The sequence below is a fragment of the Salvia hispanica genome, chromosome 3 (assembly GCF_023119035.1).
Source record: "Salvia hispanica cultivar TCC Black 2014 chromosome 3, UniMelb_Shisp_WGS_1.0, whole genome shotgun sequence".
Lineage (NCBI taxonomy): Eukaryota > Viridiplantae > Streptophyta > Magnoliopsida > Lamiales > Lamiaceae > Salvia > Salvia hispanica.
Genome location: NC_062967.1, coordinates 19,300,837 through 19,372,925, shown reverse-complemented (window position 1 = coordinate 19,372,925; position 72,089 = coordinate 19,300,837). Strand labels below are relative to the sequence as shown.

Below are 72,089 nucleotides of genomic sequence, written 5' to 3'. Positions count from 1 at the left end.
CAAAATCGAAGACCTGCAAATCTCGCTGAAAATCTGCTGATCTTCAAATTTCAATTCGTAGACCTTCAAAATCGAAGAGCAAAATCGAACAGTTTTGTGCAATGACGATAGAAAAGCAAAATCGAAGACAATCGGCTGAAGCGACGATTGTAGCTGAATCGGCTGAAGCAACGATCGAAGAGAATCGACATTCCAAATCGGCGGTGGTTGAAGCGACTTCTTCAGGTTGATGAATTTTCAAAATCGTCGTTCATCCGAAAATTGAAGAATTTTTGAACAACAGACGACTAATTCGATGGAGTTTGGTTGAATCTGAAGTTTTTAGGTTGATTTTATCGACTTCGATTCTGTTTTTATGCTTTATTTGTTGATGCCCAGTCAAATTTGTTCCTAATCAGTTTTTTTTTTTTTTTTGCTTTTTCATTTTTAGGTTCGAGTACACTTCATAATCAAAGTCTAAGGTGTTATCTGATGGATTCTTCATCTTATTCAGAGTCGACGTCGATGAATGTTGAAGGTATTTTGGTTTGATTTTCATTAACATGACTTTTTTGTACTTTGTTGGTGAATTATACTCTGTTGACATAAATGCAGATTTGCTGACATTCTATGTAGAATTTATTGATATCATGTATACTCTTTGTTGCTATCATGATAATTTCTTGTTCACATAAATGCAAATCTGTTGATATTTGAATTGATGTGCATTCCTACTGACTTCTAATTTGTTTGTCATTCCAGTGGTAGACATGCTCCATTATATTACAGAGATTCTGTGTTGAACTAGGCTAAAGTTTTATTGAAAGCACGAAATGTGAATATTCTGTATTGAAATATTTATTGCAGAACTTCACAAGAAGGAGACATGTGAAGCTGTCACCATGATTAAAACACCACCTATGGTAATTGTTGGTGTCGTTGGGTATGTGAAGACTCCTCGTAGTCTTCGCTGCCTAAATACAGTTTGGGCTTAGCACTTGAGTGAGGAGGTAAAGAGAAGTTTCTACTAGAAGTGGTGCAAGTCAATGAAGAAGGCATTTTCCAAATACTCGAAGAAGCTGGAGACTGACGAGGGGAAGAAACACACCCAGGCACAGCTGGAGAAATTGAAGAAATATTCTTGCGTCATTCGTGTCCTGGCTCACACTAAGGTATAAACTAATTTCCTTTTTTTGAAATTTTATCACTAATTATTTTTTTCATCAAATTTGACTATAAGTTTAAAGTTTTCTATTGCTATTGTACAGATAAGAAAAATGAAGGGATTGAAGCAAAAGAAGGCACACATGATGGAGATACAAGTGAATGGTGGGACTATAGCACAAAAGGTTGATTTTGCATATGGTTTCTTTGAGAAATAGGTCCCCATTGATGCTGTTTTCCAGATGGATGAGATGATTGACATTATTGGTGTCACAAAGGGCAAAGGGTACGAAGGTGTGGTTACACGTTGGGGAGTCACCCGGCTTCCCGGCAAAACCCACAGGGGACTTCGTAAGGTCGTCTGTATTGGTGCAAGACATCCTGCTAGAGTTTCCTTCACTGTTGCTAGGGCTGGACAGAATGGATACCAACATCGAACTGAACTGAATAAGAAGATCTATAAGCTTGGCAAGGTTGGGAAAGAAGAACACACATCCTCTACTGAGTTTGACAGGTTCCAACACTAGCATCTTTGCAATTTGCATTATATATACTTCCATCTGTCAATTCTTTCCATTGAAATTGATCATATCAGTTTAAACAAATAACGATTTGTTAGTTTGTGAATGAACAGATCCAAGTACAATCTAATGTATGGAAATACTATGTTTTTCTTGTTTATCTAATGACTTGTATGTTGATTGATTGCAGGACTGAGAAAGATATTACACCAATAGGTGGATTCCCTCACTATGGTGTAGTAAAGGATGATTACTTGATGATCAAATGCGGGTGTGTGGGTCCTAAGAAAAGTGTTGTGACTCTTCGTCAATCTCTCCTCAAACAGACATCTCGTGTTGCCCTCGAGGAGATTAAGCTGAAGTTTGTGGATACCTCATCCAAGTTTGGACATGGATGTTTCCAGACCACTGAGGAGAAGCTGAAGTATTATGGTCGGGTCAAGGCATAAATTATTTACTGGAAAGTAATTACATTATTTGACATCTAATGGTTGGCTCATTTTTGCACTAGTCTTGGACAGCTTAGTTTTTTCTCAACTTGTTTTTCGTGATAATTTGTGAGAGTTGCATTGTTGTATTGAGTTGTAATCTTCTGATTGATTTTTCATTCTTTCCAATTGTTTTTTTAACCCAATTGTCTCGTAGATTTTTCAACTTTGCATGTTGTGGCACATGACATAAAGAAATAAGGTAGCAGGAATGAGTCAAGTTGGGCTGGAAACAAATGTCATTGAATCATATCAACTTTACATAAGAATACAAAATTTTCAAATATCAAATTATTACAAAATAGTCAAAAGCCCCTGTTGTTGTGTTTGTGGGTGGAGGAAGGGGTTATGAATAGGGTTGAGAGTCCATGGTAGGGTTGCAGATTCACTGGAGAAGCTAATGGCTTGTATGTGCAGTTGACATGGCTTGTATGTGCAGTTGACATGACTTGTATGTGCAGTTGATACGATATGGCTTGTACGTGTAGTTGACATGGCTTGTACGTGTAGTTGACATGGTTTGAAAGTGTAGTTGACATGGCTTATAATTATTGTTGACATGACTTGTACGTGTAGTTGACATGGCTTGAAAGTGCAGTCGACATGACTTATAATTGTTGACATGGCTTGTACGTGTAGTTGACATGGCTTGTACGTGTAGCTGACATATTATATACCATAGTTGACATGACTTGTATGTGGAGTTGAGACGATATGTACTGTAGTTGACATGACTTATATGTGCAGTTGACATGATATGGCTTGTACGTGTAGTTGACATGGCTTGTATATGTTGACATGACTTATAATTGTTGTTGACATGGCTTGTACGTGTAGTTCACATGAGTTGTACGTATAGTTGACATGATTTGAAAGTGTAGTTGACATGACTTGTATTAAAATAACACTTATAATTCACATTTTAATACGGAGAATATCAAATGTCAACAACTCGTATTAAAATGTCAACAACTAAAAAATAAAACTTATAATTTACATATCAATACCGAGAATATTAAATGTCAACAATTCGTATTAAAATATCAACAACTAAAAAATAACACTTATAATCCACAATTTAATACCGAGAATATCAAATGTCAACGGCTCATATTAAAATGTCAACAACTAAAAAATAACACTTATAAATAGCCAGAATATCAAATATCAACGCTTGTATTAAAATGTCAACAACTAAAAAATAACAGTTATAAATAGCCAGAATATCAAATGTCAACAGCTCGTATTAAAATGTCAACAACTAAAAACTAACACTTATAATTTCATATCAATAGCCAGAATATCAAATGTCAACAACTCTATTAAAATGTCAACAACTAACAAATAACACTTATAACATATCAATAGCCAGAATATCAAATGTCAACAGTTCGTATTAAAATATCAACAACTAAAAAATAACACTTATAATTACATATCAATAGCTAGAATATCAAATGTCAACAACTCTATTAAAATGTCAACAACTAACAAATAACACTTATAATTCACATATCAATAGCCAGAATATTAAATGTTAACAACTAAAAAATAACACTTATAATTCACATATCAATAGCCAGAATATCAAATATCAACATCTCGTATTAAAATGTCAACAACTAAAAAATAACACTTATAATTCACATATCAATAGGCAGAATATCAAATGTCAACAACTCTTATTAAAATGTCAACAACTAAAATAACACTTATAATTCATATATCACTAGCCAGAATATCAAATGTCAATAATTTATAGCAAAATGTCAACAGCTTTCACCGACGACGACTTCTATTGGCGTGCAATCAAGAAACTGCAATTAGAGTTGAAAGACTAAACAAAACTGAACAATGTTTGTATAAAATAAACCTTGTTTGGCTACCAACAATGGTCAGTAAAGCACCACTAATTCACAAACAGAATCATCATCTACTCTACTCATACCCTCAGAATCTGTAGCTTGTTCGAAAACGCAATCGCCACCCAATCCGGCTGCGAAGACGACCACTGCAGCTGCTCAATCTCTGCCCCGGCAGTGTACGCCACAATCGGGTCCAATCCGCCCTCCACCGGCTGCCCCATCGACAAGAGGTCCCAAATCAAAGCCTGCGAATCATCTCCCACCGTGCAAATGTGGCAGGAGCTATGCGGCGCCCACGCAATCGCACTCACACCGACCTGATGCCGCTGCAGCTCCACCACCAACAGCGTTGGGAAGATTCGAATTGAACCGAATATGAAGTGTACTCCTATTTCTCCTACGAATTGAACCTTCACTCATAGGCAAACGCAACAAGATTTCTTGAAATCTGAACAACTGCATAAAAAATTCAATTCAGCCAAACAAAAATTAATAAACAAAGAAGAAATTTGCAGAAAGATCAAAGCAACAACAACTGGTATATCCAAACGAATAAAGAAGCCTCAGATCTAGGAAATTTATGCAGAAACAAAACCTCTCTTTACTGTAGAAGTATTCAATTGAAAACATAGGATACCTTCAACAATCAAAATCAGTGAGACAGGTCTGAAATTGAGAACAGTTGTTGCTGATGAAATTGGCATATAGTTAGATGGATTTAGTTCCTTCTAATCATGAAGATCATCAACACCACATTATCATCATGGTAATTGATTGAAGTAAACAATTAATTAAACTCCTAATTCATCGATTTGAGATTCAATGTACCACAAGAGTTATTCCTCGCTAGATTGGAGATGACAACAGCACGATCGAGTGGGCGATGGTGGAGCTCCTCCGCCACCCGGTGGCGAAGGACGAGCTCCGCCGCATCGTCGGAGAAGGCAACGGATTCGAGGAAGCGCGGATCGACGATTTGTCGTACCTGCAGGCGGTGGTGATGGAGACATTGCGGCGGAGAAGGAGCCAGCCTCGGTTTCATCGTCGGAAGAATCGGTCAGGCCAGAGCAGGTGAAGAAGCGGCCGATTGCGTACAGATAGACGGAGAAGAAGCGAAGATTAGATTTTCATGAATTGACGAAAAGGAGAAACTGAGAGATGAAGACGACGCTGGTGAACGAGAGCAGTGTTTGACGGCGATCAGCAACAGCGATATGGCGGCGGCAATCGCCATTGTCGTCGGCGAAATTGGAGGGATGAAGATGAAGATGGAGGGCGATTGGTGGTAGCGATTTGGAAAAAAAAGGAATTTTGAGAAGAGGAGAGATGGACGTGAATTACCATTATGCCTTTTCATCATATTAAATTAATCTAAAAATATTTATTATGTGGCAAAATCTGGACCACTCATTTAATAAAAATGAGTGACTGATATTGCATCTCATTTCTCAAGCCTAAATAATCTCAATTGATCACAATCCTATCATGTCAACTATTGTTATTGACATAATTTATACGTAAAATGTTGTTGTTGACATTAATTATATAAATCGTTGACATGAAAATGTTTATTCTTGACATGAATTATATAGCTCGTTGAAATAATAACGTTTGTTGTTGACATGAGTTATATAGGTCGTTGACATAAATTTTATGAAAAATGTTGTTGACATAAATTATAAGTAAAACATTGTTGTTGACATGAATTATATGTAAAAAATATCTGTAAAAATGTTGTTGTTGACATTATAGTTGACATAAATAACGTTTGTTGTTGACATCGTAGTTGACATAAATAACGTTTGTTGTTGACATCGTAGTTGACATAATGTCTCTGTAGTTGACATCGTGCGATAATGATAATTATACCCCCTAGTTGACATAAATAACGTTTGCTATTGTTAGTTGTTGACATTTTAATACGAGTTTTTGACATTCGACATTCTCGGTATTGATATGTAAATTATAAGTGTTATTTGTTAGTTGTTGACATTTTAATACGAGTTGTTGACATTCGATATTCTCGATATTGATATGTGAATAGTAAGTGTTATTTGTTAGTTGTTGACATTTTAATACGAGTTGTTGACATTCGATATTCTCGATATTGATATGCGAATTGTAAGTGTTATTTGTTAGTTGTTTACATTTTAATACGAGTTGTTGACATTCGATATTCTCGGTATTGATATGTGAATTGTAAGTGTTATTTTTTAGTTGTTGACATTTTAATACGAGTTGTTGACATTAGATATTCTCGATATTGATATGTGAATTATAAGTGTTATTTTTTAGTTGTTGACATTTTAATAAGTGTTATTTTATTGAATGTTGAAGATTTGAAGATTTGAATGTTGAGGATTGAAGATTTGAATGTTGAAGATTTGAAGATTTGAAGATTTGAATGTTGAAGATTTGAAGATTTGAATATTTGAATGTTGAAGATTTGAAGATTTGAATATTTGAATGTTGAAGATTTGAAGACTTTGCAGCTAGAGTTTTAGAGAGGATTTTAGATAATGATTTCAAATACAATTTAATGAAAAGACAATTATACCCCGTGTTGACATAATGTGATAGCTGTTGACATTAAGTTAATCTTGTGAATTAGTGGCTGAGATTGCATCTCATTTCTCAATTATGCCCAAAAATCTCATCCTAACAAGACCATATATATATATATATATAGGGATGTATTCAAATCCTTTTCACATCTTTTGTCCTTTTTCCTTCTTAATCCTAGCCCCACGATTTTGTCATCTGACGGTTAGATTAATGCCACGTGTCATTTAATAATGCACATTTTCATTCTAATAATGCACAGCGGCTAATAATGCAACATTATAGACTAATAATGCACATTTTCATTCTAATAATGCACAACGGCTAATAATGCAACATTATAGACTAATAATGCATTGATCACAACCATCCAATTCAAGGATCCAAGGGCTGAGATTAAGAAGGAAATAGGACACTTAGGGTGCAAAGGAGCCTAACGCACCCTATATATATATATTTGTTCACCAAAATTATATGTACTTCAGCTAGATCAAGTGGCTGACATTTCAGTCTTTCGTTGGAGAGATCCGAGTTCGAATCTATGAAGGGCGTTAATTCTTGCACAATTTAGTTCTCATGCATATACTAACACTTCCTTTTTTTCAAATAGATACACTTTGCAATAATAAATTTTGTTAACACTTACTAATTCCAAATTGCACACTTTTGCAATAGTTATTCTCTTAATAGCTATTGTATTTATTATTAATGTTATTTAATATAAATCATTTTAAAAATTTTGGTTATTATAAAAAACAATACATACATAGTACTTAGTTGACATTATAAATATTCATAACAATCTCGTTATAAATATTCATAACAATCTCGATGTTACTCTTAACGACAATGATCATATGTATTTTTAAATATTGTCATCACCCTTTTATTATTTGTCATTCACTATAATCAACTCCTACTATATATCTCACAGCTTTCTTACCACTGATACTACAACTACTTGCATTGAGGTAAATATTAAAAAATAATAGTAATTTGAAATCATCAGATTCGAAATTTTGCGCCCACCACCAGGATAGTTTTGTTTTCAAAGTATGCTATTCTAATAAAATTTATATACAAAGTATATTTTTATGATGAACATGATGAGTCAAAGAACACAACAAAAGAAGTATACCAGAAGCGCGATCGTTCGCCGAGATCGATGGCACTACGTATGTACGTTCGGGCATAGTAATTTCCGGGGCTGTGCGCAAACGGGCGAGATAAAAAATAATTAAAAGATAAAAAGAATATCCATATAATGAAATGATGTTAGATAAGGAAGCACAAATAAGCGATAATAATGAAATGGAAGCAAAAGGTGGTTGTGGGGCTCAAAGAGTAGACGTGGCGGCGTGATAGAAGGGGAGGGTCACATGGGTTCTAGGGATTCATGTGACCGCATGTGCTCTTCGCCTCTTTATGAACTCCCGTGGACCCAACCGCCTCCCTATCCGGTTCCCCTTTCATTTCCCGTTTCGTAATTACTCCCTCATAGACCATAGTTTATTTCATTTCCATTTCAGTCTGCCTGTTATGTCATTTCATTTTTTTATATTTTTAATAGTAAATCTTATATTTAACTAATTCATTCCTACTCATATTTTATTATAAAATTAATATATAAAAATAAGATTCACATTGCACTAATTTTTTCAACTCAGTTTTCATTATATTTCTTAGAATCATGTCCAGTCAAAATGTGACAAACTATGTGAGACGGAGGAAGTACTTTAGATAAAGTTGTTGAGTATGAAAAAGCAGAATGAAAGGTGATTGAATATTTTAATGACGCGAGAGGAGAAATTAATTTGTTAACATCTTGAGTAAGATAAATTTAAAAATAAATATGGACATTTTGAATAGGGCGAAAAAATAATACTCCCTCCGTTTGATAGAAATAAATTATTTGGGGTTGACACGAATTTTAATATATAATTGGTAAAATAGTAAAATAAGAGCAAAGGAGAAAAAATAGTTATAATTGTGTAGTAGATGGTTTGGACGAACTAAAAAAAGACAATGAGTCATGTTCGTTAAGATGAATGAAGTATCATTTTAGCATTATGAGATATCCACGAAAATAGTTCAATTTCTTAAACAATTTTTTTTTTTTATATACTTTTCTCATTTTTTCTCCTCTCTTTCTCTTACATATCTATTTATTCTCCATGTCTCTTAATTTATTCACATTTTTATGCTCTTCTCTCTTGATTGACCAATATTTTTTTGGTTAAAACTCGTGGATTAACGGGAGATGGGTAATTAATCTAAAACAAAATCCGTGATCAGGGTATTATAAGTAGGCCCCACACCCGTTGGCATTTGACATTTTCTCCCCAACTCCCATTTTAACACCACTTCTTCCTCTTTCCCATTCCCTCACCTCACCACCACACCATGAATACCTCCCAAGACCTCTCCTCCTCCACCGCCACCGCCACCTCCACCTCCATCGCCTGCCGATGTAGGAAGAGGAGGAGCAAGAGGAGAAGAGATGAAAATCCGGATGAGGTGGATAAGAAGATAGTGGCGCTGCAGAAAATAATTCCCGGCGGCGAGAGGCTGGCGGTGGATGAGCTCTTTCAAGAGACGGCGGAGTATATATTTGCGTTGGAGAGCCAAGTCGAGGCATTGAGGTTTCTTGCTGCCTTCCTTCAAACTTCCCACAGCACAAACAGGAAGCTCGGTGCTTGATTTTTTTTGCTCCTTTTTTTCTTAAATTCTTTTTTTCTCTTTTTTTTTCATATTGGTCTATCTGTCCATCCCTCCTTTTTATGTATGGAATTTCATTAGGCCAAAAATATAAATAAATAATGGTTTATCACACTGAATTATAATAGTCGGTTTAGATATAGTACGTCATGATAGGAGGAGGAAAACGAATTTTGGTGTATATGGTTTTCAAGAATAATAGTAATATACTCCTACACAATTTTGGAGTACTACTTAGTCTCTATGTCCCTGAAAAATACTCCTACACTATTTTATCATTTTGATTTTGAGTCATTTCCATAAGTTAAATTAAGTTCAAATATATAACTTTTTTAACTAGTATATACCACTAATAATATAAATTCCGTAATTCAAAATAATATTCCATTACCTATTTTCTCTCTCTTTTTATACCTTTTTTTAATCTCTCTTTTATTTACTAATTACGTATTAAAATTTATGCAATATGTTAATTTGTCTACTTTTTTTTGGAATAAGAGAGTAGCATACTTTTCATGAGTAGATGCATCTACTCATAAAAAGTAAATGCTACTACTTCCTCGTCTCTTTAATAGAAATTACTATTATTGTGGACATAGATTTTAAAAAATGTAAAGCACAATGAATTGAATAGTGGAATATAAGATCCGCTTTTTTATATTGGTTTTAAAATAAAATGTGAGTGTAGTGAATTACTGGAATGTGAGACCAACGTATTTATCATTTATGGTAAAAATATAGTATAACTCTTATTGTGGGATGGATCAAAATGACAAAGTGTAATTCTTATTGTGGGACTGAGTGAGTATATCATTAAAGGTGGGTTTTAGAACATTTGTGTAAATATTAAATCGCAGTTTTAATTAGACTTACGATTCTCTGCTATTTGCCTAACATTTTCTGATGTTCCAATTCCAACTTGTGTTGGTGTGTCCATTATATAAGCACATGTCTCAAATGGTATTTCAAATGAAAATATGTTGCGTTGAAATGCAACGATGACGAAGTGAACAAACATCAAACTAGGGACTATTTCTCCTGTCATTAATCCATTGTACTATTTAGATAGTTATATTGGATTTTTTTAATCCTCTGTCTTTAAAGAGTATGAATTATTTTCTTTAGTATGAATTATTTTCTTTTTCGTTTATCCTTAAAAAGCATGAATTTTCCAATTTTAAAAAATTCAAACATCATACTATCTCGATACATCATTTTATTTACAACTTATACCATCATCTTAAATTATATGTTGAACGATGACGAAGTGAACAAACATCAAACTAGGGATCATGTCATTAATCCATTGTTTTCATATAGATATATATCCATTTATGTTCTAACTCTCTCTTATCTCTCTTCTCGCCGTTCTCCACACAATCCACAAAAACAAGAAGTCCGATTCCGATCGAGAACGCCGCCGACGCCGATTATCTCTTGTTGGCCATGAGTTGGATGTCTTCGTACCCTCAGTTCCGCTCCACCGACGGACTTATCAATGTCAAAGCAACATATTTGAGGAAGATGAAGTCCATTCTCCTCATCTAAAGCAAATGGAACAAGGTCCGTCGGCTAACCCTAGTGTCGGCGTCGAAGTCGAGCCCCACAACGAAGTCCCTAAGGAAGAAGAAGACGACGAACCCTAGTTCTTCCGACCGTGGAGCTCTGCTGTTCAATATTCCAGAAATCGATGAGGATTTTGAGAGGAGGACTAAGCTCTGACACAATTTTCAGGACCTATTTGATCACAATTATGAATACCATGGACTAGTTTGATGTTTATTATGTTGATGGTGTGCACTGGTTTTTCCATGGTAGGTAGTACTTATTTTTTTATGGTGGATACTTGACTTTGATGGTGGTTTTTGATTGTGTCAGTGACACAGAAACTTGTTTTTTTAACATCATTTGGCACTGGACTTGAATTATATTGTAAAATGTTTGGAACCTATTTGATGTTGATTATGAATATTATGGACTACTTTGATGTTTATTACTCCCTCCGTCCCGCTTTAGCAGTCCCATTGACTTTTCTACCATCTTTTTGTAAAAATGATAAAAAATAGTTGAAGTGGAGAAATGGTAAAATAAGAGAGACAATAATGTAGATAAGACTCTTCTCTATATTATTCTCTCTCTTAATTTACCATTTCTCATCTTTAACTATTCTTTTATCATTTTTACAAAAAGATGGCAAAAAAGTCAATGGAACTGCTAAAGCGGGACGGAGGGAGTAACTTGTATGTTTTCTGATTCAGATTCACATTCAAAATTCCATCCAGATTTGCTAATCGAAATTAAAAAATTCATATCATAATGGTATATCGTAGCAGATAGATTGAAAATCAAATTCGGATACAAAATCCATCCACATGCTGGTGTTGTTGATAAAGATAAAACTTGGGTTCTTGGGGAAAAAAGAGAAGGAGAAATGAAAAATGTCAAGTGAAACGCGTAAATACATTTTAAAGTTTGCATTTTCAAATATCTTATAAACTTTGTTTTTAATTTTTTGCATTTTTAATTTTATATTTTTAATTTTACATTTTCAATTTTTTTAAAAAAATAAAAATAAAATCAGCTACGGTAATCAAAATTGCCTAATCAGGTCAAAATTTCGTTAATCGACGGTTGACCGTCAAAACTTGACGGAACCGTCAAAAATAGACCTTATCGACACAGATTTCATTTCTTATGGACTCATTTTCAAAAAGTGAATGTTTTGGACCAAATTCGTATTTCGATCATATGTTTAGGACCAAAATTGACCTTTACTTTATCTTAGAATTATATACTACCTCCGTCCTATAAAAATATGACAATGAATATAACATGAGAATTGATACAAAATTGGTAAAATAAGAGAAATGAGGAGAATGATAGTTAAGTAGTGTTAGTGGATAGTGAGACCTACATTATTAAATTGATATAACTTTCTAAAAATAGAATGCACATATTTTTGTGGGACGGACGAAAATAGAAAGTGCACCTATTTTTATGGGACCGAGGAAATAATAATTTTATTTTGATATGATCATAGGCACCTACAAAATTTCAACTGGTGTGCTGAGTATCTATACAAAGTAAAATGCAAGTTTTGAAAGAAGTAACAAGAATATCATTGTTATTAAATTAAATTAATGTACTCCCTCCATCCACGAAAAATAAGATACATTGTGAATTGCACGAGTTTTAATATGGAATTGGTAAAGTAAGATAGAAGGAAAAAAATAAGAGAGAATTAGTGTTAGTGGAATGTGGGGTCCATATTATTAATAAGAGATAAGGGAAAAAAGTAAGAGAGGAGTTGTTGAAAACATTCTTTTTTTGAATCTGCTCTATTTTTCGTGGACAACAAAAAATAGCAAATGTGCTGTATTTTTCGTGAACGGAGGGAGTATTAGTTCTGGTAAAATTTTAAATGTTGTACGGGGAAAGTTACGTAAATAAATTGATTATGTTGAATAATATGTGGACATTGTGTTGGACTTATATATTAATTGAATTGGGCTGGTGATGCACTATTTTTTAGCACTATAAATACCTGCAAATATACAAAGTAGGAATAGTATAGCTAAAGGTCATTACCTGTTATCGAACACGGGGAAAACAAACACAGACTGTCTATCTTCTACTAAGACTCAATTACTATCTCAAAAACCGAAAGTTTTGGGAATTTTTTGAAAAATGAAAACAATAGAAAGAAAATAACAACTAATTGCAGATAAATCACAGTGATAAAATATAGAGATAAGGGGAATTCCAGGGATGTGTGTTCACAGTTATGGTTATACAAATTCCAAACTACAATACCGTAGCACAGTTATTACTTTGATAGAACTAGTCATCTAGCTTATACTCATGCGATACAAACGTTGATTACAATATTAGGGTTGTCAATCCTAACACGTAACTCCAAAAAGCTCCTAAGACCCTTGAAAAGTCCTCACTCTCAATTAACAGTGCCGTTTTAAGGGAAGCTAATTGTAGCGTCTACAAAGTGGACCTAACTCGCTAGAACTCTCTCACAGTTATGAAGCAAGTTATATTAAATCATACATAATTGTGTCACTAAATCATGCAGCTTCGAGATTAACTTAGGGAAGATACAAAGCAAAAACAAAACGGATATTAAATAGAAAACTGAAATTGTATAACCAAAGTCGTTATTAACACATCCCTAGAATCCTGTGAGTTTAGTTTCACATGGAGGAATGAGCTAAACACATAGATTGAAGGGAAGACAATTTGAACATAAAACTAAAGCAAATAAAACCCGTAGCTTAAATCCTTGTCGTTCTTGATGTTCTTGAAATTCTTCTTCAACTCCTTGCACAATGACGTACTCTAGCTTTTAATCTCTGGGAATTATTTTGCAAAAAGAAGCTCTCTCTTTGATGAAGTTTGAGGTCATATTTATAGGGGAATGTCAATCCTCATTGTAGAAGGAAAAGATATTTAAAATATGGTAAATCTTGGAGTAGATCTAGGGCAATTAAGATTCGTCGCCTTTCTCCGGCAGGCCGCTGCACATTCCGCGGCGGTCGCTGCGTTGCAGTCCAGAGTGTCGGTACCTTCGGCGGCGGGCCGCCGCATGACTTCCGGCGGTCGCTGGGCGAGACTTGTTTCCAAGCATGGATTTCCGAGGTGGGCCGCTACAGATCACTGACCGCCGGGCGCCGGCGGTCGCCAGTCGCCGTCTGAACTCCAGATTTCCAGAATTTGCGTTTTGACTCCCTTTTTTGGCTCCAATATGCACATTTCTCACCAAACACGTAAAAATTCCACAATGTATAAAATATGCAATTATTGGAAATGTAGAGTGACTTTGACATAAAAATCGGACCAAATAATGGCCTTAAAACAGTGCAAAATCCGAGCGTATCAGCTGGGCTGATTTAATTAATTACTTAGGCCCAATATTTGGTGAGGGCAGCCCATTGCTTGACTGGTCCGTTACTTACCTGGTGTCGCTGATGGCCGCCACGTAGCACCTCCACGCAGATCATGGGTCTCAGTCATTGGATGAGAATTGTGTTTGGTTTGTGTGTTATGTACACCACGTCTTTCTCTGTTCCCTCATTCAACTGATATTCTCTCTCTCTCTCTTGCGATACTCCCTACCTTCTCTCTACTTTCTCCCTCTTGTTCTCCAACAGTTGTTCCTGGTCATCTTTTCCGATCTTCTGTTTCCACCGATGATTCTCGGTTTTAGAAAAATTCCTCGATTTAGATCTTGAGTATGACAGTTTCTTCAGTTTCCTTCTCAGATCTAGGGTTAGGTCTTACTATGGTGTTAGATCCGGTTGTGATTGGAGATGTTCTTGAGAGTTCTTGTGTTGTGAAGTAGAGATCCAAGTGATTCGTGTTGATCCATGTGTTGAGTAGGCTATTGTTGGCGGTAGTCGGTGAGACTGAGGTTTCTGACAACTAGTTCAACGGTGCTTCTCTTGTGACTGTTGGGTTGAAGCTAGTCCAACTTAAAACACGAAAACAGAGTATAAACCAAAAAATAAATAGCATAAAGAAATGGATACCTTTTCCTAATTTAGAGTGAGATTAGATTAATGTTAAGAACACAAACTTAGGTGGTGTGGATGTAGGGTACAACACAATTGATAATTCCATCAATAATAACAAGAAAAAGGTCCTAGCACAATGAACAACACATAAATATGGCAAGTGAACCAAACTCAAGCACCATCAAGATTCAATCAATTCATCAAATTCTCATAATAGTAGTGATAAAAAATTAATCCCAGTGCACCAAAGACAAAATTGAAGCAAATTAAGTGCATTATTTAGCAACAATTATCCAAAACAGAAACTCTAATCAGCAAAAATCAATGTTTTCTGTGAGCATTGAAGTAGCATGTGACAGCAGCAGCAGTGGCAATGGCTGTGACCATCCACCTCCTTCCACCGCCGATCTCCCAAATCACCCTCTCCTTCTCATCCAAGCACCTCTGCATTTCCTCCTCCGCCAAATCTTCCGATTCTAATTCTTCCATATTCCTTTCCAAAACCTAGATTCGCTCATCTCTAGCATTGATACGCTCGGATTTTGCACGGTTTTAAGGCCATTATTTGGCCCGTTTTGAGTGTTAAAGCTGCATTACATGTCCATTATTTGCATATTTTATCCATTTTGGTATTTTGACGTGTTTTGTGAGAAATGTGCAAAACAGAGCAGAAAAATGGCATGAAAAGGTGAATTAATCCGGAAGCAGGAGCTGAAGGACGCCCAGCGGGCCGCTGGAACAAGTGCAGCGGTCGCTGCAAAGACTCCAGAAGGCTCTAACACTCTCCAGCGGTCGCTACACCCTTGCCCGCGACCGCTGGGAAAACGCAGCGCACGATAGCTATATTCAAACTCAATATTCCGGCGATCCTGAAGTTCGATCAGGGCGTTCTACATACCATTCTGTTCGTCTTGAAAAGAGCTTAAATATGGTACCAAGATCATCTCAATCGGAGTTCTGTGGAGAGAGTTATGACCGTTCTACCAAAGTCGCGCAAAGCTACCAGCTGCAGTTTAGGCGGAAATTTAAAGAAGGAAAGAAATATTACCTTGTGAAGCCAAATCTTTTCCTTCTACTATGGAGAACGAAAATTTCATCTTTCCTAATGATTGGAGGAAACTTATTACCAAATTGAAATCTTTCTCAAGCCTATATATACCCATAACCTCATCCATAGCCCCAAAAGGGGAGCCTTCATGGCTCCTCCCTCCATTCTCCAACCCTAATTTCTTCATCCATTATTCCATCACCATTCTTGGGGATTGAAGCAAGGCAAGAGGAGCATGGAGACTTCAAGATTCATCTTTGGGTTTTGTTTGTTTATTTTATGTCTCGTACTTTAATTACTGTTTTAGTTCTTCTATGGATTGCTAATCAATAGAATTTTGAGGTTTTGATAGTATTTGACTTTTATGTAGTTCTTTTTATGTTTAATGTTCAGAACTCGTTTCCACCTGATTTTTCTTGAACTTTTGTTCGACTAATTGGTCGTTACCTTGATTATTGTTAAAGTTTGATCGGTGATAGCTTTGATTGGTTTATCTTATATGTTCATACAATAATTGTGACATGAGTATTGATGCATGATAGGGAGAAATCGTGGTAAAACTTGAGTCGGATGAACGTAGAACTAATTAGAATAACTAAAGAGTTAGTGAAATCATTATACTTGAAATTCCTCTATTTGCCTAATTCTATCTTCTTTGCTTTTATTGTTTTACTTTATTTATTTATGCTTAGTTAAACCAAATCTCTTATTTCTCTAGATAGTATTTGATGCTTAGTACATAATAGCCAGTTGCAATTATATTCCCCGTGTTCGATATCCCAGTACTGACGTTTAGCTATACTAGATCTACCATGTATACTTGCAGGTATTTTTAGTGCTAAAAAATAGTGCATCAAGCATCCAATTCCACCACCAGCGACGCCTTTTTCCTCTCCGCTGCCTCCAATTCAGCGTCCGATTCCTGCAGAATGTGACGCAGCCTCGAATCTCTCCTTTGAGATCCGCCACATCACTGTCCATATGAATCGTCGTATCGGCACTCAATTCGCCAACAGATGCCCTCAGCATCTTTATTTGTAGCATGTAATCCTTATGTTTCCTAATTATATTATTATGCTCCTCCATATCACTCATCTTTTGATCCAGATCACCAATCTCGTTGGAATCTGCATACTCAGCATCGCCCGCCATTAACGATTCCTATAAACACACACAAAAATCCAAAAATTAAAATAACACAATTCGATCGCAAATCCTGAAATCATCGAATTGCAAAATAAAACAGAGAGAAAACTATTAAAAATGGAGATTTACGATTCAGTTGTTCTCAGATTGATTTCGTGAAATGAAAAAATTCAACAACCAAAAAAGAGAAAGCTATAAGCGACCTGTGGTGTGCGGCAGATTTGTAGGGTTTATGGGATTTTCACTTGAAAATGGAAATGTTGTTTTCAATCTCCCGTGATTATATCGCGTACTCTATCCATTCTGGGGGTGTTCGGTTTGCAAGATTGTATCCGAAATTAACTTTGTACTATGTTTGGTTCATGAGATTCAACCCCCACAACTCAATACCAGATAGATAATCATGAGATAATTAGTCATAGCTATAGGCTATGACTAAAATAATCTCACAACTCAATCCTAGATTGTATCTTGGTATTATTTTATCTTGGAAACCAAGCACAACCTCTATATTAATAGAGTCATTTTTCTTTTTTAGGACGTTCCAATATACTCCCTCCGTCCCTAATAATTTGCCACCATTTGACCCGACACGGGTTTTAAGATATGCAATAGAAAGTGAGTTGAAACAGTTAGTGGCATGTGAATCCTATATTTTTATACTCCCTCTGTCCCATTCAAGATGACCACCTTTCTTTTTTTTTTTGTCCCAATCAAGATTACCACTTTCCAATTTTAAATATAACCTCCTCTCTCCTCTGTCCTTATTAAAATATTCAACTACATTTTTCCTCTCTACATTATTCCACCTAACAACACTTCCTAAAATCTCGTGCCATTGAAGAATGTGGCCATCTTGAGTGGGACGGAGGGAGTATTAGTTTTATAATAAAATGTGAGTATGAATAAGTTAGTGGAATGTGGGGTCTACTACCAAAAATGGTAAAAGTGAAAGGTGACAAATTTTTTGGGACGACGAAAAAGGAAATAAGTGACAAATTTTAAGTGACGGATGGAGTAATTGAGTAATTTTTATTTTAGGCAAAAAGTAATTCTCTCTAGGCCATCCACATCCCTGTTCAATACTGTCTCATCCCTTAACTATTCATGGGCCCCTCTGCACTTTTTACACCATCTCTTAACTAAGAGACAACACCTGCAACCTTTCATCTCTTAACCATCTCATCCCTTAACTATTCATTCAATTTCATTTTTTATTTTTATTTCCAACAAATTAAATTAATAAAAACACACTTCATTAAATAAAAGAAAATTACAATTTAAAATCCAAAAAAAAACACATAATTAAAATCTTAAAAAAATAAAAAAGATATAATTTAAAATACTAGAATTAAAAACTACACACTTAAATTATAAAAACAACTCCACTGACGAATCATCCCCCGAAGGCGGTGGCGGTGCACCCGTTTGAGGCGGAATACCAAGTTGTCTTGCCAGATACGCAATGCAGGCAAGATGGGCTTCATATTGGTCAGTTGTCATGTGGGAAGTTTCAGTCATCGTGGCGGTGAAGTGCATAGACATTAGGGAGGGCGGCGGCGTGCCTTGGGGAGCCCACTTGGCATGATTCGCCTCGACCCCTCCCTGCGCGAGCTCAAGCCGTCTTTGCCGCCTTGTTCTCTTGCGGCCGACGTCGTGTATCGGAGGAGCCCCCTGCATCGGATGTCAGGAACTCAACCTCTTGTGAGGTGTTGCCTTCCCCACCCTCATTCGACGAATATTGGCCACCTGCCTTGTGCTTCGTGCGTTTTGAGCTCGAGCCCGTGCTAGACTGGACACCGGCAGCCCACCTATCAAGCTCTTTGACCGACTGCCAAACATCGGGATATTTGAATTCTTTGCCGGTGTCAGCTTTAAAGACTCGCAAAGCCGCTCTCGGAATGTTGGCTCCACTGGCTCTGCTTTGGTAATTCTCCGCTTCATGCTTGTAGAACCCACAAAATATTTTGATATCTTCGTCGGCTCACTCAAAATGACTACGAAGCATCTTCATGTTGCGGCAGAAGGTCCCCCTCGGCTTTTTCTCATTGTATACGTCGATGACCTTATCCCAAAAACACTTGCGGGTTTGTTGATTCCTGACGATGGGATCGTACGACGTGCTGATCCAAGCGTCGAACAGTGCCATCATCTCCGCGGAGCTGTATGGATGACGACCTACGTCCTCCACCGCCTCGTTTTATCTCTTTTACTCTATACTCTCTTACTTTGTTCACCTTCCACTTAACACACTATTCTTAATCTCCGTGTCGAAAAGAAATGCCTCAATTAATAAGGAACGGAGGGAGTAATGATTTAATTTTAATTATTTACTATATAATTATTATTACTACTACTACCTCCGTCCCAAGGAGATGACCACTTCCTTAGGCGGTACGAGATTCTATACAAATTAATTTTTAGTATTGAATGAAGAAAATAAAGTAAAAGAGAGGGAATAAATTAGAAATAAAAGTATTTATATTTTTAATAATGAGTCATCTTAGTCGGTACAAACAAAAAAGAAAAGTGAGTCATCTTCGGTAGGGTTGAGGGAGTATTATTTTATCTAAATCTAATTATTTTGAATTTTGTAAGAGTCTTATAAAAATTAATATAATATAATACTTCCTCCGTCTCAAGGAAGATGAACCCTTTCTTGGCGGCATGAGATATTATGCAGCTTTGTTTTGTGTTTAAGTGGAAAGAATAAAGTAAGATAGAGAGAATAAACTAGAGATAAATGTGTTTCCAATTTTAGTAATGAGTTATCTTGGTTGGGACAAACAAAAAAGAAAAGTAATTCATCAAAACGAGTGCAGAAAATGAAATGTCTCTATTACTGTGGAACGGAGGGAGTAATAATTATTACTATTATTTTCTTATGATAGAATTTTACTTTATTTTTAATTAATTATATTATTATTAATAAAAATTTAATTAGTTTTACATCACTCCGTCCCACAAGAATATGCACTTTCTAATTTTGGAAACTATTTTCTATCTAATAAGGTGTGACTCAATCTTCATTAAAAATATTTTAATTTTTTTTCTCTCTTTTCTCTCTTACCTTACTAATTTTGCATTAAACACATGTGTTGAAGCCAAAGTGCAAATTTTTGGGACAGTGAGAGTATTTAATTAGATATATAGAGTTATACCCTACATATGATTTATAGAGATCAGTAGTTAATAAGGACATTTAGTAAAGTAAGAGGTATGAGAAGAAGAGTGAGAAGAAGAGTGATTAAAATAATGTCAGTGGATCGTCAGACTCACATTATTATTAATGTTTAATGGTTGATCCTAGTATTATAAGTTATAAATAAATTGATTTAAGCTATTTTTATAGCACGGACGGAAAGGAAAGTGTCCCTATTTTTATGGGACGGACGGTGAACAAAAGTAAGATTAACATATATGATATCCAAAGATCGGACGATGCCTTGCACTTCTCTATGTGGAGAAACTTTTTTACCCAATTCCTATCGATGAATTTAAAGCACGATTGACCACTCAAATGATCTCTATTGTCGTCCGGGCCACAAATACGATCTCTATGTCTTCGGAAGAGATCTTGCACTCCTAAATAGAAGTCTTCCAGAAAATGTAATATCAGCTTTATTAAACCTACTAGAAATTGTTTCTTATGAAAATCATAATGCACAATTTCGACCTGATGTCGATCTTTGAATCCTTCTCTAACTTGGGACTGAGGATCCATATTTTTACATCTTCAATACCAAACATCAATCTTCTGACTCATTCTCATAGATCTGGCCTATTGCCATATATCGTTTTTGGCTATTTCATTTAGTTAATAATTTGCGAAGAACTCGGACTAGAAAACAGGGAACAAAAGAACGAGCTCTTTAGAGCATCCACAGTAGGACACCCTAGCCAATAGCCTAGTACTAGAACTAACCATAAACACATCCTGCACATCACTAGGACTTCCCACAGCCTGCCACATCATCAGCCCTTCCCACAACCTAGTAATAGCCTAGCACTAGGACTAGCCGACGCCCTAGTCAATAAAACAAATTCACAAATACGGAATTAAAATTTCGATACAAATACGGAGAAAATACAACTATTTTATTTCATATAAAAAAACATACATATTTCAAATTTTTTTAAAAAATACCTAGTGCAAAAAAAAAAAGAAAAAAAATACCATTTTTAAGCTTCACACACGCGGCCCACGTCTCACTCTTCGGAGCCGCCTTGGCCATCCCCGGCGGCATCGAGCCGTATATATAGAGTTGGAAATAAATAAAAAATCCGCTCGCCGACGGTTAGCCGATCGCGTCAGCATAATAGCGGACGGGCGATCGACTAACGCCCTCCAACCGGGGACGACCGCTCGTCCACCCCGTTCGTCCGACCCGCGTTCGCCGACTCCAATAGCCGACAAACGCGAAACCCGAGTTGCTAGCCGGTCGCTAGGGCGTGCGTTTGTCCGCAATTGCGGATGCTCTTACGAGTGGAGAGAAATGAAATTGCCAAGTGTCAATGGAGAGCTAAGTGTATTTTCCTAATTTTCTTCTTCCTCATTATAAATAAGTAGATATATCGTTAGGTTAGGTTAGGGATAGAAGGAATTATGGACAAGATTAATCCATCTTGCTCCTAAATTAAAATAATTTATTTAATACCCAACGAAATACTCCCTCCGTCCCATAATAAGAGTCGCATTTTGCCATTTCAGTCCGTCTCACAATAAGAGTCACATTTTGTATTTCGGTCCGTCGCACAATAAAAGTTACATTTCACTTTTACCATAAATGGTAAGTAGATATCACATTCCACTAACTCACTTTATTCACATTCTATTATAAAATTAATATAAAAAAAGTGGACCTCATGTTCCATAATAACTTTTCCAATCCACTATTTTTTACATTTCTTAAAACTCGTGCCTACACCAAATATGACTCCTATTGTGGGACAAAAGTAGTACTCCACGAAGAGGAGTCTCGTTTTTCCATTTTAGTCCGTCTGCGAATCGGAGTCCCTGGAGTCCCGGTTCACTTTTACTATAAATGGTAATAGGTTACCAACCTTCCACTAACTCATTTCGCTCACATTTCATTTAAAACTAATAAATACAAGTGTTTTTTCCACCCACTTTTCTTAACATTTCTTAAAACTCGTGTCGCCCATAAATGAGACTTCTAATGGTGGACGAATGTAGTATTAATTAATTATCACTTCTCTGGAAATTAATATTGACCACATGTTTGTAACCAAATTACAAATCAATTTGAAGCTCCTTATAATTAAATGATTTCCTTGTACTCCCTCCGTCTACGAATAAGAGTCCCATTTCTTTTCGGCACGAGTGTTAAGAAATGTTAAGAAAAGTGGATGGAAGAAAGTTAGTAGAATTGGAGTCTCACTTGTACACATTAGTTTTAAATGATATGTGAGTGAAATGAGTTAGTGGAATGTGGGGACTTTTTACCATTTATGGTAATTATGATGAATCGGGACTCCTATTCGTGGACGGATTAAAATGGAAAAAAGGGACTCTTATTCGTGGATGGAGGGAGTATTTAAGATCTTCAACATCAATGTTAGTTTAATTTGATTAATATTTTACAAGTTTTTGGTTTAGTCCAAGAACTTTTTTTTGTTGTACCGGAATAAATTACTCCCTTCGTTTATGAATAAATGTCTCATATTTGATTGGCTCGGGTTTTAAGAAATTGTTTGACTTTGTAAATAAAAGTAGATAGAAAAAAATTGTGGAATTTGAGTCCTACTTTTATATGGAGTATTAGTTTTATAATAAAATGTGAGTGAAATGAGTTAGTGGAATGAGGGGTCCACCTACCAAATATAGTAAAAGTGAAATAAGACATTTATTGGCGGACGGGTGAAAAAGGAAAAATGAGACATTTAATGGCAGAAGGTGGGAGTAGAAAAAACTATGTTTGCGTACAACTAAACCTTGTCAGGGCCGAGATTCCGCTCCAAACTTTGTTTCTTCGTTGTTATCTCTTTTCAGTCTTTTTTTTTGTATCAAAACCTGATAAACACGTCAAAATACTAAATGAAGAAACACGTGTAATAAGGAACATAATTGACATGATATGTAATCAATACATGCAAAGTTTAGACCGTAAAAACATAGAAATTCCGTGTTTACAACTAATTAGGCAATTGGTAACGTCCGTATAAATGTGTATCTTCAAGCTACCTTAGTTATTTTGTGTGCGCAGTGTGTTGTATGTGTGCAATGTGTTTGTGCAGTGTATTTATTTTCAGTGAATGCGTACATTGTGTTTTTAGTGAATGTGTACAGTGTGTGGTGCAATGACGGACCCAGGTGGGGTCGAGTGGGTTCGACCGACCCCACCGTCGTCCGCCGAGAGCTGCCGGAAACTCCATTAAAGGACCTCCGAGATCCGGTGCAACTCCACCTTCGACCCCACGGAGCTCCGCCTTGACGCCAAGGGACAGATCTCCACCGCAATTCTTCATCCTTTGCGGGAAATAAAATAAATAGAGAATAACAATTGAAGGTAATAGATGAGAGAGACGGAGAGGAAGAGGAGAGGTCGCCGCTGTGGAAAGAACGATGGAGACGAAGACTGTTCTAATTCTTACTTTTCTATAAAATGGCTAAATAATTGGGCCTACTCTAAAAAATTGACAAGAGTTAAAATAAGTTATTGATTAATTAAGAGTAATTATAATTATAATGTTCATTATATTAATGATAATTTCATTATATTTTTTTTGAACTTTTTTTGTAAAATTATTGATAAACATATTAGTTTTAAAATATTTAAGTTAGAAAATAAACTATCTAAAGTAAAAAAATTTTAAAAATAATTATTTAAATATTATATTTATTATTATTTTTTATTATATTCGACCCCACGAGTTTCAATTCCTGCTTCCGTCATTGAATTGAATTATAAACGGGTCTAAAAATTAGAATAAGATATACAATACTATGAGAAACACACATTAAAAAATACAGCATCAGTAGTTGATTGGTTTGAATATATATGGTTCAATTACTGGTTAAAAAAGGGTACATAATAATTTATCATTCATATACAACAGTTGTGGAAAGCGTGGAGTTACAAAAGAGTAAAAGCTCAGACAATCACACATTATATTATTTGCTTAGACAGATTTGCACTATAAATGATCCACAAAAACTACTCAATAATTGTTTTGCAATAGTCTGTATAATAGCTGTATTTTGAAGCCACACAGTTATTTAAATAAATAGAGAAGTGGCATTGCCAGAGCTGCAAGCTGCATAATTCTTCTCATTTACTACAGCAGCGCCATGAGTTATCCACCACCTACTCACATAAAATTCAGTTATGAGAAGGGGAGAAAGTATGATCCATTTTGTCGGAGTTTAACAATGATAATTGATTTCTAAATCAAACACTTATACTCCTCATGTCCTCTGTTAACTGAAACGGGTTTTAAGAACTGTCGTGTAAAGTGAGTGGAAAAAAAATTAGTGGAATGTGAGTTATACTTTTATGCGTCAATTTTATAATAAAGTGTGAGTGGAATGTGTAGTCCATTACCAAAAGTAGTAAAAAGTAAGAGTGCCAATTAATTGGGGACATACGAAAAAGAAAAATTTGTGCCAATTAATAGGGCCGGAGGGAGTAATTGACACTAAATTGAGTTTAAGACCAAGTGAGTCCAGATTTAAGTTGGCTATACATTGTCCCCGGGCTTCAAGGAGGTAATTGAGTATAAGGTCTCATCAGATTTGAATTCCGGCAACGGCTATGTGGAAGTTTCATCCATTGTGGTGGGCCTAATTAATGGCTACTTATGGAAGCGCGATTGCTTCCTTGAAGAACAGACTGAGATTTACCGTGATTTACACCTCACAGCTCTGTCTGGTCGGGATGCGGGGGCGAGGGAATCGTCTTTTGAGTATAAGTATCGCTATAGAGTGTTGTAGAATCTTATGGCTCTCATTAAGAGGATAATAGGCTAATCAGAAAAATTAGATACATGGGCAATAAATTGAGACAGTTAGGTGTGTGTTAGTTAAATCTGCACAAAATAAATTAATGCAATACTAAAATAAAATAGATTCAATGTATAAACTGGTCCTTTATATAGATGGCGCTCACACCCTCCTTCCTTGCACCTTATCCTTCTCGTATTCTTCTTCAAAGCTAGTAGCAATGCAACGACGCCGTTTAGTGATTCTGTTTGCTTTGATTTGTGTGGTGAGTGGCTTTGAGTTTGAGGATCAGAAGAACTTCTTCTACTCTGATCCAAACCCAGGTGAGTATATACTTCAAATTCTGTTTTTTTTTTTCACAATTTTGTTTGCTCATGATGAATACTAACATGTGCTTCTAGTTTCATACACCCCTCCAGCTACTTCAACACCTTCTCCGGCTAACTGCGGTGTTCCCCCAGCTAACGGGGGCCACCACGCATCCAATCCGACATCACCCGGAAGCGGACACTACCACTCTCCCCCAAGATCCACCTCGGGCCCGCCATCTACACCTGGCGTTGCAGTACCGCCACCACCTTCTGATCCGACCTCGCCTCCCTATACCTGCACGTGAGTACACTAGATCACTTCCATTTTTACACTTAGAGGCTGTTCGGTTGCCATATTTACTTGTGACTTAAGGTTATGGCATTCTTATCTCTTTTTCGGTTACATTTTTTTTTAAAACTCAGTTAGTTACATTGTATCTTGGCATGCCTCCATAATGTTAAGATTAGATTGTATCTCATGATTTAATTCTAGATATATTCTACTGTGGCTCATCTCATACTGTATCTCACTATTATCACGTGCTTTCACTGGCAGACACACATGTAACAATCAAGGGGCTTAAGCCCCTAATGAATCAATATTTTTTTTCATTTTTCTTTATATATTTTAGCTTAATTTAATGAATCAATATTTTTTCATTTTTCTTTATATATTGTCGCTTAATTTATGCAAAATTTATGTAGACATATTTTCGAATAAATTTTAGTAGACATAGCCCCTACCGATCTACTGTTATACTGTTATGCATCCGCCCTTGTGTGAATTTTCCAAATATGTTTTTGGTAACTAAGATAATATTCTGGCTCCGCCCTTGGAAACAGGTACTGGAAGACGCACCCGAGTGCGATATGGGGGTTGTTGGGGTGGTGGGGATCGGTGGGGAACTCGTTTGGCGTGAGCAACATTCCCGGGATGGGAGCGAAGATGAACCTGCTGCAGGCGCTCTCCAACACGCGAACAGACGGTTACGGTGAAATCTGCAGACAAGGCACGGCTGCGCTGCTGAATTCAATGATCGATGCCAAATTCCCTTACACGTCTGCGCAGGTCAGGGATGCATTTACGGCGGCGCTCACCTCCAGCAACGCCGCAGCAGCTCAGGCGCGCCTCTTCAAGCTCGCTAATGAGGCCAAAACCTATCCCACACTCTGATTATTTTGGTTGAGATTTTATTCTATTTCTGTTGTATTGTTCAGTATTAAACTGCTATGTTTTGTAGCAGACTTTTTGCAATTATTTCTTAATTTTCATATCAAAGAGACATGTCTTGTTGTTTGGAATCAATGAAATATATTTTCTGGAATCTGAATGTAGAGCAATAAACCATGATGAAGCAAATTTATTTTAGGAGAATTGAAATCGGAAAAGCTAAAATTCGAAGTTACTACTAAAATTAAACAATTACTAGATCCTATTATCTGGTTTCATTTATCTTTAATAACAATAATGTAGCGACGCCTATACACATCGTGAACTATACTAAATTCGAAGCATACATGAATACTTTGATTGCGTTAATTAAATAAAATATGGAAATTATTTGATGGTGCACGCAAGCAATTAATATGATGTGCCTGTGTGATTTGAAAAATCAATTCATGAATTGAATTTCAGTTAATGGACGGTAGATATAATTTAATTGAATAAATTTAATATAGATGATAAATTTAATTGAATGTTATAAAAAATATAATTGAAATTTAATGAATAAATTAATAATTAAGATGATAAGTATTATACATAAAATATTACTACCTCCGTCCACGAAAATTCGTTGGGCACGGGTTTTAAGAAATGTAATGGAAAGTGATTTGAAAAGTTAGTGGGTTGTGGGTCCTACTTTTATATATTAGTTTTATAATAAAATGTGAGTAGGAATGAGTTAGTGGAATATGGGGTCCACTACCAAAAATGGTAAAAATAAAATGGGACAAATTTTGGGGGAGGGATGGAAATGGAAAAGTGGGACGAATTTTCGTGGACGGAGGTAGTAAAATTTATGGAATGAAAAAATATAATTATAAAATATTTAATTTTAAATATAATTAAAATTTTATGAATGATAAATAGAATTAACTACTCCCATATTATTATGGATAAAATATGTACTCTTAAAGTGAAATCTGATTAATTAATTATACTAAAAAATCAATCTCAAATATACAATCTTAAAGAAAAGTGCAAATGACATGAGACGGAGGGACTACCGAACTCCATTAGTTCCCTAAAAACAGGGACTTTAGAGACAATGAAAGATAATGTTTACTTTCTCCTTAATGATGAAAGATAGTAATATTTATTTAGTTATTCATGCTATCTGAAATTAAAGGTTAATAGATAAATTTCTTTTCAGAAGACATCTAATATTTGTATACTTTTTTAGTGCTAGTGTTGAACAAGAGCCACAAATAAAAAGTTATGTGGTAATCAATAACAACTAAGCATGATTAAAATTGACAAATATGAAGATGTTGATCATCAATTACAAAAGGATATTGATAGTTTTGATGTATTTATATTTGTGGAAACAAGCTATCACACACAACATAAGATAGAATTATTTAGATTCTAACATAGTTTTGTTAAAATTAATTACTTTAAATATACTTTATCGTCTTATCCAACCCCACGATGATCAATTCTTGGATACTCCATTTGTGTAGGCGAAGGTTGAGATAAAAAAACATTATATAAGATGGTAGTAAAATATGTAGCAAACACCATCATAAATGCTCGACATCTACAAAAAAAATGTTATGTACAATTCTTGGAACATCATAAATCAGTACTTATGTACAAAAAAGTTATATATGCAAGAAACAGAACTCGACAGTTCAGAATCTCTTTCGAACTGGCTCGATCGTTTTGTTCCATGATGGCAACGACGGAGCAGATCCAGAAGCAGTAACGGACTTCGGTTTGGACAAAACACTAATAAACACGCAGAACATGGTTACGAACAGGAGACACAGAGATCAATACAAAACGGAACCATGTTACGGAATTTGTTAGCATTACCTCTGATTCTTGTTCACAGCCTACTTCTTTTCATGGCAGTCAAATTCTTCACCTCGAGACTGCACAACGAAAGAAGCGTAAGAAGTATTCCTAGGATGAGAAGAACTCTACGATTTCTTGATAAATTACAGCTTTTTCACACAAATGTTGTACCAATTTATCCAATCCATCGTATTCAAAGGTTGATACATACTAATTCTACGAGGGAGTATAAAATTACATCACCTATAACATAAAAGTCGTCACCTGTTAATGAAATCGATCTTAGACTTCTTCATTATGCTGCTTTTCGTGTTGTAAATATTGCTTGTGGTATCACCTACGGATGTTCAAACAAAACACTTACTACACTTAATTTTCCCAAAAATCGAAAAACATGTTATAGTTGAGCCAAGGCGAAGGAAGTAAGTACTGCCCCAATAGCTTCGCTTCTTGCTAGAAGGTGGAACCTTCGAACACAACTGTATTTGTCTAGTTCTTTTTCCTACAAGGTTAACCAATGAGGAGTATAAGTTTATAACCAAGATCTCCTAGTATGTAACAGAGGAGATCGAAAAATGTACTGACTTGCATCTTCTTCTTGATATCGCTTCTTTAAGCGAACAATAGATTTTGGTCTAGCCTCTTCCCTCTCTTTCAGCTTTGCCTGTTTTAAAGTATAACTGATGTAAAGATAACACAACCGCGAAGGGCAAAGGCTGTATTGTACAATGGAGCAAGTCGAGTACCTTATACAACTTTATCCATTTGAAGGATACTTTTCTCTGCTCCATCTTCGCAACAAGAGTATTGAAGCTATCCTCACCAAAACTGTCCTTGAAAAATTTCTTCCAGAATTTATCGGTGACTGGGCTAAGATCTATCCTTTAATAAAATCGAGAATCAGTAACGATATATGTACAGAAATATGCTTTAAATGGTGAATTGATGTGCAAAATGTCGTACTGTCGAGCTATTTTCGATGTGCATCAACTGATCAAGTGTGCAGTGGCATAAAATGCGTTCTAAGAGATGGTGGTCGGTGTGTCCAACATCTCCTAAATACCGAACATTGTCTATCGCCAAATTAACACACAAATCGACTAACAGTGGTGGTTTTCTCGTCATTCTTCTTTCACCTCGGAACCTTTTAAGACTACAATGTCACAAGATAAGCAACAGGAAAACAATCAATCTCTGCAGTAGATTAAATCTCGTTCAAGTAATATAGTGAAAATAGAGGTCAAAAATCACATTGCTAGAACTTGAAGCATTACAAAAAATTCAATCCATTAGCTAAATTACACTTGTATAACCTACCAGAACAAAATAACCTAACCGATTTCATCACATTTAATAAACCATTCGAAATAAACACCAAAGACATCAACTTACATGGCAACACATATATTAATATATGCGACAGATAACATCAATTACCCAAAATTGCCAATAAACATAAATTGCAACAACAGAAAAACCACACATTACAACAAAAGAAAAACCACACATCAATTTTCAACAAAATAAAAAAGAAAAAAAGCAAGGAATAAAAACCCTAGACATCAAATTTGAAAAAATTGATGGAATTAGCAGCAATTATATCCAATACACGGAACCAATAAACGGCTCAGCCGGAGGTAGGGTCCAGCGGCTGGAAGAGCACCGCACGTCGCGTGGTGTCCGGTGCGCCCCCGGCGGCCCTTGAAAATCCGGAGGACCGAGTGCCGTCCGCGCCCGGTCGTACTCATAACCGCATCAGGTCTCCAAGGTGAACAGCCTCTGGTCGATGGAACAATGTAGGCAAGGGAAGTCGGCAAAATGGATCCGTAACTTCGGGAAAAGGATTGGCTCTGAGGACTGGGCACGGGGTTCCCAGTCCGTCCCCCGGCCGGCACGCGACGACCTGCTCTCGCTAAAGAAATTAAACTACACTAAATATCAAAAACATATTTATTGAAATCAATTTAAGTTGATTATGCTCAATTTTAATAAAAAAAATTAATTTCAATCAATTTTATTATCTTGATATTGTGTTTTTTCTACAACTCAAATATGATCGTTTGATACAAGCATATTATATACAGAAGCTATCCTGAGACAACATTAATAAGGGCGGTGTGATTCTGATTTATGAGATATTATTACCATAAATATCAAAGTTGTTATCTTGAATTAATATTTATTTAATTAAATTCAGTTCAGATAAATATCAAAGTTATTCGAATCTTATTAATTAAATTCATAAATATATTATTTGTCTTAAAAAGACAAGGAAAGTAAAAAATTCTAATTGATAAAATAATATTAATTATTTTAAAATTATATTAATATTTGCTTAGTAAGTATTTTATTAATTGAGAACAAAATATAATTACCTTTATATAATTAATTATTTTAATTACTATTATAATTGTGAAGCGTATATTTTAAACATGATACTCCATCCGTCCCGCTTTAGCAGTCCCATTGACTTTTCTGCCCTCTTTTTCTAAAAATGATAAAAAATAGTTAAAGTGGAGAAATGGTAAAGTAAGATAGACATAATGTAGATAAGACTATTCTCTATATTATTCTCTCTCTTAATTTACCATTTCTCCTCTTTAACTATTTTTTATCATTTTGTACAAAATGATGACAGAAAAGTTAATGGGACTGCTAAAAGGGGACGGATGGAGTAAAACGTACGGAAATACTATAAATAAAAACACAAAATCAATATTCTCCTTCCAATGTATAAATATCGACTAACAATTATTATGAAAACTAAAACTGATCAAACAAAAAAAGTTTTTGAAAACTACATCTTGAAGTTAGAATCTACAGCAGTGTAGACGAACACCTTGATTTTCCTGCTTGGGCATGTAAACTGGACTCCCCATCCATTCCTCAATTTTCAATCTGCATTATTCAATAAATACAAAATTCAAATACCAATTTCCATAATTTGTTAGTAAACTTATGGACTCACATTGGAAAAGAAAAAGAGGCCGAGCTTGTATCTGAAATATTAGAATCACAATCCTCCAATTCGTCTTTGCTCTCTTTCTCTTCATCCTGTGAAGACAAATTAAAGAAAGAAACATTTCTAAATTAGCCACATTTCTTCTATTGCAATAATAATATTTTAATTCCAATCTTTTCATATTGTAACCGTAAATATGAGACCGTTACAATATGAGCATATGTTACATTTTCATCATCTTCTTCTTCTTCGCCGTCGTTTATGAGATCAATAGCTCCATCTTCCCTGAAGAGGAAAACTAAGTAATCTTCTTCATTATCGATCGCGTTGGAACGCGATGGAGAGGTGTGGACCACATTTTCAGGGCTTATTTTCGCAGGGCGGCGGCCAGTGAAGTCGAAAACGATGCTGCCGCTCGAGTTTTCGGGCGATACACAATTGGATTTTTTCTCCTCTGTATAAAGCAAACACAAAGTCGAAACAGTGAGCGATTGAATTCGATCATCTCATTGTAAAATTAAAAATTAAAATTACCAAAACGTAGACAGCGAGCGAAGAGGCATGAGGTGATGTTTCTCATTCCACAGCTAACGAGTGTGGAGGCGGAGCTCATTCCTCCTCGGTCGCGGGGATTTGTATTTGATAGGGAGGAGCAGTTATGGTGGTGTTTTTTTTTTTATCAGAAATGGAAATGGGAGTGAAACGTGCCGTCATTTATGGGGGAAAACAACATTTCAAATTTTGATTACAACATTCTAAAATTTTAGACCAATTTAAGGAACTTGTTCAATATCATGTCAAAGAATTTGGATTAAATTAGATGGTGCTTGATAAAGTATTTCATTTTATCAAAATTTTATGTCAAAATGTCGAAATAAATACTCCCTTGATTTCAATTACAACGTAATTTTATTTTTAGTTTGTCTCAAATAATATGATATATTTTTATTTTTAAGACTTTCCCTTTCTAACTAACACACCTAATTACTTTTTTCTATCTTCAATTAAATATTCTAACTCTTTTCTCTCTCTGATTAATACTTGCATCCATTCACTCTCTCTCCAATTAAACACATTATCCAACAATAATATTATTAAATTTTGATGTCTCGTTGCTATATTTTTGACGATTGATCCGTGGCGGCGAATGCAAGACGACGCAAAGCGGTGGGGTAATAGGATGGTGGTAGGAATATCAGTGCAGCTCGCAATCCGTGGGCTCACCCGAATAGTCTGCTAAAAATTTAAAGGGTTAATTAAATGATTTACATCCTATAAAAATGACTATTTTCTTCATTATGTATTGGATTGACCACATGTTAATTTTATTCGTAGCAACCCGATTAGCCCGTTGGAGTAGCCCAAAATCCGAAAATTTAGGGTTAGGATTGAATATTTATAACCCTATAAAATTACAACCTAATTAATCCGCACAAGATTAGCTTGCAGCCCAAAACTCGTTGGACTGACCCAATTAACATCCTAGGTGGCGGTGTTTAAAGGCAACCAATTTTTTAAGTGAAGAGGTTTTCTCTTTTAGTTTAGGAGCATAGAGAGAAGAGAGGGTTAAGTGAAGATTTATTTGTATCTTAAATTTATTTTTAATTAATTTAACTATTTTTGTGTGAGTCTTTTTTTTAGACTCTAATCGGCGTTAAGGATATGTATGTTTTCTAGACGGCTAATTGATATTAAATATGAAATGTTTGTTTTTCGATACATGATTTTATTTAGTGTTATTTTGTGAGTTCTGAAGAAAATAAAATATGAGCATGGAAAAAGTAGATTACATTATTTCTACATTAAGAAATGTGCCATTTTCAATGAGATTAAAATACGGTTTCCTTTTAATAAGACAATTTATTTTATCTTGAATTGATAGTCTTAAATTAATTTATAAGTAATTTTTCTGAAACACTCCAAGATAATTGAAATGTTCATAAAACAAAACGAGTAATACACTCTAGAGTCTAGATGATTGTTTTTAAGTAACCACCTTGCGAATTTGAAATAATTTTCTGTTTTCATAATCGAATATGATTGGAAATTACTGCTACGGATTTTAGTGTAATCCAATTTAACAAAATCCATAGCACAATAACACAAATTTACGAAAGAGAACAAATAAATGCAAAACTTCAGTCAAAAAGCAGAAAACAAATTTAATTTAAAATTAAAATTAAAATATGGAACTCATCTAATAACAAATTACAGGTACAAGGGTGTAAAATTTTACAAAAGAGAACAAATAAAAGCATAACTTCAGTTAAGGCATAAAACAAATTTAATTTTATATTATAAAATGTAGAACTCATCTAATACTGAAAAATTACAGGTGCAGGATGTAAAATTTTATTCTTCCTCAAAACTTAGCTTTGAGGAAAGATCAAGCCATCAACTTGGTGAACTTGGCAACAAACAGTCCACTCGTTGATGAAGTCACCGGATCAAAACGTAAAGCATTTGCTACTCTAGATTGCTTACAAGGCCAATTCATTGCAGCATCTATCTCCAGCAACTCTGCAAAACACAGCACGGACGAGTGTGAGTGTGAGAGATCATAACGGCACAGAGTGTGAGTGTGAGTGTGAGTGTGAGTGTGAGAGATCATAACGTTAGACACGAAGAAATAGGCCCCAAAGTAGGGAAAGTCAAAAGTTCGAATATCACCATCATCTCAGGCAACAAGAGGAACTACTATTTACATCATTTGAATTGGTTGTTGAAAACTGCGGGTTAAGGGTTACTAACTTATGCTACTACAATTTCCAAACAATTATACCAGCAAGGAGACTGTTTAGGCAGAGTCATGAGTAGGTGAATCGGTCTCAAAGTAACTAGGGATAGAAAAATCTTACTAGCGGATGCACATTCTGAGAGGAAACGTTCTATCACATCTTCATTCTGAGCAACGGTCAAACTAATCACCACAGGAGAAAACATGAACATATGGTTAAGAGTAATTTCAGTGATAAAACGATGGAAGGTTTGGAAATTTCAAGCGAGAATATGTGAAAAAACCTGCATGTGCTGTAGATGAGTGATCCTCCAACTTTAAGCAATCTAAATCCATTGACTAGCAATTTGAACTGCAATAGAGAGAATCTTACCTTAATAAAATGTGGGGAAATTGTGTCTGAGAGAGAGGGAATACTGAACCAAGTAGGTTAAGTCACACCACAAGTCAATAAGCTTTTATCTGAATTATTCAAATTGGAACGAGACAGAATGATACATACAACATATAAATCAAAAAAATATCAATAGTATACGGTTTTTAGTTACCCATCCTAATGTAAGGGTAAACATGTGCATATGGAGAGACATATAAACAAATAAAATCAGTTTCTCAGACCTGATTTCCTTTCGGGCTTAGGTCTTAAGAGTGACATCGAGTAGAGTTAGGCGAGAACACCATGTGCAAATAAAAGTAGACACGTACCTGAAGAACAGTCAAGTCATCAGTCCTCTCAGCCTCCAGTACACGGCGTTGAAGTGTTGTCCAACCCCATTGTTCAAATTTCTGAATGTGTTTTATCGAGCCATCATGAGTGCATTCTGCATCCACAAGGACCTGAAGTGAATTCCAAGACAAAATAATGGTGCAAAATGTTACATTTGCAAGAATCTCAAAGAGCAAAAAAAAAATAAAAAAAATTGGCTGACAGATTATGATTTCACCTTGTCATAGCCGAATTGCGAAATTTCTTGGTCATTTACTTTTCTGTACACATTATGTTTGCTCAAACCAACCACCCCAGAATGTTGCCCATAAAATATAAGTTCTGGTTCTTGAATTTGTGAAAACGTTTTAGAAGCTTTAGCTATCCTCTTCCGTTCTTTCCATGGTCTTCGAGGAGTCCACATGTTGTATACCTCGGTCTTTTCTCCCACCTCAGTATCGGCTACAGAACAACGAAATACTCACATGTCAGCTCAGTATGATCATGACGTAGAAGCAAACTTTCAAAACTAAATTGAAGGATTGTATTCTTTTTCTGATTCACCACATGATTTAGAATTTGACTGAGTCCTGAGTGGAATAAGGGAAAATGTCGTTCCATCAGCAACAAAGAGACGGCATTGGTCACCAATAGCATATTTCTGCAGCATAGTTCTTGCAGCTGCTAGCCGATGCCTAGCAATATCAACACCAGTCACAGAACCTGAACAGCCAAGAAGGTCCAGTATCATACATAGCTTAGCACCTGCAAACACATGAAATCGATAAGTCATGTGAATTTGAAGAGATTACATAGATACTAACATATGCACATTACACACATAACAAGGCACAATCAGAAGCATATAAGCAGTATGAAAGAACACATACCAGGAGCTGCACAAAGATCAAGGACGTGATCACCCGGTGAAACATCCAAAGCTAAAACCGCAGCTCCTGAAGCTGCATCTATGCCATATATCTACAAGATAAATTTAAGTAACATAACTTCAATATTCTATCCAAATTCTATTTTGCAAAAATTCTTCACAACACAAAACAGCAACAAGGGAACACTAAACAAGATGCACCCTAACATCTCGGAAACAGATTATCGAAAAATATGAGGAGTCTCGTTTGCACCTTTCCTTCCTGATACGCCTTTGTGCTTGCGATTCGAACATCAGGCGGAAGAAAATAAAAATCAGGCAGCCAATAAACTTCTTCAAGTCTACACTTAATCTCATCTTCAATTTCTTCCTTCTCGAGTTTACACCCTGGTTTTAACCTTGAAGAAAGAACAAAACACCTAATCAACACCTTCTAATTACGAAAACCTCGCGTGTAAGTGAACATCAAAATATCCTTATCAGATTCCACTCGCTTTCTAGTCCAAAAATTGTAAGGAATATTCATTACTCCATTGAGAATAAACCAGTTTCCGGAGAGTAGTACCTAATGTAACGAGGAGTGGAGTGAGAGGCGGCATAAATCGAAGGATCCAAGCCGTTTTGATGGAGAAATTCGAGAAACGATTCGGGCAGCGGAACTTCAGAGGCGCCTGGCACCACCTCCATGGAGACTATAAATAAATTGATGAAGAGCAGTGCCAATCGTGGACGGCGACGGCGTAGAGGCTGCGGATTTTAAAATTTTACAAGGGGTTTGCTTTTGCCACTTCCTTCCCTTCCCGAGCCTTATGTTTGTTTTGACTGAAATCCCTGTTTTACCCCTGTATCTCGGTATCTCTTCACCTCTCCTCTCTCTCACGCCATTTTCTCTTCTCCCCTTCACTTCCGCCGCCTCATCCTTTGCCCGAGCCAACTGGCGACTTCTCCGTGACGCCGCCAGTCCGCGCCACTCGCCCTAACCTTCAAATTCCCTCAACATGCTTCCACTTTCAGATTTTGGGATTCAAGCTCAGATACCCATTTCGGATTTTGTCAAAAATTAAGGTTAGAATCTTGTTTTTACTCTCCTGGAGCTAGTTATTGTGAATAATTGATGAGAATTCATTCTAGGTTGTTGATAATTGAACCACAACTTTGTACTTAAGGCGTGAAAATGTTTCAGTGTGGATTGTGTTGGTAACTAGATTTAGGGTTCTTAGAATCTGAGGATCTTATATTTTTGGGTGAGTTCAGTTCGGAACTATGCAATTGAGGTTATAGATATGGCTGAAGATTGGAATTTGATATACTAAAATCTGATTATTGGGGATGATGTGTTAATTTAATGTTTTTTATGTAAATTTTGGAGATGTTTGATTAAATTGCTTTTGGAAAATTGTTTGATTCGTTGTTATACAATCTGAAAGCTATATTTTAACTATTGAAAACATGGTCAATTGGTCATGAATCATGATTTAAGCTCAAGTTAGTATGTTGTGGATTATGAGCTAAATTTGGTGTATTCAGACTGCGTTGTTAATGCAGTTTTGTGTTGCTTGTTATTGCGTATACAGACTGAGAATTGTTAAAAGGATAAGGTAAAATAGTTATACGTGTTGGATAATAACAAAATGAGGGGCAATTACAATTTAGATACAAAATATTTCACCAATGTTTCAATTGAGTACAAAATGTTTTAAGTCAACAAATATCATGCAAAAAGTTTGATTAGTGTTACGAATTAGTACATTCCATCTAAAATTCACTAACACTATTACTTTTTCTTATTTTTCTCTAAAATTGTACCCTAAAAACATGATATTATTTCTCTAAATAATAAATTATGCATTGCCATATGAGCATTTTATCAAGACAATGAATTCACATTTTATTTTCGGCTAATATTTGTAGCTAACTTTAGAGTCGAAATGATGAAAAATAAGAAAAAGTAACGATGTTAGTGATTTTTAGACGGAATGTACTAATTTGCAACACTAGTCAAACTTTTTGTATGATATTTGTTAACTCAAAATATTGTGTACTCAATTGAAACATTGGTGAAACATTTCGTCTGTAAAGTTTAATTACCCCACAAAATGATGTGTTAAAGATTAAGATTGAGAAATACTAGGTTTTATCTTTTCAATGTAGCTTGGAAATGAATTTCATTATATGAATGTGTATTAAGTTTAAAGAAAGAGTAAATCTTGGGGTTTGTATTTTTGTGACGGCCGAGATATAGCTATATTTTACAGGCTTTTTGCCCAATTATATTGAAGTTGCTTGGTAAATTGCAGGTTTTTGATGATTTTTAGTTGAGTGGACCAAAATGTGACACCACTTATTCAGTTTCAATTAATCGAGTAGTGATTGTATTAGATTGAATTTGGCTCATTTTTTGGCATTATTTGTTGAACTGCAGCTTCTCTTTGCCAATTTGGAATTTGGGGCTGTTGAAAATCTTCTTTAATGCATTTTGTTAGCTCTATGTCAATATTTTTGCAATCCTAAATTTATTTAAAGACAGTTTATTTAGCTGCTACAGTTACTCAAAAAGAAAAAAAAAATTGTTGTAACTTCTTAGCCTTTGGCTATTACTAATGCTAATAATTTCAATTTTCAGGAAATGCTGCAAGATGGTGATTTTTGAATACCACAGAAGATTAAAATGGTGGAGTTTTTGTTTATACGCACCACCTTATCATCCCAACTTACAAAGACAATTTTCCCTTTGGTCAATGAAGAAAGATCCCGATCTTGAATCAGCCCTATCACGAAACCATAGGTGGATGGTGAATAATCAGATCAAAAACATAATCCTCAGGTGCCCTGATCAAGTCACGTCTATCAATCACATTCAGAAGAAGTTCAAGAGCCTCGACCTTCAGGGGAAGGCACCTAACTGGCTTAAGAAGTATCCTTGCTGCTTTGAGGTATATCGTGAGAACAACGAGTACTTTTGTCGATTGACAAAGCGTATGAGGTTTCTGGTTGAGGAGGAAGAATCAATTAAGGATTCGCAGGAGCTTGTATTTGTTGAGCGGCTAGCAAAGTTGTTGATGATGAGCAGAAACCATAGGCTAAACATTTCAAAGGTCAATGAGTTGAAAAGGAATTTCGGGTTTCCTGATGATTATTTGCTAAGGATTGTCCCGAAGCACGCTGACATGTTTCGGGTTGTGAACCATACTGGGAAGCGGAGTTCAATGGATATCGAGCTTATATCCTGGAATCCAGATTTTGCAGTTTCTGCTGTTGAGAAATCAGCTAAGAAGAAGGGTTCTGAGCCGGCCTTTTCATGTTTGTTGCCAGCTACATGGGTGAAGTCGTGGGAGAGGTTTCTAGAGTTCAACTCGACTCCCTATATTTCACCTTATGCAGACTCGAGCATTTTGGCAGAGGGATCAGTTGAAATGGATAAACGAAACGTGGCTTTAGTGCACGAATTGCTATCGATGACTTTGTGGAAGAAACTCTCCATTTCCAAATTAAGCCATTTTAAGAGAGAGTTTGGCTTTCCTGAGAAATTGAATGTTTTGTTGCTGAAGCATCCCGGTATTTTCTATGTCTCGAACAAATACAAGATTTACACTGTTCTTCTTAGGGAAGCATACAATGGTTCAGAATTGATAGAGAAGGATCCGCTTGTTGTGGTGAAGAATAAGTTTGGGGAGCTTATGCAGGAAGGCCTGCACGAGTACAACCGAAGGCACTACTTAATGAACTTAGAGAAGAAACAGAAAAAAGGGGTTACAAAAGTTAGGCCTATTGGTAGGAGTAGAGACGATGATGAAAAAATCTCTGAACAAAACAATCAAGAAGGTAATTTAGGTGGCATCCTTGATGCGGAAGAAAGGAAACGATTTTACAAAGTTTTGTTTGGTGATGATGCTAAATGAAATGTTAATGGTCTTTGCTATATAATGCAATAATGGTTTGTCTTCAGTTTACCTGTTATGATTTACAGTTGATCTTGTACGGCGCAATTGTTCTTGAGTTTTGGGCATGAAGATCAATCTTGAAAGGTAAATATACTAGTACATTGTTTTTATAATCATGCTATGCATTGTGAAATACGTCCACACGTATATGTGCGAATAGACAATATATAGACCGTCGGTGTTATGGCCCACGGTATGTATCTAAGGATAAACCTCAAGTAGAGACCTAACACCAAATGCATGAGTAATTTTGTAGCTAGTGAAGCCAGCATCAGAGAAAAGCTTTGCCCATTCTTTCTCACTTCTTTCTATCCCGTTGAAGTAAGCCATCATCGTCATGTCGAAGTAGAGTTGATCATTAACAACTTTGTCATCCTCTCTGTTGATGTCCAGGACCGCGTCAATGATTATCACCTTTGCTCCCGTGCTGCCGTTGCTCTTCACAATGTCTTTGCATCTCTTTAGGATTTTGAGACAGTTGTCGCTGTCCCAGTCGTGCATTATCCACTGTTTTTATTGTCACTTGTTAGTATTGTTTGCGAATGACGGGCTTGTTTTGTTAATGAAAGGACGGTGAGATAAAACGTATTCATACCTTGAGAAGAACAGCATCGGCTGGAGGGATAGCTTCGAACATGTCTCCCCCCACATAGCTCAGTTTGCTCGTGCCTTCCAAGCCGGCCACAACATGTGGGAGGTCGAGAACAATGCATTTGATGCTGGGAACCGCCTCAACGATGGCCTTAGCCATAGTCCCAGTACCACCCCCGACGTCAACCAGTGACTTGATTCCCTCAAACACATGCTTGTAGTCCCGAACAAGTACACTGGCCACGAGCCTTGAGTCACTACGCATAGCTTCATCGAACAAAGTACCCATGCCCGGCCCATGTGCCACATGCTCCCAGAACATCGACCCATGCACTGCCTCAAACTGCGTGAGGTGGTTCTCGCTGGTGAGCCATTCACTCATATGGTGCCATGAATCTGTCAAGACGGGGTCCAACATGAGCAGCGCGAGAGGTGCCACCGTGAGAGGTGCCTCTTTCAAGAGAAGGCGCGAGGATGGCGTCAGCCAGTACCGCACCTCCTCTTGATTGGCCACTTCGGTGAAGAACTCGGATTGGACTAACACCCGCATCAAGCGGTGGATACATTGGGATTTGCTGACATCAGCATTAACAGATTCAACCAATCGAGAGAGCGTTATAGGTTCGCCGTGCTTGTGGATCGCGTCGGGTATGCCTAATTGAATCGCACATTTTAGGGACATCGAGCTTACGAAGGCGAGCATGTGGTTCCAAACATGAGCTTGAGCTTGAAGAAGGTCAGCTGTGGACACTTCTCCATTTTGGAATGCCATTTGCTCACTATAAGAGTTATTTTGTGTCTAGAACATGTTAGTCGATGCCTCTTTTATACACATACATGCACTGAATATTTTTGAATGACAATAATGATGCCTTCTTCTCACCTAATAAGTTAATAGTACACGCTAATTTCATGGTTTACTCGGATTTCATGTGGATTTGAACTGGGATGAAAAATGATATTTCAATATATACAAATATTTTATAGGTTCAAAATGGAGAAATATATTGCAACTTTTTGAAATAGGACCGATGAAAGAGTTTTTATGCTGCATGAGTCGCCATCCTTACTTTTCTAACCAATTAAAAACAAAGTACTACTATAAAATGTTGTCTTCCTTACCTAAGAAATGTTATAATTTCATGTAGATGTGGCATGAAATAATTCATGAGTTGCATGAGATAGTTCATATGAGTTGAATAGACATTTTACTGCTAGAAATTCATTTCATGATATAATTCAAAAATGGTTTAAAGAAAGAATGTGTTCCAATTTAATAAATAGAGAGCATGTCATTACTGAATAAAGTTATTGTCTTCATATAAATTTAGGTCGTCCATCTCCATGCGATAAATTCTTGTATTATTTGAAGAAATGATATCTTAAGACACATATCAAATTATCAAATTATCTTAAGCTTGATATCTTAAGTAAATCATTCAAAATGCTAACGAGAATAATTTAAAAACTTGATTTTGTAATTACTAATTACTAGTATCATTAAATACTTATTCTTTCAATTTTGGAAATAAATGTTTCGCTAAAAGATTTTCAGTTTTTCATAATCGGAATTCTATGTGATAGCCGAAAATATACGTCACTTATCTACATCAAATAGCTTAAGAAATACTTAACCAAATAAAAAAAAAATTATCCAAACAATACTCCATGTCTCCAATTCAATTTTCAATTCCACAACATTCATGCTTCCAAAACTTGTCTCAAAATGCGAAAGAAAGTAAGAAACCATATTTTCTCATATACTAGTATTGATTGTCACCGTCTGCATATGAACCCAAGTATTTGTGATACATGTTTAGTTAAAACGTCATGCTTCCACTATTAATGTTATTTGTTTTTTATATATTTAATTTAATTTTAATATTTAAAAAAACTGTTATTGACATCATTATTATTATTATTTTAAAAAATTTAAAATAGTTAATTTAATTAATTTATTTGGAGTTGTAGAAATGAGGATACTGAGCTATGATTATTTAAATTGAATTAATGACATCGATAATAATTTAAGTATTAGAATAAATGTTTAAAACAAAATAAATAAAGTCAATATAATGTTTAAGTATTAGGAACTAATATATCATTCATTATCACTATCTTGAGATCAGGTGTTGCACGTTGAAAATTTATACTCCCTCTGTCCTCAAAGATTATGAACAATTGGTTCGACACGAATTTTAATAAATAAGGGAAAAGGTAAAAGAGAGAGAGAAAGGGTAATGGAAATAATGTTAATGGAGAGTGAGGTCCACATTATTGTAATGATATAAGTTGTTAATGGTCATGGTATAAGTTGTAAATAAAATTATGTGTAGGGGTAATATTTTGTTTGAATTTTCCAAAACAAGAAAGTTCATACTTTTTAGGGACGTACGGAAAAAAAAATTGTTCATACATTTTGGGGACGGAGGGAGTACTAGTATTCTACATAGGAGTTGTAGAAGAACCAAGGATTTGGAGGGGAAGAAAGTGGTAAAAAGTACTACTACCTCCGTCCAAAGAAAATAGACAACTTTTACATAAATATTAACCGTACATATCATTCTCAATGTGGACCTCATAATCCAGTAACACTACTTCCATCATATTTTTCCTCTTTCTTACTTTATCAATTATGCATTAAAATTCGTGTCATTTACAATCTTGTCTATTTTTTTCGTGTATGGGTAGCATTCTGTTTTGATTATGGTCCATGTTTTAGGAATTCAATTTGGTGGTACCTATGCCTAATTTATGTCTTCTCAACCTGCTCGACAGAAATTGCAAGGCATATCAGACCAATCAATTTATTCATTTTACTTTGAACCTAATACGTGCATATCTATCCTCATATCTTTATTAATTAATTAGTTTTGATTTATCGTATCTTTAGGATATCTATTTCTTGTTCGTTAAGTTACTAGCATTATAATGAGGTGACATGGTTATTATTTCCTATAAATGAATGAATATATGAATTTATGTCTCTTTCTGTTTTATTTTAGTACTTTGTTTATAACTTGAGTTGTTTATAAACCGAAGTCAATCTTCGTTCATGGCCGGAGATATCGCTAGCATCTGAAGACTTGCAACTGAATTCAATAGCTGCAACGTTGGAATATAGTCCTGTTTCAGTTAGGAGATCAAGAACATATTTCCTCTGACTGATGAAGATCCCCTTCTAAGATCTTAGGACTTTTATACCTAGAAAGTATTTTAGTAGCCCCAAGTCCTTCATTTCAAATTCTACAAACAAGTTCTTCCTTAGCTGACCCATTTCAAATCATGTCATTTACATAGATGATTAGGCATGTAATCTTTCCCTCTCTTTTTCTTTAGGAACATGATATGATCAGAGTTACTTTGTTTGTACCTATATGATAAGTTGTATTCTAAGCCTTGGTTACTGGTCAGTATGATGAACTTAATCGCATATTTTGTGCAAGAAGACCGCTAAAGTGTGCAGGATATGGTACAAGTTAGGAAAAAGGTGCAAAAGTGTTTCAGGTGAAAAGAACACTAGGGTACAATACTGGTCAGGATGCATGCCGCAGGGCTCGAGTTGGAGGAGAAAGGATTGCTAGAAAAGACCAACTATTAAAAGGGGCAAAAGCGACAATTCACATCAAAAGGCAACCCTAAGAATCAGGGGACGTCACTCTATAAATAGGAGGACACATGAAGAAAGAAGAGAGCACTTAGAGAGATCCATTCCACACATGGAGGCTAGCTCCACCACTTCTCGTTTCTCGCCCTTAGTTAGAATCACCAGAAGACTTTGTCATTTGCCAGAAGAAGTTCGTCGTCGTCTCAAAGCAGTTGTCGTAGTTAGAAGAACTCTTCGTTACATCGCTGAGGGGCAAAACAATCCTTATTTCTTTATGTTTTATGTTTCGAAGTGAATCTTTAGTTATTTTGAAGTTTTTTGCTTTGTGAAGTTGGTTACATTGTTTTAAATTCGCTACTTTTGGGATCTAGTCGTACTGAAGTTGATTTCGTTTTCTTTTCATGTTTTGATCATCGTTGATTTCTTTTCTGCCTAGTTAACTAGATCTAGTAATTTTACGTCGATTACTGTTGTTAGATGCTTAAATCTGTTTAGCAAGATCTATTCTTTCCTCAAGTTTTTTTTACAAGTTTTAATCGGTTTAATGTCTCTTGAAAATGCATGGAAATAGTTTTAACATGAGTACCACTCGAATTAAAGGACTATCTACGGCTTTAGAGAAAATTTTGGAAAAAACAATTTTGAATAACCCGAGGATGGATACCCTAGTCTGCGGTGCCACAGCTAGTGATGTCAATCAGGTCGACCCGTCAGGTTTCGGGCCAATCCTACTCGGGTTGCGGGTCAATCAGGTGCGGGCTAGTGATACGCTCGCATTTTGTACTATTTTAAGGCCATTATTTGGTCCATTTTTAATGTCAAATTCACATTACATGTCCATTATTTGCATATTTTATCTATTTTGGTATTCTGACGTGTTTTGTGAGAAATGTGCATATTTAAGCCGGAAAAGGGAGTCAAAATGCAAAGTCTGGTAATCTGGAGTTCAGACGACGACCGACGACCGCTGCAACGTGTATGGCAACCACCGGTGCCCGGCAGCCAATAATGTGTAGCGGCCACCTCGGAAATTTATGATAGAAAAGAAGTCTCGTCCGACAATCGCCGGAGGACGCATGGCGGACCGCCGCCGAAGAGGCAGAGAGTCTGGACTACCGCGCGGCGACTGCCGGAGAAGGTGCGGCAGCCCACCGTGAAAAGGCGGCGAATCCGATTGCCCTAGATTTGGCTCCAAGATTTACCATATTTTGAAGTTATTTTCCTTCTATGATGAGGAGTGACTTTCTCCTATAAATAAGACCTCAAGCTTCATCAAGTTAGAGCCTCTTTTTGCAACATAGTTCCCATAGATTAAAAGCTAGAGTACTTCATTGTGCAAGGAGTTGAAGAAGGATTCAAGGACATCAAGAACCACAAGAATTCAACCTACGGGTTTTATTTGCTTTAGTTTTATATTTCAATTGTTTTCCCTTCAATCTATGTGTTTAGATTATTCATTTTTCTATTTAATATTCGTTTTGTTTTTACTTTGTTTCTTCCCTAAGTTATTCTTGACGCTTCACGTTTGAGTGACACATTCTGTGTTGATCCAATATAACTACCTTCATAACTGTGAGAGAGTTCTAGCGAGTTAGGTCCACTTGGTAGACACTACAATTCGCTTCCTTTAAAACGGTATTGTTAATTGAGAGTGAGGACTTTTCAAGGGTCTTAGGAGCTTTTCGGAGTTACGTATTAGGATTGACAACCCTAATGTTAGTAATCAACGTTTGCATTGCATGAGCATAAGCTAGGTGACTCGTCCTATCAAAGTAATAACTGTGCTAGGGTATTGTAGTTTGGAATTTGTATAACCATAATGTGAACGCACATCCCTGGAATTCCCTTATCTCTATATTTTATCTTCGTGTTTTATCTGCAACAAGTTGTTTATTGCTTGCTTTCAGTTTTCAAAAGTTTTCAAAATCTTTCGGTTCTCCAGATAGTAATTGAGTTTTAGTAGAAGATAGACATTTTGTGTTTGTTTTCCCCGTGTTCGATATCCGGTACTGACCTTTAATTATACTGTTGCTACTGTTGCTACTCTGTATACTTGCAGGCATTAATAGTGCTAAAAAATAGTGCATCAGCTAGTCGGGTTGTGATTTCACTCGGGTTATAAAAGTTCAACCCTAACCCTAAAAACTCAGGTTTCAGGCTAGCCTAGCGGGTTAATCAGGTTGCTACTGATAAGATTAACATGCGATCAATCCAATAAATAGTTATGAGAATTCATTTTATTCATAAAATGTAAAATATTTAATTATGATAAATTTGAGATATATGTTTAAACTCAATCATAAATATGATCAAATACTAATATTTGAGATATTTTGTAAAATTTTAATGCATGTTTTAGAAACTTAAATATTTTTAGTGAATTTGAAGTTTATAATTTATTTATCAATTATATTAATAAAAATTCAATATATAATTTGTATATTTAATATAAAACTGTGAGTTATTGTTTTAGTTATCTATATTATAAAATTATCAATGAAATCGAATTATGAGTAAAAAATATTGAATATAGAAATTTTACCAGGTTTTTGGTCGAGCCCGTCTGGTTTTCGGGTCTGGCCCTAATAGTTTGCGGGTTAATCGGGCTAGAAATTTCCAGCGCTGACCCTATAATTTGGTGGGCTATTCAGGTCAGCCCATGGTTTACGGGCTACACTAACATCCCTAGCCACAACCAAGCGTCTAGTTTGCAGATCCGTGAGCAAGCATCGCGTTGGCATCTTGTTGAGAAATTTCATCCACATAATAAAGACCTTAACGCTTAGTGCCACGCCCAATTATCCTTCTCGTCCTGATATCCTGTAAAAAACAGAAGTTAGGATGCATTAGTAATTTACAGTTTAATTCTTTCGCCACGTGGCTAATTGACATAAGTTTATGAGACAATTTGGGCACATAGAGACAAATGAGGCTAAAAAAGGATTTTTCAGACAATTGGGGGGTCCTATTTAATTTTTTATATTACGGGGTACAGATTGCACACAATTAGAAGTATAGGGACCGGAATTAAAACAACTCATGCCATGGAGTAATTTTTTTGCATCACACATGTTTGAGGGACTAGAGTGTAAATGAATTTGGGGATTAGGGTTTGTCAACCCTAATCCGATACCTCCAATTGAGGCGCCTCTCTTCCTCTTGGTGAAAGTCGCTTCCCTGATATTTGCTCCGTTGCCGGTCCTGCCACTCTCGCTCGGCTGCTGGACAGCTTCTCCAGTTATCCCACAGGAGACGGCGACCTCCCGGTTGCCCGCCCCTTGGGGGAACAATCCTCCACCATCCTCTACTCCAATAGCTAATTGGGCCTTGGCCTTTTGATTCTCGTCCCGCCACTCTGGAATCTAACGAGGAGAAAAAATGTTTCTCTGGTATGTTTATTATTTCCACAATGTGAACACCACATTTTTATTTGTCCGGTCTGAAACCTCCTTAGTGGTTGGGTAGTTAAGCGGCGGTTCGTGGTGGTGGTTGGTTTGGGCATTGTTAGTGTTGAGTTCTGGCCGTGAATCCAAGTCCCACTTGGCCCGATGATGAAACGTCGGTGGTTGCGCCGGTTTGGGGATAAGAGTTTGTTGGCGGCATATTCATAAGCCATGTAGCTTCTGTTTTTACCAAACTGTATGCGGTCTCGGCTGAGGGAAATGAGACTTCCTACATATGTCCGAAGATGGCTGAATCTCTTATCTCAGCAGTCGACCGGTTGGTATTGGCATCGATCAATCTCGATCCATATTCCGCGAATGTGTCGTCAGTATGTCTCGAGCCCATATTCTCCTTGTACAATTTGACCTGACTTCTCCTCCAGATCATACAGTAAATATGGATCTGCAGTGATTTCAAAGGTAGTTTGTAGGCTCTCCCACAAAGCCTGTGCGGTTTGAAGATGTGCAAAGTCGACGACGATTTCGGTCTTGATGTTTGATACGCTCAGATTTTGCATTATTTTAAGGACATCATTTGGTTCATTTTGAGTGCCAAATTTGCATTACATGTCCATTATTTGCATATCTTATACATTTTGGTATTTTGACCTGTTTTGTGATAAATGTGCATAATAGAACTAAAAAAGGGCATTAAAAGGTCAAAATTCGGAAGCTGGAGCAGAAGGCAACCCAGCGGGCCTCTGGCAAATGACGACGGTCGCTGAAAATCAGTCCAGAATGTTCTGACTCTCTCCATCGCCCGCTGGGCTTGTTCGCGCGCGGTAGTTCCAGTTCAAATACATTTTTCAACGATTTTGAAGTCCGATTAGGGAAGGCTATATACCATTCTCTTCGTCTTTCAAAGAGCTTCCCGTTGGTACCTTGATCATCTCACTCGAAATTCTGTGAAGTAAGTTATTGTTGTTCTACTGAAGTCGCACAAAGCTGTCAAGTGCAGAATTTTAGGCGAAAATTCAAGGAAGGAAAGAAGACATGATAAGGCTAATTTCATGCATTGGTTATAGGGTAAATTCTGTAATTTCTTGGGTCTAACAAGGTTTTATAAGCCAGGTGTGTAGAGAAAAAGCCAAAACCAAGAAGAAAAGAAAGTAGCATAATACCTGGAGAAAGGAGTCTGGCAGAGAAAGTGAGCAGAAAGAAGAAAATTTACCAGACGGAGGAGCATCCTAGAAAAAGGGCAGAATGGGGAATACAAGGAAGAATCTAGAATAAGAGCACGCGGCATACATGAGATCATCATCATCCATTTTAGCTCTTAGCTCACTTCTCACACTCTACACACACACTTGGGGGATCAGTTTGGGGGTTTTACGGTTCATGGTTTAAGAATCAGTTTGTGCAACACCGTCTCCACGCAAGGCGAAGATACAATTTGAAGTTTCTGTTTTAAGTTCCCGTTTCTGAATTTCCCGAGCCTTCGTTGTTCGAAGCTCGGCCTTATTTTGTTAAATTCTTGTTGAATCTGCACTTGTTTAGCTATGGAAGTTTTTGCTATGGTTCCGTTCCATGTTATTACTACTTTTCTGTTTACTTTCTGAGTTGTTGAGTTGAATTGTGTGGAGATCGTAGTTGATCGGTTGAATATGGTTGAATCGATGTGATCGGAGATGGCAATTGTTGTGGTTTATTGTGGATGGCTTGGATCCGGAGCGGATGAAGCGTCCAGTGTTTGGATCTGTTCATTTCTGCATGGTTTTGATGTTTAGTTTTTGTTCTCTCATTTACCTCATCGAGCGATAGTAGATCTGCTTAATTTTAGTAGTTAAATCGTAGTTAAATGGTTTAATTCACCTTGCTCTGTTTAGTTTAACAGTTTATTCTTTTTTCCTCTGCATTTTGTGATCAAGGATCGTTAGAGAAGGTGAAGCTAGTTATTAGTTGAACCTTTAGTTAGTTATTTTGCAGCTTTTCATTCGTACCTTGCTAATTTGGAAAATGGTCCTCATGATCTGTCTTTCCTCTGTCTAGGCATTTTTAGGAAAAGTTGTTCATTAGGTCTAGTAATATGTTATCGCTGGAGTGTTATCTTTTTTACATCTTGTTTTTCTTCATGCATGTTTCAGTTATGTCTGCCTAGGTCTAGCTGTTAGAATAGATTGTTTACGTTTCCCGAGTCTAGTAGTTAAGTCTCAACCACACAAAAATACGTGGCAGCAGCCAAAACCAGTGTCCAAAATCTCTTACATGTTTACTTACGCTTCCATCTCTGTGGGATTCGATCCCTACTTCCTTATACTAGTTTTAGTACTGTGGGTTGAGGGTTTTGAAAAGCAGGAACCGATTGTGTGCCCAACGACCGATGGTTTCAAGGGTTCTCTGAGTTCCTAGACCCCGTGATCTAGCAGATTCTCTGGATCTGAGAAGTCTGATTTATTATCTCATACACGCACAAGAGGATCTCCGACAGCTCTTCCAAGACATTACCTTGTGAAGCCAAATCTTTTCCTTAACCTATGGGGCGCGAAAATTCCATATTTTCTATTGCTTGGAGGAAAATTTTTACCAAGTTTAAATCCTTTTCAAGCCTATATATATCCCATAACCTAATTCATAATATTCACCAATTCATAGCCCCAAAAAGGGAGCCATCATGGCTCCTCCCTCCATTCTCCAACCCTAATTCCTCCATCCATCAATCCATCACCATTCTTGGAGATTGGAGCAAGACAAGAGAAGACTAATGATTTCATAACAATTCATCCTTGAGTTTTGTTTGCATTTTCTTTGCTTTTTCTTTATGTTTTGTATTTTACTTTGTAGTTTTTGCTATTTGTCTATGAGTAGCTAAACTATAAGACTTCTTTGGATGTGTTAGTAATTTTTATTGGTTTATATAATTCTGGTTTTTGGTGTTCATTACTTCGTTTCTATTCTATGTTCTGGATAATTGCTTTAGGTTTGAGTGACACATTCTGTGATGATCTATTGACTTGCTACATAATCGTGAGAGGAGGTTGGCGAGTTAGAACGGCTTAGTAGATACTGCAATTAGCTTCCCTTAAAACGACACTGTTAATTGAGAGTGAGGACATCTTGAGGGTCTTATGAGCTTTTGAGAGTTACAAATCTAGGATTGACTCCCCTAGTGTATGTAATATACGTTTGTGCCACATGGGCAAAACTTATGTGACTTGTTCTACTGAAGTATGAACTGTGGTATTATACATGTATTTTGTGTAACCATAATTGTGAAACCACTATTCTTGAAATTCCACTATTTGCCTAATTTACTTGCTTTATTTATTTTTGCTTAGTTAAACCAAAACTCTTGTTTCTCTAGCTAGTTGCAAATATATTCCTTGCGTTCGATATTCTGGTACTGAACTTTAGCTATACTATTTCTGCCTTGTATACTTGCAAGTAGTTGTAGTGCTAAAAAATGGTGCATCAACGTTGTCAATTATCCACGAGAATACGATCATATAGGCTTCCTCCCAATCCGTTTAGCCTCGCATTCCAGGTTCTGGCGGTGGCGGTGTACCAGTGATATACCGGTTTGCCCGTCTCCCACAATTGCTACTCTCATAAGCCGTTTCCACATTGGGTAATTCGTCCCGTTAAGTTTAACGGCTAGAGTAACATTCTTCCTGAAGGGGTTAGCAGCGGAAGCATACATAAATCGATTAATAATCCTGATCTATTTAGCAGATTATTTAGATAAATTCTATGCGCGCAATTATCACATGTATCATGCTCACAACTTGAATTCATACACGTTTTAGCATAATTGAAATCCTAAAACATGTTCCTACGGAGTTAGCCAATTTACCTTTCTGATTATCCAAATAATTGAAGATGGCTCATGCCTTCTCCACGTGAAGATCTTGATTACTAGACCACGGATCTTCTGACTGGTTCCCGGACAGTACGTTGATATCAGTGTGGGCTGATCTCACCAAAGTACAAGGACTCGAATAATGGAGGACAGAAAAACTGCTCACGGGGGGAGCTGAAGTACGAAAATTTCGTCCTCTTTTATATACTGAAGGGGACAATTTTTAGTCTCAATAATTGTGTGTATTTTGTCTCATTTATTCTCCTATTTATATTAAGTCACATATTGGGCCCCGTCGGGGATCTATGGAAGGCTTTGGATATGGGCTCCCCCAATTAGTTTTTCTTTAATTAAATTGAACCAACAATTTAATACAAGCTTATATTGGAATATTACGAACAACCACTACAGAAGTAATATTGCACTCCCCATCCAAATCCGAGATTACAAGTAATTCGGGTTTCCAATATTTATATTTATTTATTTCCCGCACTTAAGATAGAAACGTTCATTAATTAATTAGTGTCTGATATGAACTTAATTAATTAACATATTTACTCCAAGAATGGACTTAGCAAGAATACTTATTTATTATTCATAGAGTAATCAAACTCCAACTAGCTAGGTTCCGAATAATAAAGTCCTCGTTTCGAGCTCCTCTTGTGAACGTTATCAAACAAGACTCAGCTCACGCACAATTCAATATAATAGCAATCCTAACACCTCTAGATATTAATCTACACTACCCAATATGCCAGGATTCTTGGGTTACGAAAAATCCGCACCTATTGGTAAGTCAAAGTAGTGCTCAATCAATACCGTATGCTCAATGCTAACGTACATTGATTAAGAAACAAATTATCAATACCTCGTCTTTCAGTAGATAGCAAAAAGACTCGTCTTGCTGTTAGATCCAATTCAATTCTATACCACACCAACGGTATCTTATTTCATTAAGGCTTAGAAATAATCGGTCTGACATTGCAACCTTTCACGATAGTTAGTCTAGGGCCATCTAGGTTGTGAAATTCTTATTTTCTTTGTTCAGAACTGACTGTGTTACCTTACAATGGACGACGCCCACAACCGGTCTCCTAAAACAAAGACTTAGACTTTGTTACGTTGATTATACATTTAAATATGCAATAAACATCCATTGAATGTAAAACATAACAACAGTACGACAAAAATAATCTGTTGCATTAATTGGAAAATAAACTATAGAGTTTTGCAGTATCCAATCACTCGAAATGTGATTTCTAGTATACAAACTGTAACACTTACTAATCTTTAATTGTGCATCCTCCATATTGAGTTTCTCTTCTTCTGCGTCTGACATGTTTTTTGTGTAGGTTGGAAAAAAAATTCCTTCTTAGCCGGGAAAGGTATTTAGGCTATGATGATATTATTCTGAGCATTTGCTCTTGTACCATGTTGAAAGATTGATTGTGATATTCATTAAACTTGGTTTGGAAACTCAATTTACACACCCTTTAAATAGGCTAAAAAATCCATATGCATGGCAAGATTTGCCCTAGACATAAAAAGGAAAATATATATCAATTGGTTTCTTCTTCCTTAATTGATTTCTTTCCAACAGATATGTTTGTGAACAATGCTAAAAGCTCATAACTTGAAATTGGAATGGGAAGTATATACGATTCTCGAACAAAAACGGTGGATGAAAGGAATGGAACGGAAACCTTCTTTAGTTTCCTGTTGAATGAAACAGAGGAACTCCTCGGACTTGATTAATTTGGTTTCTGTCAACAACTTTCATACGTTTGATTTTGAAAAGAAAACGCGAGGAATTGAGATATGAATAGGTGAAAAGGATTACCACGTTTGGGATAGAATAGGAACTAACTAGGTAGTTCTTCACTCCCGGTCTTCTACGTGACTAGTGATAGTTGTGAATTTGGAAACCAAAAGCAATTCTACTTCCTTCCTCTCTCGGATCTTTCTCTCTCAAATGTTTTGCTAGAAAGTCAGATTGTGAGTGTTATGAGAATAGGGAATTACCGTTAATTTGAGGGAGTAGAATCAGGAAATTGATTGGTATTTAATCCCAATTAACTGGGTGTTTTAATGAGAATTAGTGGTTGATTAAATTTCTTAGGATTAATTTGGCTGAACAGATTTTTGGAGCAGATTTGAAGAATAAACATCACACTGGGAGCAGATCTTGGTGTTATTTAACGATAAATAAATAGATTGAGGAAGATTGGGCTCAAGAGACTTTTTGCATTATCATTTGTTGGTTTGACTCATTTAGTTCTCGAAGACCAAGTTGTATAATTATTTAATTAAATTCTTGGACTTTCATTTTCTATGGCCCAGAGCCAATTTATAATTAAACATTGGACTATATATTATTCCCTCCGTCCCACAATACTTGAGTCACTTCTTTTTCACACTCGTTTAAAAATAATAATAAATAGTTAAAGTGGAGATACAGTAAAGTAAGAAAGAGAATAATATAGTTAAGACGAGTGCGAAAAAGAAGTGATTCAAGTAACGTGGAACGGAGGGGGTATTTATTTGAGAAGTCCAAATGTATTATTTTATTTTTTGCGTTCCTTTTTACTCCCTCCGTCCCACTTTAGGAGTTCCGGTTAACTGTATTTGGGTGTCTTACTTTAGGAGTCCCAGTTGAAATATTTCATAAATGGTAATCGGCCCCATATTCCACTAACCTTTTTTCACATGCATTTTATTATAAAACTAATGTATAAAACTAGGACTCACATTTCACTATCTTCGTTCATCTACTTTCCTTTACATTTCTTAAAACCCATATCGAGCTCAAATGGGGCTCCTAAAGTGGGACGGAAGGAGTAATAATTAAAGTTCACTGAAAACTTTAATTAATCTCGTCGCCACATTTCTAACAAAAATTAATTTGTACCACACAACTCAATTAATATTTAGTATTGTTCTAAATATTAAATCCACAATCGATCCTCGATTCAACCACGCCATGTACTACGCGTAGTATATAAATAATTTTACACAAGATACAAAATATTCCTCTATACAATTTAATTCACAATACGAAAGTATGAATATTTATTCAATTTAATTCACAATTTAATTCCTCTATACAATTTTCCACACCCATGTGATGTTGTCTTATTTTAATGATCGTAAATATAAATGTTGCAATTTTGAAACACAAGGTTCCGCGACTCACAATATGAGCCAGGGAGGAAGGTGGCAGTGGTGGGCGGCACATTAATTTTCGTGACTTATGTACTTATTTCAAAAATAATTATATATAAATTGTTTTCAAGTTACGACATTCCACTTATTATTCAAATATTTTGACAGCTTATATTCACTTGAAACACTGCACCTTTTAATTTTGTCACTAATAATAGAAGTATTTTATAGATCATTGTGATCTTTGAAAACTTTTGGAGCTTGGTTGCACTTGAAACTTTTAATATGCAATGAGCTATTATATATGAAAAGGCAATATCAAAGTAATTGTTACGGATCATGCACGGCGATCTGTATAGCTTAACTAACTACCACATCTCAATCGAATCAAAATCAGATCTTTGTTTTCCCATTTGAAATATATTGGATATTAATGAAGTTGGATGCATGTAGATAACAACTCAATCGAATCAAAATCAGATCATTCAATTTATTTTCCTCTTATTGTTTTCTATTCCTTATTCCACCAATATTTATTTTAATCATTTTTCTCAATCAAACACCCATCTTTTATTTTTTTTTAAATATTTATTGTTCACTAATACATATTGATATAGTACGTTTAATATGTCAATTTCTCAAATTTAAAATAAAATTTGGAATATTTTCAGCAATTGGCAACTAATTAATGTGTAACTAATTACTTCCTCCGTCCCCGAATAAGAGTTACTAATTTCCATTTTGGTCCGTCGGTCCGTCCCCAATTAAGAGTAGCACTTCATTTTTACCATAAATGGTAAGTAGGTCTCACATTCCACTAATTCATTTCACTCACATTTTATTATAAAACCAATATAAAAAAGTGGGTCCCACATTCCACTAACTTTTTCAACCAATTTTTCTTTACATTTCGTAAAACCCGTTGATACTCGGATATTTTTAAACTGGGTCCAGAAAATCCACTAGATCACGGGGTCTAGGAACTCACAGAACGCTGAAAGATCTCGGTCGTCGGACACACAGAATATCTCTTCAAAACCCTCAACCACATATACTAAAATTAGTATAGGGAAGTAGGGATCGATCCCACGAGGATAGATGCGAAAGTACGCATTTAAAGGGATTTTGGGTGGTATGGCTGCTGCCACGCAACTTGGGGTTGAGGAATTTAAACTAGACTTGGTAATTGAAATTTGCAATGCTAATAACTAGACCTAGGCAGAAACAGGAAACATGCATATAAACTGGAACAAGCGAGACAATTACTAGATCTAAGAAAACTACTCCCTAAACTACCAAGACCTAGGAAAACAACTGAAGGTGGGGACCATTTTCTGAAAAAGGTAGAGTACGGTTAAAAAGCTGCAAAATAACTAACTAAGGGACTAACTAACATCGACATCATCTTCTCCAACATTTTGGCATGAAACAACTAGTAAAAACAGAGTGAGAACGTAAATTGAAATGAAGCAGACTGAATTAAAAGCAATAAAAACGAAGAACAGTTAAAACTAAGGCAGATCTACGCTACTAGACGAAGCAACATGAAAACTAAAACAGAAAATCAAAATCCATGCACAACTCAGTTTCCCCTGTTCAGATCCACACTTCGGATGCTAAATCCACTCCGGATCCAAGCATCCGAACCAAAGTCCGATATAAACCATCTCTATAACTACAGATTTGCCGAATCACCACAGACAACAACAACAACCACAGATCAACAACAAATTTCCCATATCAAGCTCAGAAACATCCAAAACAGAGAATAACATCAACCTTCGAAATAAAACTCCTCAGAACATAAAATCAACGTAAATCAACACCAATCAACACCATCATGACATAAAATAAACTTCATAGAATAACGATAAGTAGCAACGAGCAGTCGAATTCCAAAACGGTAAAGTTCGACGGAAATCAAAATGCAACAAAAACTGAAAGGTAATAATTGTATCTTCGCCCTCCTTGAGGACGGTGTTGCAACAGAATTTTCCAAAGATGAACCACTGAACTACCCCAGAATCCCCATTCTCCCAAGTGTGTGAGTGTGTGTGTGAGCTGAGAGCTAAATCATGTATATTTCGTGTGTTGCATGCTCCTCTTTATATAGGCGTGGAAGTGGGTCCAGCAGGAGGCTCTTTCGTGTGAATAGTCTTCTTTGCCCTCCGCTTTGGACTTCCTTCGTCTCGCCATTTTCTTCCTTGATTCTGCTCACTTTTCCTCTCTCTCCTTCGCTGGTCCGCTGCCTTCAGTACTTCCTGGACCTAGCGAATTCCTTCACACACCTGGCTTAAAATTTGTGTTAGACCCAGTAAATGGTGACATTTCATCACATAACTGATGCATGAAATTAGCCTTATCACCCGTGCCCGGTCAAAGTGCTACTCCTAATGGGGGACGTAGGGAGTAGTTTATAGTTCATCCATTCGCAATTAATTGACCAGAGTTGACTCGGCTCGGCTCGAGTTTTAAAACATACTAGTGTCACAACCGTGCGTTGCATGAGTTAGTTTATTTCTATCATTGTAATACTATGTTGTGAATTAATCTATTGAATAAAATGACAAAAAAAAACACAAACACATATTTATTAGAAATTAAAAGGAAATAATTTTTGAGTTAAATCAAATTTGATTAAACACCTTTACATTTCTATTATAAATAACCGCACACACAATAACACATTATTAAAACTATACGCTCCCTCCGTCTCATAGAAATAAGTCATTTAGGATCGACCCAGGTTTTAATATATAATTGGTAAAGTAATAGGAAAGAGAAAAAATAGTAGAAATTGTTTAGTAGAAATAAGCCATATTCCCTATGTGAACAATCTTCAGTAAAAATGTGAAAACCATTGCATATTTATTCTTGTACTATAAAAAATAAGATAGTGAAAATCATTATCAGATCAAAACAAAAAATACTACTGTATCAATAATCTTTAATCTTGAATATTTGGTAGTACATAGAAAATAGCAACATTCGGCTAAAAAGAAAATATCACATATATTTCATTTTTATTTCCAAAAGAAAAAAATCCCTATAATCTATAATCTTGAATATTTGGTAGTCCATATAAAATAGCAACATTAGGCTGAAAATATCACATATATTTAATTTTTATTTCCAAAAAAAAAATCCATGTAATCTAGCCTTAAAAACAGCTTCCTAGATTATGCATATATAAAGTTTTATTTCCAAAGAGAAAAATATCCTATAAACAGCCGTGAATTACACATCTAATACACATTTATAACAGTAACTCCTTTTTGCATATTTGGACATTTGAGAAATTTATATGCCAATATACACACAATTAAATACTACTACTACATGTTAGCCTAGCTAAAAAATCACTCGGTCTCATCTTCTTCTCCAAATATTTATGTATCTTCTTTTTTCAAGATGACAAATTTATTCCTACCCCAACTCTGCTCGTCGACCAGTTCAATCAGGTACATCTCTCTCTTCCTCTATTGGATAATAGACAAAGATAAATGAATGTCAATGAAATTTTCAAAAAATTGAAAGAAAAAAAAAAACATATTTGGGATCACAATAGTTCAACCCTATAAATTATAGATATTGTGCAAAATTGCAAAAAGGAAGAAGAATGAGATGTCTTTTACAGAATGGTTGGAGCTATTTCAATTCAATAATGAGTTGCAGTATTGTTGAAGTTGCCCGATCAAAAACAAATTTCTATTAATTCTTTGAGCTTTCTCATTGAACTAAATTCTCTTATGAACCATAGTCAAATCTGATTTCGTGTTTCCATGAATGTAAATCATGGCTGTACAAGCAAATTTATAGGAAAATGGTAGCTTTTCGCATTCTTAACAACTTTTTGAATCCAATGCCATTTATTATAAAATTAAATTAATAATAAATGACTTTCAATTTTTTGACATTTCAATATAAATCAATTTTATTACTAATAGATTTTGTCTTGCTACCCAATTAACATTTGAATAAGAACGTTTAGTCATGTGCGCATTTAATGCATTAAACTGATCAAATTTTTTTTTTTATTGAATGTTCTAAGAGCATCTCTATCTTTGCTCTTAATTAAGAGCACGGAAGTGGACCCGGACCAACTTTTACTCCTTGTCCTTAGCTAAGAGCACGACACTCACATCCGTGCTTTTAGCTAAGGACAAGCTCAAGGGTCCTACCATTTTATTACTCAATTTAAATAAAAACATTTCCACAATATTAAAATGCATTAAAAATACCTGGAATACTATTACAAATTACAAAATAATTAAAAATTACATAATTCAAATCCTAAAAATTAAAAATTATATAATTAAAATCCTAAAAATTAAAAATTACACAATTAAAATTCTAAAAATTAAAAATTACACAATTAAAATCCTAAAAATTAAAAAGACCCACTACTCGTTGCCGAATTTCGCCCAAATGTGATTGATTAGATCTTTTTGTAGCTCAGTGTGGGCTCTTGTATCGCGCATTGTGTGTCTTCTTTCGATCCTCTCGTTCACTGTCGTATGCACACCTCGGCGTAGGGAAGATCTCACGGTTGAGCTTCCGGCTTCATCCTCGTCGTAAAAGTTAGGCGCCCTCGATCCTTCGTCAGCGATAATCATGTTGTGCAAGATAATGCACGTGTGATGCACTTTTTATTAGCACTAAATAAACCTGCAAGTATACAGAGTATATATAGTATAACTAAAGGTTAGTACCGGATATCGAACACGGGGAAGACGAACACAAAGTGTTTATCCTCTACTAAGACTCAAATACTATCTGGAAAAACAATTGGGTTTTGAAAACTTTTGAAAAACTAAAAACAATAGAAAGCATAGACCAACTAAAAGCGAATAGAACACAGAGAAAGGCGATAGAGATAAGGGAATCCCAGGGATGTGTGTTCACAGTTATGGTTATACAAAATGTTCAACTACAATACCCTAGCACAGTTTATACTTTGAAAGGACGAGTCACCTAGCTTATGCTCATGCGATACAAATGTTGATTACAAGATTAGGGTTGTCAATCCTAACACGTAACTCCAAAAGCTCCTAAGACCCTTGAAAAGTCCTCACTCTCAATTAACAGTGTCGTTTTAAGGGAAGCTAACTGTAGTGTCTACTAAGTGAATCTAACTCGCTAGAACTCTGTCACAGTTATGAAGCAAGTTATATTAAATCATACACGATTGTGTCACTCAATCATGCAGCATCAAAACTACTTAGGGAAGAAATAAAGTAAAAACAAAACGGATATTAGATAGAAAAAGGAATTTGTATAACCAAAGTCGTTACTAACACATCCCTAGAATCCTATGAGTTTAGTTACACATAATTGAATAAGCTAAAAACATAGATTGAAGAGAAGACAATTTAAACATAAAACTAAAGCAAATAAAACTTGTGGGTTGAATCCTTGTCGTTCTTGATGTTCTTGAAATCCTTCTCCAACTCCTTGCACCAATGAATGAAGTACTCTAGGTCCTGATCTCTATGAAGTATTTTGCAAGTAGAAGTTCTCCCTTTTAATGAAGCTTGAGGTTTTATTTATAGGGGAAAGCCATGACTTGTAGTAGAAGGAAAAAATCTCCAAAATATGGTAAAACTGGGCGCAAATCTAGGGCTTCTCGGATTCGCTACATTTCTCCGGCGGGCCGCCGCACCTTGGCCGGCGGTCGCCGCGTTGGAGTCCAGAGAGTCTGTTCCCTCGGCGGCGGACGCCGCACATCTTCCGGCGGTCGCCGGACGAGACTTCTTTTCCAAGCACATTTTTCCGAGGCGGACCTGCTGCGTTGATCTGCTCGCCGGCGCCGGCGGTCGCCGCACACATCCGCGGCGGGCGCCGGTCGCCGTCTGACTCCAGATTTCCAAACTTGGCGTTTTGGCTCCCTTTTTCGGCTCAATTATGCACATTTCTCACAAAACACGTCAAAATACCAAAATAGACAAAATATGCAAATAATGGACGTGTAGAGTGACGTTGACATAAAAAACGGACCACATAATGGCCTTAAAACAGTGCAAAATCCGAGCGTATCAACGTGTACATGATGTCGGTGATATTCTTAACGTACCAAAGCCGAGAAGGGGACTTCACAATGTAGAATCGGCCTTGAAGGACGCCAAAAGCTCTTTCGACGTCTTTCCGAGTAGACTCTTAACGCTACGCAAAATGAATCCGTCTCGGCTCTTGTGGATTGCTGAACGACTTCACGAAAGTCGACCACCTTGGATAGATACCATCGGCGAGATAGTAACCCATGTGGTATGTATTTCCGTTGACGGTGAAGTCGATCGCCGGTGCTACACCATTCAAAACATCATCGAAGAGTGGTGAAGAATATAGCACGTTCAAGTTGTTGTTGGATCCGGCAACACCAAAATATGCATGCCAAAACCATAGGCAGTAGTCGGTGACCGCTTCAAGGATAAGCGTTGGGCCGCCGCCTTTGTGGCCGCTTAAGTATTGCCCCCTCCAAGCAGTCGGACAATTCTTCCACTTCCAATGCATGCAGTCAATGCTGCCTAGCATACCGGGAAAACCGTGGACTGTTTCGTGAAGACGAAGCAGCCGTTGACAATCATCGATGGTGGGTGCCCGAAGGAATTCCGCGTCGAAAGTAGAACGAACGTCGTCGCAAAAATTCTTGAGGCATAGGATTCCAGTTGACTCACCGACATGCAAATACTCGTCGAAGAGGTCAGCCGTTTGCCCAGTAGCAAGTTGTCGGATGGCACAAGTACACTTTTGCAACGCCGAGAGACTTTGCCGACCGGTTGCGTCTGCACCTAATTGAAAGTATTCGACACGGGTGGACAATGTGTCGACAATATGCATAAACAACCGTTTTGACATGCGAAAACGGCGCCGAAAGTAATCTTCTGGATACCGCGGCTGGTCGAAAAAATAGTCGGCAACGAGCCTTTCGTGGGCTCCCTCTCGATCACGAGGAATGTAGCGACGTTTTGCTCTAGTTGGTTGAGGAGGAGGAGCGGGGTATTGGCGGCGACATAGGCTTCATAGGCGGCATGATATTGATCATAATATTGTTGTTCTTCGCGCTCCGCTTCCGCAATGAGATCAGTGAAATCATTTTTTGAATTTTTTAGAGAGGGTTTGGATGCGAGAGGAAGATGTAGATGATTTAGTATGAAAAAGTATGAACGGGAGATAATTTGATGTGAAAAGTGGATGATGAATGTGTGTATTTATAGATGATTTTGGGATTAAAAAAAATCACAAAAATCCAAAAAAAATGTCCATAAATGGCTCAATTTTTTGGGAATCCAAAAATATATATATTTTTTAATTTTTGGTATTATTTTGAATTATTTATGAATTTTTTTTTTAAAAAAAAAGAAAAATCGAATTTGCCAACGGCTAAGCCGTTGGCCAATCAGGACGTGCCACGTATGGCTACTCAGCGGCACGGACGGACGGCTCCCAGCGGCGGACGAGCTCATCCTTGCCGCTGGAACGGACGGACGGACTGCGCTAAGAGCACCGCTACGGATGCTCTAAACGCATGGAAAATTAATACTAATACATAATAATCCTTAAATTTTCTAAACGCATGATTGGAAAATTAATTATTTTACATAGTGGATTGCATTTATACATATGAAACTGTTGTATATGATTTCAAAATTGTATCTATAATTATTACTCATACTACATAAATTTAAATTAATTATGGTGGCACTCAAAACTTATGAACTATTCAAAATTCAGTCAGAATTCGCCTTTTATATATGTATAGATATATATGTATTAGATAAATAGTGAAAAGTGGGTTAAAAACTTAGTGAAATATAGAATTTGTTTAATATATTAATTTTTTAATAAAATATGAGTAAAATGAATTAGTGGAATGAGAATTCTATTATCAATAATATTAAATTCCAGTGAGGCTGAACTCATTTTTAAATTGAATGAGACTGCTGCTCGGCAGCCTTCATATTAATATTCTGGAATGGCACCGGGCAGCAGCAGCCCGAGCTGGAAAAATGAAGCAACACGACCTGAACTTATTCCAGCTCGGGCAGCCTCGTTTTTCCAATTTAAATTCTTAATTCAATTCCGTGTTCTTTAAGGTTTGATTTAATTTGCAGATTACATGAATGCAAATACATGAAAGAAAATTCCAAGTGGGACATTTACGGTTAGATTAGTTAGATTAGCAAATGGTTTATGCAATTGTGAAGGAATTTGGCCTTGGTGGACGGAGGAATTGAAATGGGCGTTTTCCACCATGAGAGTCGAGAGAGATGGTGGTTGTGGAAAGGTGGTTGATGGAATAAAATAAATAAAAAATTATGTTAAAAAATATTAGGGATAATTTGGTCAGTTGTTAAATATAGTGAAAGAAATAATACTATAAAAAAAGAAGTAAATATACATAAAAATTTAAAAATCCCTTAGTTCGAAAAATTCGCATGCCACAGTCCCATATTTTGAAAGGTTAATCACAAATTTCGAAAGACTTGCGAATTGAGCCCCTTTTTCCGAGGCACAATATATAGGCATGCACAACCCGGAACCGGAACCGGCGTCGGCGGTTCGAACCGCCGGACGGTTCGGCGGTTCACACAGTCCGTTTCAAGTTCAACAAAATGTGAAATGGAAACCGCCGGTTCAACGATTAAACCGGCAGTTCAATTAAAAATTAAAAAAAATTATTTATAAAAAATAATTTTTATATTTAAAATACAATTTTTCCAAATAAATGAATAAATGAATTCAAGAAATTCATAATAACCCATATATATTTGATGGGCTTGTGAATTCTATGAAACCATTCTTGGTTAATGTTTTATGTTTCACTTTCGACGTGAGACAATATAGGTTCAAGTTTTTTCTTTTATAGCTACATGTTTAGATCATTCATTCATCTTTTTCCAATATGCGATACAAAACTTTCTTTTGTCTTCTAATTTTTTTCATTTTGTGTATAATATATATAAACAAAGTTATTATTTGAATATATTTTGATTGATAATAATAAATAAAATTGAGAAATATGATTTGTATATAGAAAAATAATTATTGTATAATAATTATTGTTAGACTTATACAATTTGTTTTATAATTACTCTTTCAATGTGTATAATAGTAGTTATTAGTTAACATATACTCCCTCCGTCCACCATTAGGAGTTCCGGTCACTTTTCCGCACTTGTTTTGTAAAAATGATAAATAGTTAGAGTGGAAAAATGGTAAAGTAGGAGAGAGAAAAATGATAAGAAGACTCTTGTCAACATTATTCCCTCTCTTATTTAACTATCATCTTAGTTTAGGAATTAATTAATCTAGAATTTAATTCTTATTCATGTCATACTTTAAGATATATCTAAAATAAAGTACATTATTTAAATCTTAATTAAACATGAAAAATTAAATTCATATAATATCCATGTTCAAGATTAGGAAGAAAATAATTATATTATTTAATGTAATCTTACATATCTATCCTAATAAGGATTCTAGATATATATAATAATTAGGAAACTATTAAATTATTTTTATCTATATCATCTAGTATATAAAATATTCCATAGATATAGAAAATAATCAAAATATTCCTAAAATCTAGGAAAATCATCCCAAAATATTTTATTTCATTAAATAATATTATTTTTAATGATATCTTTTAATTTAGGAATTAATTAATCATTAAAATAATCTTTCATCGATATCTCGTTGTTCAAGGTTTGCACGAATCAACGAACGACAAATATACACCGGCGATGTGCTCGCCGGAGCGGCGAGTTCGCCGCCCAGAAACCGCCGGTGTCACGCGCAAAAAGCGCGACGCTTCCTCATTCCTCTCCGGCGTTAAAACGCCGAGACTATCCCTCCGTCGACGTCGTCCAACCATGCAGCCAACGCCACGCAACTCCGGCAGCGGAAGCGTGCGTCGGATTATCATAATTTAATACTTCCTCCGTCCCAAGATAAGTGACCTACTTCTTTTGGGCACGGGATTTAAGGAATGGTATTTAAATAAGTTAAAGTGGAGAGGGTAAAGTATGAGAGAGCGAAAAGTAGAGGAGAGAAGAGAGAATAAAGTAGGTGGCGAATAAAGTAAGAGAGATGACTTTTTGCTAAAAATGGAAATAGGTCACTTATAGTGGGACACCCAAAAAGGAATACAGGTCACTTATCTTGGGACGGAGGGATTAATTATTAATCGAACAAATAAATCACATAATAATCAAATCTATTTTGCAGATTATTTAGACAAAAGCAATTCGCGTAATTCTCACATGTATCATGCTCATAACTTGAATTAATCATGCTTTAAGAGTATTGAAACCTAAATCATGCTTTTCTACGGAGGAGAAATAATACCTAATTAATTCTCCAAAGAATTGATGATGGCTAGCGACTTCTCCACGTGACGCTTTGAATACTAGACCACAGATCTTCTCTCTGGTTCCCAAACTGTACTCCAATATCAGTGTGGGCTGATCTCACCGGAATACTAGGACTTAAATAAAGAAGACAGATGAAATCCTTTTTCAATTTGGAGAGAATTTCGAACTCCTCTTAGTAGATGGGGACGAAAATTTTAGTAGTTAAAATTATAATTTACGTCTCCTTTATTCTCCTATTTATATTAAGTTCCTTTTGGGCCCAGAGAGGGATCTATAGAAGGTTTTGAATATGGGCTCATCCAATTTACTTTTTACTAATTAAATTGAACCCACAATTTAATATAAGCTTTAATTGGAATATTACGAGCAGCCACTATAGAAGTAATATTGAACTCTCCTTATCCAAATCTGAAATTATAAGTAATCCAGGTTTTCGTTTTAACTTTCATTCCCCGCGCTTAAGATAAAAATATCCATTAATTAATTAATGTCTGCTATGGACTTAATTAATTAATTTCTTATTAATTCCAAGAGTAGACTTAGCATGAAACGCTTATTTATTATTCATAGAGTGATCAAACTCCAACTAGCTAGGTTCTAAATAATAAAACCTTGTTTCACGCTCCTCTTGAGGACATTATCAAACGAGACTCACCTCGCGCACGATTTAAAATAATAGCAATCCTAGCACCGCTAGATATTAATCACCACTACCCAATATATCAGGATTATTGGGTTACGAAAAACCCGCACCATTTGATAAGTCAAAGTAATGCATAATCAATACCGTATGCTCAATGCTAACCTACATTGATTAAGAAACAAATATTTATCAAGACCTCGTCTTTCAGTAGATAGCCCAAGGACAAGTCTTGCTGTTAGATTCGTTCAGTGCTTTACCACACCAATGTCATCTTATTTCAGTAAGGCTTAGAAATATGTGGACTGACATTGCAACATTTCATGATGGATAGTCTAATTCCATCTAGGTTGTGAAATTCTTCTTTTTGTTTGTTTAGGACTGACCATGTTACCTTAAAGTGGACGCCGCCCACAACCGGTCTACTAAATCAAAGACTTAGAATTTGTTAAGTTAACTTATATATTTAAACATGCATTAACATCCATTAAATGTAAAACATAACAACATTATGACAAAAATAATCTGTTTTATTCCTTGGAAAATGAATAAGAGTTTTACAGTATTCAATCACTCGAAACGTGATTTCTAGTATACAAACTCTAACAAAAACTGCACCTAAATCCATGAACTAATACCCTTTTTGAGCTAGGTGTGTGTGAGATTCGCCAGAAACTAGAGATCGCACAAATCAGGAAGGCGAAGGAAAGGAGGAGAAAAAGGCGGCAATAAGCTGATCAAGTCAACATTTTACCAGAGCCAACCAGAGTTCTGCATTGGAAAGAAAACGAGAGACCCAACCTAAGAGTGTGAAGGGCAGCATTGTCATTTCGGAAAGGTGGTACCCTAGGAATCAGAGCCATACGCCTTCCTATATAAAGGAGTCCAACACACAAAGAGAAGGGAGTTCCCCTATTTTTATTTTTCTGCGTAGTAGTTTAGGGGGGTTCTCAACAGCTTTCTTAGAGTAGGTTAGGGTCTTAGCTCTCTTCCATAGTTGAAACCAGAGCTCATTTCCTTCCTTGTTCTAAATTTCTGCACACACGCACTGGGTCCTATTCTATTAGCTGCTAGTTCTAATTTCGGTGTTTGTTTTCATGCACAATTTCAAGTCCGTTCTGTATTCCATCCCAAGAAGGGATGATGAGACAATTTCATGCTTTCTTAATTGCTTTCTAGTTCATTTTTCATGTAATCGACTTTTTAACGTTTTGATTTAGTCAAATATGAAGTTCTGTTTTCGTTTCTAGCTTTATGTTCTATTTTTCACTTAATGTTTTAAATCTGTTTTTATTTTCGGGTTTTATGTTTTGTGTCTTAGCTTAGGAGTGTTTCATCTTTTTTGATTCGCTCAGATCTGCTGTTTCATGTTTGCGTTGTCTTCGTATGCTTAGATTTAGCAGTTCCTGTTTCGTTTCTTGCATGAGCATGTCTTAGTTCTTGTTTTTACGTAGTCGCAACTTAGATCTTAGGGGTAAATTTAAGTTTTATGTGTTTTACGATGTTTCGTCTTCTTTAATTTTCCAGATCTGTTCTCTGTTCTGTTTTTTTATGTTGATTTGTTGAAAAGATGAAGTTGTTAGTAAGTTTTTACTTTACAGTGCTTTTTGCAGGGGACTGACAGTCCTCGTTTACTCTGTTTGTCTATTTATAGAAATATCAGTCAAGTTGATCAAGTAGTTTAGTTGAGTTGTTCAATTTATTTATTTTCCAAAGTCCACTAGTTAAAACTTAACCACCCCCTAGAAAGCATGGCAGCAGCCAAGCAACCCAAGCCGTGTCACACAAACAAACAAACAACAAAACGCCGCATCTCTGTGGGATCGATCCTTACTTCCCTAGACTAGTTAATAAATAGTATTAGTGGGTTAAGGTTTTTGACAACGATTCATCTTCACTTCTGTCCTTCTCACTCGAGTCGGAGTAAGCCGAGTTGATCGGCCTGAGCTTTTACCGGATCCACTCACTCGCATCTTTGCAGGTAACAGACAGAAATAGGCTAGCATGATCAGGTCGACTGTCCAGCTTGAGCAGTCCACAACGATATACATACTCTAAGGAGAGGTTGTAAAGAGGTGCAGGAAATCGTAGCTCGTCAATACAAATCATATTTCTCAATAACTGTTTATTTTTATCTATCAAGAATATGTTCAAATAATAATTTTGTTTATATATATTATACAAAAAATGAAGAAAAGTAGAAGACAAAAGAAAGTTTTGTATCCCAAATTGGAAAAAGATGAATGAATGATCTAAACATGTAGTTATAAAAGAAAATACTTTAACATATTTTGTCCCATATTGAAAGTGAAACATAAAATATTCAACGATGTCTCTATAAATGAGAAAATCAAGAATGGTTTCGTAGAATTCATAAGTAAAAAAAATTAATAATTAAAGTGAACCACCGAACTGACCCAGAATCGGCGGTTTTGGCCGGAAACTGGTGGTTTTGAACCGCCTAAACTCTTGGCGGGCCGGTTCAGGTTCAACATTTTTTTGAACCGTGTGCCCACCTAACAATATATATTAACACAAGATCAACCTAATTTAATGAAATGCCAATTTTTAAACAAACAAAAATTATTATTATTTTAATCTTGCGTAATGACAACCATTAATGAAAGTAAACTATAATTAGTTGGCAACCATATGATTGCTTTGCGTGTGATTATTTTAAATATTTCCTATATAATAGTAGAATGTATAAATTCTTTAATGAGTTCTTGCAAATTGCTACAGACACGTTGAGTTAGCAGGTTTACATCACATACTCATTTGATCGATCCTCAAAGCTATAAATACGTCATGGCAAGTTATATCAAAATCACAAAAAGCTCAAGCATAAATCAAACACAATCTTCATTTTCCTTCTCAAATTTTTTAGCTATGGTAGGCAACAAACTTACATTAGCTTTAATTCTCTTTCTCACCATTTTTACATATTCAAATGGGCATCTCAGGCGGCGACTGGATATCAAATTTAATGATTTCAACGTTAACCCACAGGTAATCGAGAATAATAATGGGATTAATATAAAGAAACCGGTGGTATCATTGAATGGCACTAATACGATCTCCCCAAACCTGACCATTAATGGGAGTATCATCACTCCCTAGGGCACGGGATTGCCTGCAGCGCACATCGTGCCACCTCGACATCTTCATGATTATGTGTTGTTATTTTTTCTTTATTTAATTTAAGTAATGAATGTAATTGAGTCGAGCAAAGTTACGGGCTTCAATTCGGGTTTTCTTTGTCGGTTCTTTCCTGGATTGCAAAAGAGAGTCGAACCGCATAGGATTAACATATGTCAATAAATATCAGTCTTGAGTTCTTTTATAATTCACTATATAAGATTATACATTTCATATAATTATCATATCAGAACCCTAATTTTTCAACAGTTAACTTAAACCTGAGACCTTTGGCATCGAATATTAACTACACTACTACTAGGCCAATGCACGCCCACGTTGTATTACTATATTCTTGTTTAGGGCCTTGGGGGTATAGGGCAGAACATACTGATATTTATTTATACTACCTCCGTCCCCCAAAATTTGTCTCATTTTGACTTGTCACGGGATTTAAGAAATGTAATAGAAAGTGAGTTGAAAAAGTTAGTGGATTGTGGGTCTTACTTTTATATATTAGCTTTATAATAAAATGTGAGTAGGAATGAGTTAGTTGAATATAGGGTCCACTACTAAAAATGGTAAAAGTGAAATAAGACAAATTTTGGGGGATGGACGAAAATAGAAAAATGTGACAAATTTTCTGGGACGGAGGTAGTATAATAATAGTATATATAAATTCATTAATGATTTATTTCATAGTTCTATTAATAATGAAAACTCCATGCTTAATTGGCAGGTTTCAGATCACATGTTCATTTACTTAAACCTCAATACTGTCGTCTATATATAATTCTTGACAAGTTTGAAATTTTGAAAACACAAAATATTTTCGGGCCATAAAATTTATTAGGGGATACGTGGCTTTAGTGCACGAATTGCTATCGATGACTCTGTGGAAGAAACTCTCCATTTCCAAATTAAGCCATTTTAAGAGAGAGTTTGGCTTTCCTGAGAAATTGAATGTTTTGTTGCTGAAGCATCCTGGTATTTTCTATGTCTCGAACAAATACAAGATTTACACTGTTCTTCTCAGGGAAGCATACAATGGTTCGGAATTGATAGAGAAGGATCCAGTCGTTGTGGTGAAGAATAAGTTTGGGGAGCTAATGCAGGAAGGCCTGCACGAGTACAACCGAAGGCACTACTTAATGAACTTAGAAAAGAAAAAGGAAAAAGGTGTTGCAAAAGTTAGGCCTATCGGAAGGAGTAGAGATGATGATGATGAAAAAATCTCTGAACAAAATAATCAAGAAGGTAATTTAGGTGGCATACTTGATGCGGAAGAAAGGAAACGATTTTACAAAGTTTTGTCTGGTGATGATGCTAAATGAAATTTCAATGGCCTTTGCTATATATTTCTATTATGATTTGCCTTCAGTTTACCTGCTATGGGTTACAGTTGATCTTGTACGTCGCGATTGTTCTTGAGTTTTGGGCATGAAGATCAATCTTGAAAGGTAAATATACTAGTACATTGTTATTATAATCATGCTATGCATTGTGAAATACGTCCACACGTATATGTGCGAATAGACAATATATAGACCGTCGGTGTTATGGCCCACGGTATGTATCTAAGGATAAACCTCAAGTAGAGACCTAACACCAAATGCATGAGTAATTTTGTAGCTAGTGAAGCCAGCATCAGAGAAAAGCTTTGCCCATTCTTTCTCACTTCTTTCTATCCCGTTGAAGTCAACCATCATCGTCATGTCGAAGTAGAGTTGATCATTAACAACTTTGTCATCCTCTCTGTTGATGTCCAGGACCGCGTCAATGATTATCACCTTTGCTCCCGTGCTGCCGTTGCTCTTCACAATGTCTTTGCATCTCTTTAGGATTTTGAGACAGTTTTCGCTGTCCCAGTCGTGCATTATCCACTGTTTTTATTGTCACTCGTTAGTATTGTTTGCGAATGACGGGCTTGTTTTGTTAATGAAAGGACGGTGAGATAAAACGTATTCATACCTTGAGAAGGACAGCATCGGCTGGAGGGATAGCTTCGAACATGTCTCCCCCCACAAAGCTCAGTTTGCTCGAGCCTTCCAAGCCGGCCACAACATGTGGGAGGTCGAGAACAATGCATTTGATGCTGGGAACCGCCTCAACGATAGCCTTAGCCATAGTCCCAGTTCCACCCCCGACGTCAACCAGTGACTTGATTCCCTCAAACACATGCTTGTAGTCCCGAACAAGTACACTGGCCACGAGCCATGAGTCACTACGCATAGCTTCATCGAACAAAGTACCCATGTGCCACACGCTCCCAGAACATTGGCCCGTGCACTGCCTCAAACTGCGTGAGGTGGCTCTCGCTGGTGAGCCATTCACTCATATGGTGCCATGAATCTGTCAAGACGGTGTCCAACATGAGCACCGCAAGAGGTGCCTCTTTCAAGAGGAGGCGCGAGGATGGCGTCAGGCAGTACCGCACCTCCTTTTGAGTGGCGTCTTCGGTGAAGAACTCGGATTGGACTAACACCCGCATCAAGGGTGGATACATTGGGATTTGCTGACATCAGCATTAACAGATTCAACCAATCGGGAAAGCTTTATAGGCTCACCATGCTTGTGGATCGCGTCGGGTATGCCTAATTGAATCGCACATTTTAGGGACATTGAGCTTACGAAGGCGAGCATGTGGTTCCAAACATGAGCTTGAGCTTGAAGAAGTGCATCTGTGGACACTTCTCTATTTTGGAATGCCATTTGCTCACTATAAGAGTTATTTTGAGTCTCAGAACATGTTAGTCGATGCCTCTTTTATACACATACGTGCATTGAATATTTTTGAATGACAATAATGATGCCTTCTTCTCACCTAATAAGTTAATAGTATTTGAACTTGGATGAAAAATGGTATTTCAATATATACAAATATTTTATAGATTCAAAATGGAGAAATATATTGAAACTTTTGGAAATAGGACCAATAAAAAGAGTTTTTATGCTGCATGAGTCGCCATCCCAACTTTTCTAACCAAATGAAAACAAAGTAAATGTTGTCTTCCATACCGTAAGAAATGTTTTAATTTCATGTAGATGTGGCATGAAATAATTCATATGAGTTGCATGTGATAGTTCATATAAGTTGCATAGACATTTTGATGCTAGAAATTCATTTTATGATTTATTTCAAAAAAGGTTTAAAGAATGTGTTCCAATTTAATAAATAGAGAGCATGTCATTATTGAATAAAGTTATTGTCTTCATATAAATTTAGTTCGTTATCTCCATGCGATAAATTCTAGTATTATTTGGAGAAATGATACCTTAAGACACATCTATTGTCAATCAATAAAAAAGTAAAGAAATCATTCAAAAGGCTTACGAGAATGATTTAAAAATTTGATTTTGTAATAATGTTATTTGTGGGGTTTACTCAAAAATAATTCTGAATGTTAAGGTAATTATTAATAACTATCATTTAATACTTATTATTTCATATTTGGAGATAAATGTTTCGCAAAAATATTTTCAGTTTTTCATAATCGGAATATCTATGTGATAGCCGAAAATATACATCACTTATATATGCCAAATACCTCCATGCCTCGAAATCCATTTCAATTTTCAATTCCACAACACTTCCCTTCTCTCAAAATGCGAAAGAAACCATATTTTCTCTTAGTATTGATTGCCACCGTCTGCAGATGTACGCAAGTATTTGTGATATATGTTTAGTTAAAACGTCATGCTTCCACGATTAATGTTATTTGTTTTTTTATATATTTAATTTAATTTTAATACTTTAAAAAAGTTGTTATTTGCATTATTATTAAAATTTTA

At 36.0% G+C, this 72,089-nt stretch overlaps 6 protein-coding genes and 2 pseudogenes across 7 annotated transcripts; 5 read left to right on the top strand and 3 right to left on the bottom strand.

Moving 5' to 3' along the window:
- The first annotated feature begins 884 nt into the window (after positions 1-884).
- Positions 885-2,113, top strand: LOC125216529 (annotated as a pseudogene).
- A 6,798-nt stretch (positions 2,114-8,911) lies between these two features.
- Positions 8,912-9,409, top strand: LOC125210747 (transcription factor PAR2-like). The gene has a single exon (XM_048110330.1). The coding sequence runs from the start codon at positions 8,983-8,985 to the stop codon at positions 9,277-9,279; it is 297 nt and encodes a 98-aa protein (XP_047966287.1). The 5' UTR covers positions 8,912-8,982; the 3' UTR covers positions 9,280-9,409.
- Positions 9,410-25,143: 15,734 nt separating this feature from the next.
- On the top strand, positions 25,144-26,612 carry LOC125216621 (protodermal factor 1-like). Its single transcript, XM_048118375.1, has 3 exons — positions 25,144-25,299; positions 25,378-25,588; positions 26,131-26,612. The coding sequence occupies exons 1-3, from the start codon at positions 25,197-25,199 to the stop codon at positions 26,459-26,461; spliced, it is 645 nt and encodes a 214-aa protein (XP_047974332.1). The 5' UTR covers positions 25,144-25,196; the 3' UTR covers positions 26,462-26,612.
- A 6,925-nt stretch (positions 26,613-33,537) lies between these two features.
- LOC125212724 lies at positions 33,538-36,434 on the bottom strand. Of its 2 annotated transcripts, none has more exons than XM_048112962.1 (9): positions 36,169-36,434; positions 35,857-36,001; positions 35,605-35,695; positions 35,279-35,479; positions 34,953-35,176; positions 34,714-34,845; positions 34,293-34,360; positions 34,130-34,191; positions 33,538-33,791 (listed from the first exon to the last, which is right to left on the bottom strand). In XM_048112962.1, the coding sequence occupies exons 1-9, from the start codon at positions 36,288-36,290 to the stop codon at positions 33,658-33,660; spliced, it is 1,179 nt and encodes a 392-aa protein (XP_047968919.1). In that variant the 5' UTR covers positions 36,291-36,434; the 3' UTR covers positions 33,538-33,657. The 2 variants fall into 2 exon arrangements, with proteins under 2 accessions (XP_047968919.1, XP_047968920.1); XM_048112963.1 differs by having other exon boundaries at positions 35,282-35,479.
- A 72-nt stretch (positions 36,435-36,506) lies between these two features.
- Positions 36,507-39,548, top strand: LOC125212723 (protein WHAT'S THIS FACTOR 1 homolog, chloroplastic). The gene is made up of 2 exons (XM_048112961.1): positions 36,507-36,668; positions 38,227-39,548. Exon 2 carries the CDS (start codon positions 38,240-38,242, stop codon positions 39,500-39,502), a length of 1,263 nt encoding a protein of 420 aa, XP_047968918.1. The 5' UTR covers positions 36,507-36,668; positions 38,227-38,239; the 3' UTR covers positions 39,503-39,548.
- Positions 39,549-39,621: 73 nt separating this feature from the next.
- LOC125212725 (chavicol O-methyltransferase-like) lies at positions 39,622-41,002 on the bottom strand. The gene is made up of 2 exons (XM_048112964.1): positions 40,140-41,002; positions 39,622-40,051 (listed from the first exon to the last, which is right to left on the bottom strand). The coding sequence occupies exons 1-2, from the start codon at positions 40,905-40,907 to the stop codon at positions 39,746-39,748; spliced, it is 1,074 nt and encodes a 357-aa protein (XP_047968921.1). The 5' UTR covers positions 40,908-41,002; the 3' UTR covers positions 39,622-39,745.
- A 28,182-nt stretch (positions 41,003-69,184) lies between these two features.
- LOC125209527 (protein WHAT'S THIS FACTOR 1 homolog, chloroplastic-like) lies at positions 69,185-69,631 on the top strand. Its single transcript, XM_048109127.1, has one exon. The coding sequence runs from the start codon at positions 69,185-69,187 to the stop codon at positions 69,629-69,631; it is 447 nt and encodes a 148-aa protein (XP_047965084.1).
- A 167-nt stretch (positions 69,632-69,798) lies between these two features.
- Positions 69,799-71,009, bottom strand: LOC125216333 (annotated as a pseudogene).
- Between the last annotated feature and the right edge of the window lie 1,080 nt (positions 71,010-72,089).

Coding starts and splice junctions, on each gene's coding strand:
- LOC125210747 (XM_048110330.1), top strand. CDS start 8,983: ATGAATACCTCCCAAGACCTCTCCTCCTCCACCGCCACCGCCACCTCC.
- LOC125216621 (XM_048118375.1), top strand. CDS start 25,197: ATGCAACGACGCCGTTTAGTGATTCTGTTTGCTTTGATTTGTGTGGTG. Junction 25,300..25,377: donor CTACTCTGATCCAAACCCAG/GTGAGTATATAC, acceptor ATGTGCTTCTAG/TTTCATACACCCCTCCAGCT. Junction 25,589..26,130: donor TCGCCTCCCTATACCTGCAC/GTGAGTACACTA, acceptor CCTTGGAAACAG/GTACTGGAAGACGCACCCGA.
- LOC125212724 (XM_048112962.1), bottom strand. CDS start 36,290: ATGGAGGTGGTGCCAGGCGCCTCTGAAGTTCCGCTGCCCGAATCGTTT. Junction 34,192..34,292: donor CTCATCTACAGCACATGCAG/GTTTTTTCACAT, acceptor TGTGGTGATTAG/TTTGACCGTTGCTCAGAATG. Junction 33,792..34,129: donor CTCAGAATGTGCATCCGCTA/GTAAGATTTTTC, acceptor TGTGTTTTGCAG/AGTTGCTGGAGATAGATGCT.
- LOC125212723 (XM_048112961.1), top strand. CDS start 38,240: ATGGTGATTTTTGAATACCACAGAAGATTAAAATGGTGGAGTTTTTGT.
- LOC125212725 (XM_048112964.1), bottom strand. CDS start 40,907: ATGGCATTCCAAAATGGAGAAGTGTCCACAGCTGACCTTCTTCAAGCT. Junction 40,052..40,139: donor CCGATGCTGTTCTTCTCAAG/GTATGAATACGT, acceptor CAATAAAAACAG/TGGATAATGCACGACTGGGA.
- LOC125209527 (XM_048109127.1), top strand. CDS start 69,185: ATGACTCTGTGGAAGAAACTCTCCATTTCCAAATTAAGCCATTTTAAG.